At 43.8% G+C, this 63087-nt stretch overlaps 1 pseudogene; it reads left to right on the forward strand.

Moving 5' to 3' along the window:
• Nucleotides 1–31891: 31891 nt before the first annotated feature.
• On the forward strand, nt 31892–45759 carry LOC143640990 (leucine-rich repeats and immunoglobulin-like domains protein 1; annotated as a pseudogene).
• The last annotated feature ends 17328 nt before the right edge of the window (nt 45760–63087 follow it).

Raw genomic sequence — 63087 nt, forward strand, 5'->3', positions numbered from 1 at the left:
TGTTACTGCTTGAAGTGCAGTATAAGTAAAATTGAATTCCCTTTTTCTTCTCAGCAAACATCTGAACTTTTTTTATTTGTGTTAATGACATTACCGAAGTTTCTTCCAGTCATCCAAACTAGGAGTCATGGATTCTCCACCACCATTTCCTCTTTCTTTAACATTTTTTATTGGTGCATTACAAGTTATATATAATTATGGGATTCATTGTAACACATTGATACATACATATAACATGATTTGTTGAATTTCACCTTCTCCTCTTATTAATTACCTTGTTACCAAATACTCTATTCTGTGTCTTTGGTGTAGTTCTTGGTCTACCTCTTTTTTCCATTCCTCTTTCACCTTCTCCCTAGAACTGAGTCTTCTTAACTTGGGGGGAGATATTCTCAGGAGGAAGTCATATGGATTATTTCAGATATTAGCACTTCCTTCCACATCCATACTCTCTACTTCCCCTTAAGAATTCAATTAAAAGTTGGAATTTTTAAAGGATTATATGTAAATGATATGGAATAACTTTCTTAGTAACATAGAACCATATGGTCTAGAAGATTGCGAACATTTTCTGTGGGGATTTACAGGAGGATAGCTATCACTTATTTGGAAGATCAGGAGAAGAGCTTTCTTATTTCATGTATAATTGGAATAGAATATACTTGATGGGGCTGAGGTTGTGGCTCAGCAGGAGAGCGCTTGCCTAACACATTGGAGACCCTGGGTTCAATACTCAGCATCACATAAAAATAAATAATATAAAGGTATTAAAAATTATCAAAATCAAATTTAAAAAAAAATTTACTTGATGAAAATTTAAATATTAATTTCATATTGCAACAAATAGGAATCTGTAATATAAGAAAACAGAAGTGTTGCTTGACATGTAAAGATAAAAAATCCGCTACTTCACTGAAAGTTTTGGTTTGCAGGGAGACCTCCTAGAATTTTGCCCCTGGTTCTTAGGAACACTTTTCTGGGGAAGTTTGAGAAGCTGTGGAGTAGAATTCAAAGTTATTGCTGTTCCAAGCACTTGTTAGACGCTATAAGAAGCAGAAGAATCATGGATTTTTGAGAGACAGACAGATCTGTGGTCAGATCCTATGTCTTCTGCTGAGATTCTAATGCAAGCATGTCATTCATACTGCAGTCACCTCCAAGGACTAAGCCCTTTCTCTGCTCAGCTCCTTCCTGTAAAATGCAATAAGAGCAATATTTCTAAATGCCGTCTTTCTACTATACTTTATTTCTCAGGAATTTTAATGGTTTTCTTATTGTAGATTTAATTAAATATAAATTCTTCTCTGAGATACTCAATGTTCTTTATGATTATCCCTCTTTTCTACTTTATTTTTCATTCCTTCCTAGCACCAATTTGTCAGTGTCCGTAGAACATGGTATTAATTCCAATTGTCATGTTTTCATACATAACTTCTTCTCTAATTATAAAACATTGCATTGCCTATATGCCTAAACCTTACAAATTCTTTTCTTCCTTATTTACTGCATACATAATATTAATAAAGAAAAAATTAGAAGAAATAAAATCTCCCACAATCGCCAAAACATCATGCAGCATCTGCATACATTTTTTTCCAGGTTTTTTTTTTTTATTTTTTAGTTGTTGTTAGACCTTTATTTATTTATTTACATGCAGTACCAAAAATCAAACCTAGTGCCTCACACATTCTAAGCAAGCACTGTACCACTGAGCCACAATCCCAGCCCTCCAAGTTCTTTTTCAGTAAAATTATGATGATTTTGGCTGAAGTAGAGTGCTTGCCTCGCATGCACAAGGCCCTGGGTTCAATCCCCAGCACCACCAAAAAAAAAAAAAATTATAATGATTTTGTTAACGTATGTGGTTTGGTATCTGGGACATGATAAGTACTCAAAAATGGTTTGAAATCTCAAAACTATTCTATCATTTTCATTATTCTAATTTTATTTCCATGAAAATTGTCTCCATTAACATTTTTCTTAATTGATACCATCCTTCTTGACCTGTAACTCTTACTGTGCATCCCATACACTTGACATGAATAATAGTAGGCACTTCTTATTTATATAAGTCTAATAATTTCTTATATAAGTCTAATAATTTCTTATATATTACACTTTTTTGAGAGTAGGGGTGGTGTCTTATACTTCCCTTATCTTTTTAATGGTATGAGGATAACAGTAAATTGTTCAGTAAGCATTTAAAAAATGGAGTTGTGAAGCAGTAGAAGAAGACATTCTAATCAGAACTCTGGGGAAGAGGACACTTTCATCATGCCCATTCCCTCTTGGTACCAGCCCTGCCTCATGATGTAGGGCAGGGTACAGGCTACTGACATGAACCCAGCAGGCCCATTCAAGTCTTACTTTCCTTCTTGAAACCAAGAACATTTTCCATAGGGCAAACCCACCCAGAATGGAAGGAAGAGTGCTCCACCATATTTATTCTACTTTGTTGCTAAAGTTATGCATTATTGTTATAAATTTCTGATCTGGAGAGCATTCCAGTGACTAGTCCTGGTACCTTGATGGGAAGGGCAGGTCCTTGAGGCTTAAATCTTTGAGTTCGATTACTGTAGTATTTTTTTGAATTTTAATTTCATAAGAACATTTACCTCTATAGAGGTTTTGGGGGTAAAATAGAAAGGAACTAAAGACTTCAAGGAATATTAGGTAAGTCACCAACAATGACAATCGCTTCTTTCACTATTGACAAAGGCATTTAGTAGCAGCCTCTTTGTTTCTCTACCCTTCAGTTATGCATTTTGGGGAGAAATTTTTTTTGTGTGTGTGTGTATGTGTGTGTGTGTGATGCTGGGAATTAGAACCCAGGGCTTTGTGCATGCAAGGCAAGCACTCTACCAGCTGAGCTGTACGTTCTTCATCTTTGTTTGAGTTAAACTGTGTTCTTCCCTAAGCAGAATTTCTTAAATATTTGTAAGGCAAAATCTCACATTTCAGTAAAAACAAATGTTTTTGGGGGTGCCAGGTTACTCTTAAGCTACATATTCTCCTCCCACAGGCTACAAGAGTATCTGGCTCCACACTACCTCAAACTGACAGCATTATCTTATCAGTTTGTATGCTCAGAACAAAAATAAATTTTACATATTAATCAGTATTTGGCATCAAACTTCGGAGGTTTTCACAGCTTAGCTCTGAAGTGTTTACAGTACCTCATGGGCTTCTTGTCCTCGCTGAGAATCACTGTTAGAGAAGGTTCTTGCTGTGTTCTCCCCATGCTGCTGCCCACTGGTTAGATGCCTTATTGTTTTCTAAGGATGGCTGTTGTTTTTACATTTTTCATGCCAGAAAACAGTCATCTGTTTCCTCCACCAAATTGATGATACTATTACTTATTAAGAGTGACCTCTTTGAGATACAAGGTGACAAATAATTGGTCATCTCTACATTAATAAAATAAATATGACCTTTAGATAAATTTGTGTAGATATTATAAGCAGTGAGAATTAATGAAAATTGGATGAACTTTAAAGTAAGAGGCTCTGAAGATTTTTTTTTCTTTTGAGACATATGAACTTTTTAAAGAGGCCAGTTTTGCAGAAGAGAATATTTTAGATGAGTTGATCTCTAATTCTCTTTTTAAGCAACAAGCCTTTCTCACTGAACTTTTTTGTAGAACTGAATATATAAAGCAGATAAGAATAAGTATACTCTTGTGGGGAGAGGAGGGCATGAAGAGAAGAAACCTACAATTCCACCATTCTGTCTCCAACTTCTTTGCCTACAGCAGCCTCTGAAAAGTTTTGTGGTGTCTGAGGTTTCTAGGTGCATGCTTAGAAAACCATAATTTTGAATCTAGTCCTGAGATTCTGTTAAATATTCTGCTAAAAGTATATAGGGAACAAAGGGATACTCTTGGCAGCCATTTGATGTTGGAAACATAAACATGAGAAAATAAAGCCATAACCTTGCATGAATCAATTTGAACCATGTTGGTTTTAGTTTCTTTATTTGTAAAATGAGAGACTGCTCTAAATCACTGTTTTCAAACTTTCTTGACCTGCAGAGTTATCTGGAGGACTTGTAGAGGAAGGGTTCTGGTCCCACTGCTTCTCCACGTAAGGGCCTGAAATTTGTTTTATATAATTATGTCCCAGGTGATCAGGCAAGCTGGGGACCACACTGGCGTAGAAACTCCTCACATTCCGCATTAACCTTCTCATGATTCTCATTTCTCTACTCTTACCTAACTTTTGGAACCACGATGTTTTCTTCAGACTGGGGAGGGCAGAGAGAAGCTCTGAAACATGAAAATTTAAAGTTGAGTTTAAACATGATGGAGGACTGCAGTTAGAGGAAGGTGTTTTGCTCCCAGAGAACTGGCCCAAATAGCTGTCAGGAATCTTCTAGAAAGGAGCAGAAGCTAGGGTTTACATCAGAAAATCATTTAGAGTTCAGCAGGCTTCTTCTCAGTGTATCAGGATAGGGTAAGATGTGTTCTGAACGACTTACATATCTCTGTGTCTCTCTAGGCTTCATCTGTTTGGGGATACAGACAGGATCACACCACTGTAAACACTCATCCTGACATGTTGTCTCCTTTGTGCTGCTCAGGGACTTCCACCTTTGTCTTACAGCCTCACTTTCTGGTCTGTGAGTCCCCAGATAGTATTTCAGCTATGCTCTTCTATCACTCTGCTAGGGATGTGTTCCTTCAGCTCTGATTTCCCCTGGATGTCCTCTGCTTATAAGCTGTATGAGGATGCTCTCCATGAGAATGTAAAGCTTGTCTCCAAAGTGGTATTCCCTAACCCTAACCTCAGAAAATAAAAGGTTTCCTCCCCTATTGACGAGTGAACTTTTCAGGTCCCTAAGGAGCTGATCAGCCCTATGGGAACCCACTGTTCCAGAGACCTTCTTGTAACCTCTCCCATCCCTAGACCTTGATCCCAACCCACAGGATGGTGTCAGGGAAAGACACTCATATGACATCAATTCCTTCACCCCAGGCATCTGTGTATAACCCTCCTCATTCAGACCTCTACCCAAGTTCTCAGTCAACTGACTCTTGCAAATCTGCTTTTCTCAGGCTTGTCCATTCTGCTAGAAATATTTGAATCTCAATTTGGGCTCAAGGTGAGATAGCCACTATATACAGTTATATAGATTGATAAGTGATTTGAAAAATCAACCCCAGAGAGCACCAATTAATGAATTATTATACCCAGTGGGCAGTGTCTAGGGGCTTGTTCAAGGGCTTTACTCTTTTCAAACATTTTTATTATAGAATTAGTGTGAGGACAGAGCTGTCAAGCTAATGACACATGCAGATTGCACAAAGCTGGGAGGGACAGAAAATAGAGCGGATGGCAAAGTCAGAACTGAGAGGACACTAAGATTGGAATGCTGATCTTCACCAAGGAGATGAAATTTAGCAGGAAGATAATGTAAAGCTTTATGTAGGTCCTAAGTCCTACCTTCATATATGAGCTATGGCAGTGATATTAAAGTTTATTTTTCCATGGAACACTTTCCTCAAATGAAATCTTTTTTTTTTAAGAGAGAATTTCAATATTTATTTTTCAGTTTTTGGCGTACACAACATCTCTGTTTGTATGTGGTGCTGAGAATCGAACCCGGGCCGCATGCATGCGAGGCGAGCGCGCTACTGACTGGATGTGGGGAAAGGAAAGGTGGAAAGAATCAAGGTGGAGTCAAGGTGGAGCCTGGGTTTCTGGGTTTGAGCAACTGGATGGAGAGCAGAGCTATTTACTGAAATGGGTGGTGCAAAAACAGATGGATTCTTCACCTACTGTGCTCTCATTCCTACCTGATGATTACCCAAATGCCAAATCCCATGAGTCCATATCACATCCACTCTCCTCCTCCGGCCAGTGCCTTACCCACAATGCTGCATTCTCTCCTGGTGTCTGACACCAGCACCTTCAGTGCTCCTCTTCCTCAGAGCCTCTTTCCCAGGTTCTCCTGAGCCCTGGACTACCCTTGGGCCTCCCTATCTCCTTCAATGCATTCTCCCTGGATGACCTTGTCCAATCAACCCAAGTTTTAACTGCTGGTCACACAAACCTCGCAAATATGTAGTTCCAACCTGAGCTTTCTCCTCACTTCCGGAACCATCCACCCTACTGTCTCCCACATCTACACTTGGACAATTCACCAGCATCTCAGACTGAACATACCAATGTACCCCCAGGGCTGCCTTCTCCCAACATACCTATTTTTCCATATCATATCCTTCATTTGTGAAAAGTACCACTTCCTAAAACAGATCCAGCTGCCAAGCCCAAAACCTATGGTTCATGTTATCCACCTCCCAATTCAAGTCCACACCAAATCAATTTCCTGTCAAATTCACTTCCTCACTAGCTCATCCGTGTGTCCTCTCCTCATATACCCTGCCTTTCATCGGGTCTCCATCCTCCTCCCCTGGGTTATCAGGCCAGCCCTCTGGTTTCTCTGCCTCACACCACCCTAACCATCCTTCATGGATTTAGGAGTGGCAGGTGAGGTTCCTGGTGAGCTGGGCCTCTGGCTGGGTCTTCCACCTCAGCCTCCCAGCACACTGAACTACCCACAGGTTAACTCACTATTCCAGGTGCAGTTTCCTCAGAAGCCTACGCAGTTTAAAGAACTCTTCCTCCAGTCTGAACTTCAGTCTGAAGTGATGGCCCTCCTTCAAGTTCCCACTGCACACCTGTTTCAAAAGACGTCTTACAGTACCTATACAGTACTTCTCCCACAGAACTGTGCATTACTACAACCAGACGGTCCTTCCTTGAATAGTTAGGTCCTTAACAATGAAAAGCTGCTTAATAAAATGTTTGCTGAGGAACTCTATAGATCAAACTTAAGAAACATCTTCTGGCCAACCTCAGGGATGCATGCCTGTCCCCCCAGCTACTGGACAGGCTGAGGCAAAAGGATCACTTGAGCCCAGGGTTCAAGGCCAGCCAGGGCAACCTAGTGAGAATCTAGCTCCGAAGGGGAAAAAAGAATATTAGCCTTCCAGTAAGAGAGGAACTGTTATGTGCAACATCCACAACCAAACTAAATAAATAAATGATTTGGCAAGAAGAAACATTCAACATTTTCTAAAATTAACCAGCAACAGTAGCTGCTTTCCACATACTGGCATTCATCTCTCATAACTTAAGAGGTATGTCCAATGTATAGATGATTATTATTTTGGTGATCTTTTCAATACTCTGTTTTCCAGTTGTGCCTTAAAAAAAACCCTCTTAATTGGCTTTATGTCTTACTCTAGAATTGGGCAACACTTCATTCCAGGTGTTCGCCAGTTCTGCTATTTTCGTTGCCCTGCATTTAACAGAGATTGCGGTAAGTGCTTCCATGTTGTCTGACTTCTCATGCAAAATGATTCTGTGTGAAACACACAGATTTCTGATAGGCCTCAGTCTTAAGCTACTTTCTACTAATCTACTTGATTAACCACCACCATCACATACATCTCTCACACACCAAACTTTAATCTTTCCTTTTTCATCAGAAGAGATAACATAGAAGAGTCATGTCTTCTATATACAACAGGCATCTTCACCTGTCAATCCCTGCTGGGTAGAGGCTTTCACATTTACACTTTACAGCCCCTGGAGACAGTGGTTAAAAGGAACATTTGGCAATCCAGAAGAATTCCATCTATTTTCCCAGGTTCCAAAGAATCCACTAAGGACTCTTTCATGAGACACATCACTGATAAGCTCTGATATTCAGATTTTGTGATGCAAGTGATATCTTGCAAAACAAAAGAAATGAAAAGATCTGTGGTTTCTTAGCAGTTGGCCGTCTTCATAAACATTACTTCACCAAATTATGAGACAGCAACACAGGAAAAGTTCTGTGGCAGACACTACTTAAGATATCCATAAAACAACTCATCCAGTTCACTTAAATTGAGACTGAGGCTAACCCTAAACCTGAGTCAGGATATTTAGTGATACAAAAAAGTTTTTTGTTTTGTTTTGTTTTGGTACTGGGGATTGAACTTAAACACTGTCTATATTGTCTTATTTGTTTGATTCGTTTTCCTATTCTCTGGCTCACACGAGTTCCTACTTAGGCCAGGTTGTAGAGCCCACAAATCTTCAATAGAATGTAAAGTGTTGGCAAAATTAAAAAAAAAATTAAAAACCCTCAAATTTTAAATGCTACATGAGCATTTTCATTGGCCTTTATTACTCTGCTTTATTCAATTAAAGGAGAAGTTACTTGGGTATGCATTACTGATTTTATGAATATCTATTTGTTTTTAGCTATAATATATTTAATGTCTACTTCTTTTAGTGAGAAATATACTGTTTCCATCATTTTATGTTTGAAAATGAAATCAGAAAGTAACCTTTGTTTTCATTCATTTATAAATAAGTGGAAGGTCCCTCTTTCCAGAATATGATATTCAGTTTCCAACATGCTAATCACTGAAAGAAAGTTCTGTATTTCTGAGAAGTGAAGGGTGGACCACCCACTGATCCTGGTGTGATACTTACTGGTGTCCAAGATGGGGAGTCATCTTCAAATTGCATCATCCTTAATTGAGTATTTGATTACAATATATGTCTTTGATAAATGGCATTGACCTAAGCAGAATAACACCAGGGATCTCGGGTAATGGAAGAAAAAAAAAATCTCTGGGCAGAGTGATGTGTCTCAAATCCTCCACCTTCCCAGAATATGTTCAGTGATGCAAGATTTCTCCAAAAAAGCCAGAACTCTCAGAGTCCAGACTATTTTAGGAGCACCTGTTTGCAAAGGTTCTTGGATCTGGTACCTGAGTGGTAGGTGACAGAATAATACTAGCTAAAGTGAAGATAATTTGCCTGTCATTAAGAGTTTTCTTGGCAAAACTATACTAGTTATTACATGGAAGCAGAGAAGCTTTGGCAGAGCTATCTGGCAAGGCCTGTTGGTGATGGTCAGGAAGCAGGTTTCCAATTTAATTGCCCAATTTGTTGTTATTGGTGCTAGTCTCAGTACAAATTCTAAGACTGAAGAAACACAGAGTCTTCAGTAAGATTTACAAACACCATCTGACTTTTTGAGTTCAAATTCTGCCTGCAGAACTTAGCTTCTGAAACTCAGGCAAGTGACTTAATCTTTTTTTTGCTTCTATTTTCCCATCTGTAAAATGGTCTAAATGTTTTTAACTTATCAAATAATATTTTTGGAATAATTAAATAATTCATTGAAATAAAATGCTTAAAATAGGAATTTATACATCATAATTATTAAGTATTTTTACTTATTATTAATATTTTGACTTAGATATAAGACTTCTTGGTTATAATTGATGGTGAAATGTGATTATCATTTATGATTATCCAAAGTATATTTTGAAAACATGAATTGATGTGAATATACTTTTTATACAACCAGAGATATGAAAAGCTGTGCTGTATATGTGAAATAAGAATTTTAATGATTCTAGTGTCATATATAAATAAAAAATAAAAATAAAGACTTCTTTACTGTTAAGTTTCATTGGTGAAGTGAATGATTCTTTCTGCATACTATGAGTGATAAATTCTTTCAATTTATATCATACACAAAGTGCATTTCAAATTATAAATCTTCCTTAAGAGGATGAGTTTTTAAATGTGGCCTCTCTTGACACTGACATTCATTTATGGTAGATTAGCTATGTCATTACATGCAATGTATTAGTGGATAAACATTGAGTTTGAAAAGCACATCTTATGACTGCTTCTATTTTGACTAATATATCTTTAATCTTACATAATACTAAATTTTGTTCATATTCATATTTAAGTTTTCTTTAGAGATTTCTTTTATCCATCTCCCCAGAATTGTTTCTTTGAATAAAGGGAATGTTCAAATATCACCCAGGAAGTAAAATGAATGCTCTGAAATTACTCAATTTTAGAACAATTAGAGCTTGGTTAATCCACATGTACACAGACTCAATTAACTCAACAATTGAATTATGCATTCCAAACTCAAACTAAATTACTAAAATATGATTAAGTAGAATGGATTTGTTTCAAACTATTTATGCTAGTACAAGTATTGTTGTAATATTAAACATCTGAAAAATATCCTTTTATCATTATTCACATTTAATTATGACATATGTCGAATTTTAAGTATTGAACACATTTGCTATGCAGGATATTTCTCTGTCACCATGAAAGAGCCAAGTATGCAAAATGTAATTTTAGTAGTTTCTCTCCAAGAAGACTGGCTTTCCAATGCCATCACACAGCTTTTATTACCCATAACATCTCTGTCACTAGCCCCAGGAAATATGCACAGTATAGTAGTTTCTCTAACTTTTATTGAAGCTGCACAATGGAAAAGACTCTCACCATGCCTTTAAGCTGATCAATACCATGACTGAGTTTGAGAAAATTTCTTAATTACTGGAAGAAATAGATAAAATTAAATTATACTATGAATGATTTTTACAAAGCCTGATTTTTAAAGTTTTTGATATGGATTACAAAACTTCTAATGCATAACCACAATACTCAATTGTGGGGCTGGGGATATAGCACAGTTGGTAAAGTGCTTGCCTCACTTGCATAAGGCCCTGGGTTTAATCCTAACCACTACTAAAAAAAGGAAGAAAGAGAAGAACTAATTTTAAATACACTTATTGTTTTATTGCTAATGTAATTTTTGTACTGTTTCCATAGCATCCCAGAGCTTGCTAACAAGGTGTGAGTGGTTTCTTAGGTTAAAACAAACTGCAAGTGGAAATTTAGCTGTGGCATGTTTAAATTGCAGACTTTACTTAAGAGAGGTGTTATTGTGAACCTCTACAGGATATTAGAATTCAGAACTTGGTGCACATTTCATAATCTCAAATTTTATTTTTATGATGAATTAAAAAAAGATCCTTAAGGGATTTCTTTACTTGGTATATCACACAATGAACTATAAAATATAAATTTAGCCATTTGTTTTATATCAAACTTATTTTCAAAAGGCACCTGAAATTTTGCCGACAATTGAAAAGCATACATGCATAAAACTTTTTAAATGTTCCTTAGAATTTTACTGCAATTTATCAGGCAATTTATTTTTGAGTAGTAAGAAGATGAAATCTGCCTCTATTTTCCCTATGGTCAAAAGAGGTACACTCATACTTTTCTGGTAGGACTGCAAATTGGTGCATCAAATATGGAAAGTAGTATGGAGATTCCTTGGAAATATGGGAATGGAACCACCATTTGACCCAGCTATCCTTCTCCTCAGTCTATACCCAAAGGACTTAAAATCAGCATACTACAGGGACAAAGCCACATCAATGTTTATAGCAGCACAATTCATAATAGATAAACTGTAGAGCCAACCTAGATTGCCTTCAGTGGATGAATGGATTAAAAAAATGTGGCATATATACACAATAGAATTTTACTCAGCAATAAAAGAGAAAAAAATCATGGCACTTGCAGGTAAATGGATGGCATTGAAGAAGATAATGTTAAGTGAAGTTAGCCAATCCCCCCCAAAACAAATGTCGAATATTTTCTCTAAGGAGGCTGATTTATAGTTGGTAGGGAGAGAAGCATGTGAGGAATAGAGAAACTCTACATAGGGCAGAGGGATGGGAGGGAAAGGGAGGCACAGGGGGTTAGCAAGGATGGTGGAATGTGAAGACATCATTATCCAAAGTACATGTTTGAAGACACAAATTGGTGTCAACATACTTTATATACAACCAGATATATAAAAAATTGTGCTGTATATGTGTAATAAGAATTGTAATGCAATCAACTGTCATATTTATTTAAAAAAAATTTAAAAGACTCTAACTGGAGTGTCCCATATAATTCACTGTACAGATACATATAGTTTCTGTGTACCTTATGCACTTATTTTGATATATAACGTGTAGCATAAATGTGTAGATAATAAGGATGTGTGCCCCAGAGATACTAAAAATAACTCCTGAATCATAAAAATTATGAACATAAACTCATGTCTATATATATTTAATATATTTGCTTGCCTATAATATGTAGGTTTCAAAATTTGATTTTCTGAATCTAAAGTTTAAAATAGTATTGTGTAGAAATTCAGTTAGTATTTATTCTCCCAAAAGTCTTACAAATAATTTTAGTAATTTTTCTAAACAATGGGAAAAAAAGTCATATGTAACAAATCATTATTTACTTAAACAAAAATTTCAGTGAATTTGAATTATTCAAACTGCTATATTTGTGTTATAGTTTGTATTCTGAAAATTACCTTAAAATGCTCAAATGGGTTGTTTAATTCTTTCTATGAAAAACCTCATATCTAAATTCCAAATTATTTACTTTAGAATACATATGACATATATTTAGCACATACTCAGAACATTAACATTACTTAATAATTTCACTATTTTATGTTTTAATCCCTATTATAACTAGAAATAACTAAAATAATTCACATGATGTATATAATAGAGTACCTGGTATTATAAAATTATCACCTTACAGCACTATAGTGCTATAATCCTATTGATTTAAGTGAAGAAAGTATGTTTCTCCTCAATATAATTGTATTATCTCATGTTTTAGGATACTATTTCAGGGGGAAAGTTGCATGCTTAAGTACATTAAAAAAGAGGAAACGAGTCACTTTCTTCATAAAAAACCTACAGCAATGTGATACATTTTGGTCATGTTACTGTCATCATCTGAGAAATGGGAGAAAAAAGATTCATTACCTATATGCCTCTATCTTCTTTCTTGGGTAGTAAATGTAGACATGAAATGTGGAAGAATCCCTAGCAATCATTATAAAAAATACAAGTGATTAAATTTGTGGAAAGAATAAATTAATTGTATTTTACACAAAATTCCATAGCTATAAGTGGTGTTATTTGCATAATAATCTTATATAAATGGTCAGAATAGCCATTGTTTTGTTTTACTTCCTGATGTATTCTTATGATGTGAGCCATATGAATATACTTTGCAGTCTTTAAAAACCCTGTTAATCTGACATAACTTTCCCATGTTCCTGTATGAATACATAACTACTAAAACTTCACGTCAAGTACAACCACAAAATATACTTTACCACCATGTGCATCTAAAAAGAATAAATAAAAATAATATATAATATAAAATACTCCTGGTAATATGAACTTAAACCAGGAAGTCAATGGTAAGGATATATGTGCATGTGTGTGTGTATGTACATATATATGTATTTATGTGGCCATGAATATACATATGATATGCCACATAAATACATATATATGTGTGTCTATAAAAATAAGTACATACATATGTAAATTTTTTCTTTGTCAAATTCAGATTCAAGTTTTTATTTAAGATTTTCAGTTAAGACAAAGGTTTTCTCAAAGCCAAAACACATTAACTCACATAGAGTATATATTATTCTGTGTGTAATTTTGGAATTGGTAAGAATTCTTTGAAAGATAGCCAAGAAACATAAATCCTACCTACAAGGAAAAAAAGAGATATATTTTGTTTGTTCAAATATAAAAGTAAAATATTCAACAAAATTAAAAATCAAAAATGCAAGAAAACACTATAAATACATTTGAAAGTCAGGTAGTAACTTCTTTTAATGAGGGAATGGATAAAATTCTGTCCAAGACAGTAATATCTAATTGTTTCTAATTGTTAGAACTAATGATATCACATATATATTGATATGGTTACATATGATTGGGAGACCCTTAGAATATAAAGATTACTGATTCCCACACTTTCTCAGAAGTTGGAGTAGTCTGTGATGGGTGATGGTTTTAGCTTTGCTGAGATACATATTGCACATATTTTCTGTCAGGTGCACAGGACATGGTTCTGCAGTCAGTGAATGAATGTGGTGGGTCAAGCGCTCAATTCACATAGCTATGAGTACACCCATGCAGAAACTCACACTTTCCTTGTCATTGTATTCCTAAATATAACAGGCAAAGATTTCCTGCAGCCGTCTTAAATGACAAAAGTCTATTGTGGGGTAGTTATACACAAGCAAAACTACTCACCCGGCGAGGTCAGGAAGCAGGGCTGGGGTCTGCAAGGTCGGCAGCGGCAGCAGCAGCTTCGTTCCACCTCCAGGTAGGCAGCGGGACTGGGCTCCTGTGGGTGGTGGAAGCGGCTGCTTCCTTCTTGCCAGGAGGTAAGGCAACGGGGTCGTGGGGGTTGGCACCAGCAAAGTCCGCCTGGTTGGTTCCTGCCGCCGCCTGGTTCCTCCTCCTCCTCCTCAGGCGGCCGCCGCCTGGTTCCTCCTCCTCCTCCTCAGGCGGCCGCCGCCTGGTTCCTCCTCCTCCTCCTCAGGCGGCCGCCTCCTGGTTCCTCCTCCTCCTCCTCAGGCGGCCGCCGCCTTCCTGCCGCCGCCACCGCCGCCACCGCCGCCTTCCTGCCGCCGCCACCGCCGCCACCGCCGCCTTCCTCCTCCTCCTGCCGCCGCCTGGTTCCGGCCGCCGCCTGGTTCCTCCTCCTCAGGCGGCCGCCGCCTGCCTGCCGCCGCCGCCGCCTGCCTGGTTCCGGCCGCCTGCCTGGTTCCTCCTCCTCAGGCGGCCGCCGACTGCCTGCCGCCGCCGCCGCCAGCCTGCCTGCCTGCCTGCCGCCGCCTGCCTGGTTCCCGCCGCTGCCTGCCTGGTTCCGGCCACCGCCTGGTTCCTCCTCCTCAGGCGGCCGCCGACTGCCTGCCTGCCTCCGCCGCCTGCCTGCCTCCGCCGCCGCCTGCCTGCCGCCGCCGCCTGCCTGGTTCCCGCTGCCGCCTGCCTGGTTCCGGCCGCCGCCTGGTTCCTCCTCCACAGGCGGCCGCCGCCTGCCTGCCGCCGCCTGCCTGCCGCCGCCTGCCTGCCTGCCGCCGCCTGCCCGCCGCCTGCCTGCCGCCTGCCTGGTTCCGGCCGCCGCCTGGTTCCTCCTTCTCAGGCGGCCGCCGCCTTCCTGCCGCCGCCACCGCCGCCTTCCTCCTTTTCCTTCCTCCTTTTCCTGCCGCCGCCTGGTTCCGGCCGCCGCCTGGTTCCTCCTCAACAGGCGGCCGCCGCCTTCCTGCCGCCGCCACCGCCGCCTTCCTCCTCCTCCTGCCGCCGCCTGGTTCCGGCCGCCGCCTGGTTCCTCCTCCTCAGGCGGCCGCCGCCGCCGCCGCCTGCCTGCCGCCTCCACCGGCTGCCTGGTTCCGGCCGCCGCCGCCTGCCTGGTTCCGGCCGCCTGCCTGGTTCCGGCCGCCGCCTGGTTCCTCCTCCTCAGGCGGCCGCCGCCTTCCTGCTGCCACCACAGCCGCCTTCCTCCTCCTCCTGCCGCCGCCTGGTTCCGGCTGCCACCTGGTTCCTCCTCCTCAGGCGGCCGCCGCCTGCCTGCCTGCCGCCGCCGCCTGCCTGCCTGCCGCCGCCGCCGCCTGCCTGCAGCCGGCACCGCCTGCCTGGTTCCGGCCGCCGCCACCTGCCTGGTTCCGGCCGCCGCCGCCTGCCTGGTTCCGGCCGCCGCCTGGTTCCTCCTCCTCAGGCGGACGCCGCCTGCCTGCCGCCGCCTGCCTGGTTCCGGCCGCCGCCTGGTTCCTTCTTCTCAGACGGCCACTGCCTTCCTGCCGCCGCCACCGCCGCCTTCCTCCTCCTCCTGCCGCCGCCTGGTTCCGGCCGCCGCCTGGTTCCTCCTCCTCAGGCGGCCGCCGCCTGCCTGCCGCCTCCACCGGCTGCCTGGTTCCGGCCGCCGCCGCCTGCCTGGTTCCGGCCGCCTGCCTGGTTCCGGCCGCCTGCCTGGTTCCGGCCGCCGCCTGGTTCCTCCTCCTCAGGCGGCCGCCGCCTGCCTGCCGCCGCCTGCCTGGTTCCGGCCGCCGCCTGGTTCCTTCTTCTCAGACGGCCGCTGCCTTCCTGCCGCCGCCACCGCCGAGTTCCTCCTCCTCCTGCCGCCGGCTGGTTCCGGCCGCCGCCTGGTTCCTCCTCCTCAGGCGGCCGCCGCCTGCCTGCCGCCTCCACCGGCTGCCTGGTTCCGGCCGCCGCCGCCTGCCTGGTTCCGGCCGCCTGCCTGGTTCCGGCCGCCTGCCTGGTTCCGGCCGCCGCCTGGTTCCTCCTCCTCAGGCGGCCGCCACCTGCCTGCCGCCGCCTGCCTGCCTGACGCCGCCTGCCTGCCGCCGCCGCCGCCTGCCTGGTTCCGGCCGCCGCCTCGTTCCTTCTTCTCAGGTGGCCGCCGCCTTCCTGCCGCTGCCACCGCCGCCTTCCTCCTCCTCCTGCTGCCGCCTGGTTCCGGCCGCCGCCTGGTACCTCCTCCTCAGGCGGCCGACGCCTGCCTGCCGCCGCCGCCTGCCTGGTTCCCGCCGCCGCCTGTCTGGTTCCGGCCGCCGCCTGGTTCCTCCTCCTCAGGCAGCCGCCGCCTGCCTGCCGCCGCCCCCGCCTGCCTGGTTCCCGCCGCCGCCTGCCTGGTTCCGGCCGCCGCCTGCCTGGTTCCGGCCGCCGCCTGCCTGGTTCCGGCCGCCGCCTGGTTCCTCCTCCTCAGGCGGCCGAATGCCTGGTTCCCGACGCCGCCTGCCTGGTTCCGGCCGCCGCCTGGTTCCTCCTCCTCAGGCGGCCGCCGCCTGCCTGCTGCTGCCGCCGCCTGCCTGGTTCCCGCCGCCGCCTGCCTGGTTCCGGCCGCCGCCTGCCTGGTTCCGGCCGCCGCCTGGTTCCTCCTTCTCAGGCGGCCGCCGCCTTCCTGCCGCCGCCACCGCCGCCTTCCTCCTCCTCCTGCCGCCGCCTGGTTCCGGCCGCCGCCTGGTTCCTCCTCAACAGGCGGCCGCCCCCTTCCTGCTGCCGCCACCGCCGCCTTCCTCCTCCTCCTGCCGCCGCCTGGTTCCGGCCGCAGCCTGGTTCCTCCTCCTCAGGCGGCCGCCGCCTTCCTGCCGCCGCCACCGACGCCTTCCTCCTCCTCCTGCCGCCGCCTGGTTCCGGCCGCCGCCTGGTTCCTCCTCCTAAGGCGGCCGCCGCCTTAGTGCTGCCGCCACCGCCGCCTTCCTCCTCCTCCTGCCGCCGCCTGGTTCCGGCCGCCGCCTGGTTCCTCCTCCTAAGGCGGCCGCCGCCTTAGTGCTGCCGCCACCGCCGCCTTCCTCCTCCTCCTGCCGCCGCCTGGTTCCGGCCGCCGCCTGGTTCCTCCTCCTCAGGCGGCCGCCGCCTGCCTGCCTGCCGCCGCCGCCTGCCTGCCTGCCGCCGCCGCCTACCTACAGCCGCCACCGCCTGCCTGGTTCCGGCCGCCGCCACCTGCCTGGTTCTGGCCGCCGCTGCCTGCCTGGTTCCGGCCGCCGCCTGGTTCCTCCTTCTCAGGCGGCCGCCGCCTGCCTGCCGCCGCCTTCCTCCTCCTCCTGCTGCCGCCTGGTTCCGGCCACAGCCTGGTTCCTCCTCCTCAGGCGGCCGCCGCCTTCCTGCCGCAGCCGTCGCCTGCCTGCCGCCTCCACCGGCTGCCTGGTTTCGGCCGCCGCCGACTGCCTGGTTCCGGCCGCCTGCCAGGTTCCGGCCGCCTGCCTGGTTCCGGCAGCCGCCTGGTTCCTCCTCCTCAGGCGGCCGCCGCCTGCCTGCCGCTACCTGCCTGCCTGCCGCCGCCTGCCTGCCTGCCGCCGCCGCCTGCCTGGTTCCGGCCGCCGCCTGGTTCCTTCTTCTCAGGCGGCCGCCGCCTTCCTGCGGCTGCCACCGCCGCCTTCCTCCTCCTCCTGCCGCCGCCTGGTTCCGGCCGCCGCCTGGTTCCTCCTCCTCAGGCGGCCGCTACCTGCCTGCCTGCCGCCGCCTGCCTGCCGCCGCCGCCGCCTGCCTGGTTCCGGCCGCCGCCTGGTTCCTTCTTCTCAGGCGGCCGCCGCCTTCCTGCCGCTGCCACCGCCGCCTTCCTCCTCCTCCTGCCGCCGCCTGGTTCCGGCCGCCGCCTGGTTCTTCCTCCTCAGGCGGCCGCCGCCTTCCTGCCGCCGCCACCGCCGCCTTCCTCCTCCTCCTGCCGCTGCCTAGTTCCGGCCGCCGCCTGGTTCCTCCTCCTCAGGCGGCCGCCGCCTGCCTGCCGCCTCCACCGGCTGCCTGGTTCCGGCCGCCTGCCTGGTTCCGGCCGCCTGCCTGGTTCCGGCCGCCGCCTGGTTTCTCCTCCTCAGGCGGCCGCCGCCTGCCTGCCGCTGCCTGCCTGCCTGCCGCCGCCTGCCTGCCGCCGCCGCCGCCTGCCTGGTTCCGGCCGCCGCCTGGTTACTTTTTCTCAGGCGGCCGCCGCCTTCCTGCCGCTGCCACCGCCGCCTTCCTCCTCCTCCTGCCGCCGCCTGGTTCCGGCCGCCGCCTGGTTACTCCTCCTCAGGCGGCCCACGCCTGCCTGCCGCCGCCGCCGCCTGCCTGGTTCCCGCTGCCGCCTGCCTGGTTCCGACCGCCGCCTGCCTGGTTCCGGCCGCCGCCTGGTTCCTCCTCCTCAGGTGGCCGCCTGCCTGGTTCCCGACGCCGCCTGCCTGGTTCCGGCCGCCGCCTGGTTCCTTCTTCTCAGGCGGCCGCCGCCTTCCTGCCGCCGCCACCGCCGCCTTCCTCCTCCTTCTGCCGCCGCCTGGTTCCGGCCGCCGCCTGGTTCCTTCTTCTCAGGCGGCCGCCGATTCCTGCCGCCGCCACCGCCGCCTTCCTGCTCCTCCTGCCGCCGCCTGGTTCCGGCCGCCGCCTGGTTCCTCCTCCTCAGGCGGCCGCCGCCTTCCTGTCGCCGCCACCGCCGCCTTCCTGCTCCTCCTGCCGCCGCCTGGTTCCGGCCGCCGCCTGGTTCCTCCTCCTCAGGCGGCTGCCGCCTTCCTGCCGCCGCCGCCGCCTGCCTGCCGCCTCCACCGGCTGCCTGTTTCCGGCCGCCGCCGCCTGCCTGGTTCCGGCCGCCTGCCTGGTTCCGGCCGCCTGCCTGGTTCCGGCCGCCGCCTGGTACCTCCTCCTCAGGCGGCCGCAGCCTGCCTGCCGCTGCCTGCCTGCCTGCCGCCGCCTGCCTGCCGCCGCCGCCGCCTGCCTGGTTCCGGCCGCCGCCTGGTTCCTTCTTCTCAGGCGGCCGCCGCCTTCCTGCCGCTGCCACCGCCGCCTTCCTCCTCCTCCTGCCGCCGCCTGGTTCCGGCCGCCGCCTGTTTCCTCCTCCTCAGGCGGCCGCCGCCTGCCTGCCTGCCGCCGCCGCCTGCCTCCTTGCCGCTGCCGCCTGCCTGCAGCCGCCACCGCCTGCCTGGTTCCGGCCGCCGCCACCTGCCTGGTTCCGGCCGCCGCCTGGTTCCTCCTCCTCAGGCCGCCGCCGCCTGCCTGCCGCCGCCGCCGCCTGCCTGCCTGCCTGCCGCCGCCTGCCTGGTTCCCGCCGCTGCCTGCCTGGTTCCGGCCACCGCCTGGTTCCTCCTCCTCAGGCGGCCGCCGCCTGCCTGCCTGCCGCCGCCGCCTGCCTGCCGTCGCCGCCGCCTGCCTGCCGCCGCCGCCGCCTGCCTGGTTCCGGCCGCCGCCTGCCTGGTTCCGGCCGCCGCCTGGTTCCTCCTCCTCAGGCGGCCGCCGCCTGCCTGCCGCCGCCTGCCTGGTTCCGGCCGCCGCCTGGTTCCTTCTTCTCAGGCGGCCGCCGCCTTCCTGCCGCAGCCACCGCCGCCTTCCTCCTCCTCCTGCCGCCGCCTGGTTCCGGCCGCCGCCTGGTTCCTCCTCCTCAGGCGGCCGCCGGCTGCCTGCTGCCTCCACCGGCTGCCTGGTTCCGGCTGCCGCCGCCTGCCTGGTTCCGGCCGCCTGCCTGGTTCCGGCCGCCTGCCTGGTTCCGGCCGCCGCCTGGTTCCTCCTCCTCAGGCGGCCGCCGCCTGCCTGCCGCTGCCTGCCTGCCTGCCGCTGCCTGCCTGGTTCCGGCCGCCGCCTGGTTCCTCCTCCTCAGGCGGCCGCCGCCTTCCTGCCGCCGCCACCGCCGCCTTCCTCCTCCTCCTGCCGCCGCCTGGTTCCGGCCGCCACCTGGTTCCTCCTCCTCAGGCGGCCGCCGCCTGCCTGCCTGCCGCCGCCGCCTGCCTGCCTGCCGCCGCCGCCTGCCTGCAGCCGCCACCGCCTGCCTGGTTCCGGCCGCCGCCGCCTGCCTGGTTCCGGCCGCCGCCGCCTGCCTGGTTCCGGCCGCCTCCTGGTTCCTCCTCCTCAGGCGGCTGCCGCCTGCCTGCTGCCGCCTCCGCCTGCCTGCCGCCGCCGCCGCCTGCCTGGTTCCCGCCACCGCCTGCCTAGTTCCAGCCGCCGCCTGGTTCCTCCTCGTCCGGCGGCCGCCTCGTTCCGGCCACCACCTCGTTCCTCCTCAGGTGGCCGCCTCATTCCGGCAGCCGCCTGGTTGGTTCCGGCCGCCGCCTCGTTTCTCCTCCTCAAGTGACCGCCTCGTTCCGGCCACCGCCTGGTTCCTCCTCCTCTGGCGGCCGCCTGGTTCCTCCTCCTCTTCTGGCAGCCGCCCCCTCGTTCCTCCTCCTCCTCCTCCTGCGGCCGCCGCCTTCTGGCCGCCGCGGGGCCTCGTTCCTCCTCCTCCTCCGGTAGCCGCTGCCTCGTTCCTCCTCCTCCTCCTCGGGCGGCTGCCGCCTTCCTCCTCCTCAGGTGGCTGCCTCGTTCCTGCCACCGCCTCGTTCCTGCCGCCGCCTCATTTCCTCCTCCTCAGGTGGCCGCCTCGTTCCTGCCTCCGCCTAGTTTGTTCCTGCCGCAGCCTCGTTCCTGCCGCCGCCTCATTTCCTCCTCCTCAGGTGGCCGCCTCGTTCCTTCCTGCTGCCTCGTTCCTTCCTGCCGCCGCCTCTTTCCTCCTCCTCAGGTGGCGGTACTGAGGTCGGCTTTGGGGGCAGCTAGGGCTGTGGTAGCGGTGGCGGCTGCTTTGTTCCAGCCAGGAAGTAGGGCAGTGGGGATGGGTCCGTGTGGGCTTCAGCCAGGGCGGTGCCAGCGCAGCTTCATTCCCACTGCGAGGTAAGGCGACGGGGCTGGGGTCCGCGTGGGGGGCAGTAGGGGCAGCAGCAGCTTCCTTCAGGTGGCAAGGTAGGGTGGCGGGGCTGGGGTCTTGTGGGGTTGGCAGTTAGGGCGGTGGCGGCAGCGGCAGCTAGGTTCCCGTCAGGCATCTCCGCCACCGGTGTCCACGAGTTGCGGGGCCTTCTGGCTGCTCCTATTATTTGGCGGCTGGGGCGGTGAGCTGTCCTTGGGCAGCCTTCCCCACAAAGGTCCGCGGAGCTGCGTGGACACCGGCAGCAGCAGCCACAGCAGCAGCAGCTCGCCCTCAGGCGCGGTCATTTGTTGTAGTTCTTGTGGCTTTGTTGTTTTTCCTTGGGCTTTTACCCTTCTTTTCGTTAATTTTGGATAAAATGCCCCCCCCCCCATGTAAAGATTGAGCAAGGAACCTTGGTGACATGGGGAGCTTTGCAGAAAGTGCAGTTTGGATTCTGCTTTTCCCATGGTGGCAGCTGGGTGAATCTTCACTGCTGGCCCTGGAAAAGGCTAGGGAAGCTTGTTAGTTGAGTTTTAAATTTCCCAGTATTGTGTTTAAAGGTTTTAGTGCATAGGTTTTACGTTCACCTTAAATAAGCATATGAGCAGTTAACAGGGAATGTTTTCCTCTGGGAAAGAGAATTTGGTAGCTCTGACCCATGTCAGTCTGTGAATATTTAGACCTGTAGTGACTTTTTAACATTTTTCATAAGAATCTGTTATTTACAGTGTGTCATATATTGTTAATACTCCTTGCCTTAAGTTCCCCGGCAAATCTTTTTCATGCCTTCTGAGAAAGTAGACAATTGATAGATTATCCAAGGAATGGAAAAAAATGTGAGTGGGTGATTTCGGACAATCCCTGAGAGCTGGCATTGTAAAACTCATCCTATCCCCAGTAACATTTTCATAAATTCGAACACTTTTGAAGCCTTTTTATAAAGATACAATTTGGGAATGATATTAAGATAAGGAAAAGCTGTTGATTGATTTCTTAGATTAACATTTCTTCCCTTTTCTCTTTAAAAAAGTTTTCCAAGTGATAACTTCATGAAGATGGCCAGTGATAAGCAAATGTCCGATGATGATGACAGCCCCAGTACCAGCAGTGGTAGTTCAGATTTGGACCAGCAAGACCCTGCTGCTCCAGAGCCTGAAGATCATGAAGAAAGAACCTTCTGCCACCCATCGGAAGAAGAACACCACACTCTCTAGCAAAACCACTGCTAAGTTATCCACTAGTGCTAAAAGGTAACATTGTCAGGTTGTCTTCCAAGCAATTGGATGCTTTTATTTTTACATCAAGAACAATACTCCAGAAATACTTCATGACCAATTTTATTTGTACTTGAATGAATTGTCATCCTTTAGGGAGCATGAAAACGTCCTCACTAAAATTATGCTTCTAAGCAAACTTATTCTGTACTTTGGTAATTTCAGTAAGAGTCCTAGAGACTGAATTCTCATCCTGACAGTTTAAGGAGTTGGCAAGGAAAATGTGTGAAACTGAATTAGATGATACATTGGGGATGTTTCCTTTTGTGAGTTATACTCTTGAGTGAAATTAGCACGTGTCCACCTGGGTGTCAGTCCAGGCATCTGTGGTGGCAGGTTCATAAAAGGAAATGTGTCACTTTTCATAAAAGGAAATGATCAAAAAAGTTTATATTTGCTAAAAAATGTTGAATGTCAGGCCTTGGCATTTTTTGAAAGCAGATTTTAAATTTGCTTAGTTTTACAAACAAGTCTTTAAATCCTGCATAATAAGTATAATTTTTTTGTAGTTATAGTTATCCCTCCTTGTTCTTGTGAGAACAAATAAAACTGAAAAGTAGCCATTAACAATCTCACGTGTCACTTTGCTGTTAAAACTTTGCACATCTTTAAAACTCGTGGATGTTCTTGACATAGTAGTGAAAATCAACAGCAGGAAAAAACATTTTGTTGGTTGTAAGTGAAAGATTATTTGTTTCCTGCTGACTTTTATTTTCTATGATGGCAAAAAAATCCATCAATGGGACTCCATCAGTGATAGTGGTTGTATTGAGTAGAACTCTTGTATCAAACATAAAATACACCTATAGCATTACTTAATATTGATGTTTTGTTGTTTTTCATTGATCACAACTAAAAGAAAGAATATAAAAACTGATCAATTATTGCATTTTATAGTGATTCATGTTCTTATTTTTCTATATATTTTCACCTTCATTGCACCATTAATCAAACACTAATGAACTTGAGAATATTATATTGAATAGCAGCAGTCTTTGAAATAATTTAAAATTCTTCTCAGTGTGTTGTAATCTTGTGGAAAGAACATTAAACAACTTTTAAAAACATTGTAAATTTCAAGAAAATCAGAGAAATGCTTTTTCCCCTTACCTCAAGGCCCTCTTTCCTCCAAGAGTATGAAATTTAAATTTACGTGCTGAACCTAAGATCAGAGAAAATAAATGGTTAAGTAAGATTGCTAAAATAGTCCTTGGAAGTTTTTCATTGGTAAAGGTATTTGTAAATTTTAAACTTTTTTTAAACAGATAAATATTGATAAAACTATTAATGTGTTTTTGCAATAGCTTTCTAATTTTTACCACAATAAAAGTGGATTGAAGTCATTGTCAAAAATATTCTAGTGCTTTTCCTTCTTCCGTTTTGTCTCATTTGCATATAAGCTTGAAAAGAGAATTTCTTTGGTAAAAAGAGTTTTAAAATAGATTTTATATCCTTTTGTTTAGTAGTAGTGGAGGACTTTCTCAAATCAGGTGTAAGTGACTTACCTATTTACAGTAGCGAGTGAGAAAAAAGCTGCAATTTTCTGTTAAGGAGTTTGGGTTATGCCTCTGAGAACAAAGAGGAAGCAGCCATGTTAGCATTACTGAAGGCAAAACCAGCCTTGCATTTACCTGCATGATGGTAGAGGGCATTCTGATTTTCTGGTTATTCTGTAGACTGTCTCAAATCCTTTTTGTCTGTTCCAATTTTACTAATGGAATTCAGAAGGATCTAGCTGAAATAACCCTTAATCCTCTTCTAACTTCAGGTAAGAAACAAATTTTGTTGTTTTGATTTCTAAATTGTGGAATAATATCAGGAGATGAATGTATTATCCTTGTATGTATGTGCAGCTGAAGAGACTAGCTAGCTATGTTTGCTTCCTTAAAGCTTTGCAAGTGCGTTAAACAATAATTGCCTAGATGAATTAAATTAAATTAGGAGAAAAATACTCTTAGCATGTATCATATATTCTGTACTTATGAATATAGTGATCTTGTGCTTCCTGCTGAGATTTGTTTGAGTGGTGTTGATTTTTCTGTTGTTTTTCTGTGGAATATATTTATTCACAAGTATTTTGTAGAAACCTGTAAGGTTTTAAGTTTTAAAGTTAGTGCTTGTGTGCAATCTGAATTGATTTTCCAAATTTAGAAATTGTTGAATATGGTGTTACAAAATGTAAAAGCATTAAACAGGAGTATAGTTGTATCTGTTGGATTTATTCAATAACTTGCCTAAAGGACAAATTTTATGTGCTAAGCTATGGTTGTAGTTGTTATTGTTTACATTTTAAGCAAATATCCTAATGACTTGGGAAATTTCTTAGCAGTAAATTAATTGAAATTGTGAGAAGAATCAAATTCAGTGGAACTCAGATTTTAAGATTGGTTGACAAATTGTATTAAAAGTAGCTGGTTGATTTTTTTCATTTGTGTCTTATATAGTGTTCTGTTTATTTTTGAATGGTGACTGTATGGTTGACAAAATTTATCAAATTTAGAGAGCAATACTATAAATAAATTGCATAGAAGTATGTGCTCAAGAATGAGAGGGGAAGGGATGCTATAATTAAGGCAGTGTTATGATTTGATATAAAAATGTTTTGGTGTTTAACCTGTGTTTTGGCTACAAATTGTGTTTGCTCTTGTTGATCAGCACCATCTCTGAAGTCTACCTGAGACATAATAAGGAATAATCCATTTACTACCTTGTGTGTATTAACCAGATCCCCAGATAAGGGGGATCTGATCCTGATTTATCCAGTGAATTAATAGTTTTGCTTATATTTGTAGTCACAGCCATTTCAGTTTAAAAAGGAGACATGAATGTGAACTAATTATAAACAGAGTGGTATGTCAGATCTCAAAATATTACTTAAAAAGTATACTGCTCAATAGTGTAGCCACTAGCCACATTCTGACTATGGACCAGGATGTTGTGGTTAGTTGAAAATGTGATATGCTGTAAGTGTAAAATGCATACTGGATTTTGAAAACTTGTAAATTTGTAAAAGAATAAATATTTTAAAGATATTTATTACATGTTGAAATAATATTTGGCATGTTTAGTAAATGTTTTAAAAATTGTATTTTTATCATTTTAGCATAGTTATTAGAAAATTCAAAATTACATGTGTAACTTGCATTATAATTTTGTTGAACAGTATTGCTTTAGAGAAGAAGTAAATCAGTATTTCTTTAGCCTTCTAAATGGTGTGTCAAATCTGTACCATTTAGGAGGTCAAGTTAAATTTGCTCTGTGGAAGAATCACTTAACTTTCAGAGTATATTCTGATAATTTCCATTATGAAAGATGTAAAGATCTGTCAATTTAAAACTCACATGTCCTAAAGTTGCATGTCAGTTCAAACGTTCTTAAGGGTTTATGTTGATTTTCTGCAAATGGCTTAAACCAGTGTATGAATATACATCTAGAGAACATAGTAGATGTTGAATTGAATGCTCTCAGAGCAGTAATGAACTGGTGAATTTGGTAAAGAAATGTGCTATAAGTGTTTAACCCAGGACTGTTTCCACAAGGTCACAGGATTATTTTAGATGGAGGAGAATCTTTCTGTGAAATAGAAAGTAATTTTCACTTATCACATATTTTTCTCTTTATATACCAGATTTAAGTTCATGTAATAATTCTTAACATTTAGTGATTTAACTAGTGAAGCAGTAAAACTTTGGGCTTGCTTGTACACAGTAACATGGAATACTTATCTCTATTTTCTTTTGTCACAGTCTTTGGTGGCTGTTAGCTATTGAAAAGGACATCTTTTAACTTCTTTAATATGTGAGTTTCTTTGTGGCTGTGTAAGTGAGTCAGGAAAAAACAAATGTAAAATACAAGTTTCTTAGGAAATTAGAAATTGTTTATTACTACTTTGGGGAGAGACATTTTTCCATATGTAAAACAATGCAGATGCTTTTGTGTGTCATTGGATTCTTCTGGGGTGAAGGTTTAGTTCTTGTAATCTTGATAGAATAGCCTAAATTTGTATTGTGTTTTTACTTTTATGCCAGAAAATGCAAGAAATTATGGTATTATATTTCTTTTAACTCATAGCTGCATAAATGAGAATTTTAGCTGTATGGTAGTTGTATTATTTAGATTTCTTAATTTATGCTGTAATTAAAAATGGTATTCCACAATCATAAGTACATTTAGAATTTGTGGGTTAATATTGCATGAGACCTTTGAAACCTTATGCTTGCTACTTCCAGGTGCGATTATTTAATTATGGCTTTTGGTAAGGTGTGTGTGTTTGTGTGTGTGTGTATAAACTTGTCAAAGTATGTGACAGTGTTAATTATCCCTCAGGGAAGAAATGTTAAGTGTATCTGGGTACATTCAGGAAAATGTTGAATGAGATATAGGAAAACCAGAATTACTTGTACTAGGGAGATTTGTCTTCAATCCCATCTTTTTTTAATTAATAAGTTATTCTTTAGTTACATAATTAGGTCTAATATACACATCCAGGATGGCCTTTGGGTAGATATCATTGTCAAATGCATGACTTTAAAAGTGTTTGATTATATGTCAATAGGAATACTTCTTTTTCTTTTAGTAAAAAGGTTGATAAACAATTGATTTCTAATGATTTGATGGTATTTTAGGTTTTAAGTATTGAAGACCTGTGGGCCAATACATTTTAAACACAGGGAAATAATATATGTTTTTTGGTTTATGTTTATACTTTTTACATTCTATATTTTAGATTAGGGTATAAAAATCAATTCACCAGTAAGCGTGAAGGGAAATTATTATGAACATCCCTTTGTTTTACAGAAAGTTATGGATGAGAGTTGTTTAGTAATGTGTTGACATTTACGTTCTACTTATCAAAAGATGTGCTTCCTTCACTTATGGTCAGCACTTGTGTAAACAGCAAAAGTTTAGAAAGGTGCTGGATTTCTAAGTTAATCTTGAATTTCTTTTCCTGTATAGAGGGTACAAACATGTACTCATAAATATTAATGGGTTTGGACTGAATCTATGTTAAAGATTATATTCAAGAGTAATTGTAAATCCGTAAATCGTTTTTGGATGAGGGGAAGGCCTTATGGGGGGTAGATATTACAGTTTCAAGTTTATGTTAATATATGTTGACTATCAAAACCTGAAATCAGCTACTATAATACTTGTAAATACTATAATACTTGCAAATTTTGTTAACTTCCCTTTTTAAAAGAAAGAAAAAGAAGTAACCTAAGTTCTAAATCAGAAGTTTGCAATTTGCACATAAGAGTGATTTTCTGAGGATAAACTGTGTTTCTGATGGTTGCCATATCTCTCACTATTGTCCAGTGTAGATTAGAACTTTGCTAATTAAAGGGTGATCTTCAGACTAGCAACATCTGTATCACAGGTGTGATTGTTAAAACTCAGAATGTTGTTTTCCCCTAACCAGAAGTACTGAATCTGAATCTGAATTTAATAAGATTGCTAACTGAATTGTGTGTCTATTGAGGTTGGAAAAATCCTGCTACTGAAGCAAGACTGTTCAGATCCATTCTGTGCCACTATTGGCGTGCCACTTTATATAAGTTATGGGATATTTTTGTTCTTCAGTCTCCCAAGTTGTAAAATGAAGATTAAGTTGATCTCCCCATTGTGTAATTGTTGTGAGGATGAAATGAATTTGTTGAAAGTTTTGTTAACCACATAAATTGGATCCCTAAAGTGGATACAGTATGATAAAAGTAGGTGAGACAGTTTAGCAGCATGCCCTCACTCTTGCTGGCTAAGGGAGTCTTTAAAAAAAAAGTTTAAAGGATAAGATAAAAATCTATCTTTGCCCAGCTTCTGAGATGAATGAGTTAGTTGATCTGAGAAGGAGTAAAACATCTTTTGTGGGAAATTGAGCAGATATTAAAAATAACAGTGACACAAGTCCCTATAATTGTGAATCCTAATGACCATCAGAGTCTTTCACTGGGGGTTTGGCCTGCAGTCTTTTTTTTTTTTTCAGAATAGAAATTAAAAGTTTATTAAAGGACAGCAGAAAAGACTTCTCCCAGAGGAAGAAGGGGAACCAAGAGGTGGAATCCGTGGAAGTGCAGTTGTTTCCCCTTTTTATAGTTTTGGTGACAGAATGTAGGTTGGAGGCTCAAGGGGTGGGGCACAGGTGGGCTTATCACTTTTCTAGGATGGGATATCTCCAAATCTATTGGGGGCTGTTTCCTGAGCTCCATTAACATTTCTTTGAGGTGGACTTTAGCCTAGGGCCTTTTTGGGACTTCATTAACATTTCATGAGTTGTCCTGTGTTTTCCCTGAGTCATTCCCAGCATGGCCTTCATTTTAGATTTCACTCGATATTAGACCTGATTTACCTAACTACACTGACTACCTAATTTTAAATCTGGCTTCATTCCCCCCTCTAATTTGGGAACTCCTTACTGCTGTAAGGAAGGGGGGCGAAGAAGATCTTTCTGGCTTCTTCAGGCTGAAAAGGGACGGTGTGAGGCAAGCAGTTTGGAGTCCCCCTTTAAAAATTGGGTCTATCGAGTGGTCCATGATAGAAGTTTGATTGAGAAGTAATAGACTGGAAGGCCATTTGAGTGATGGGTGGTCTATAAGAGAAACAAGAATTAATTAGTACTGGAACCAGATTGATGCAGCAATAAATCCCATAGCACAGGAATATGCCAATGAGTATGATGGCAAAGACAAAGAATAACAATGTTTTCCACCAGGAAGTACCAAGAACCAGGAGCTAAGATATTGTTTTCATGACAAATTTGCTGAGGACATGGCTTCTGTCTGAGCATGTAAATCTTTAAGGGTATTTGTCACATTGCCAGAATTGTCAGGGATGTAAACACAACATTTAACTTTTAGGGTTACAGATGTCCTTTTCCTTAAGATACAGTTTAATAACTTAATGTCATCTGATCTTGCAAAATCCTTTTACTAGTATGACCTCTGTGTCTAATAGAGAAATATTTAATTCTGTTACTTAGGGCTGGATAACCATACTAGCAAACATTAAGCCTACCTGCGTAGGTTAGAAATAAAGGCCTTGAACTAAAAACTACTCTGGCAGTTCCTTTTGATAGTTATCAGGCATTCCTGTCTGAGAATCTCTTTTGAAGCCTCCAGTTTACTTATTTATGGAAGTTACATTTAACTATTATTTTATTTAAAATGCTCAGGAATAGCTGTGTTTTGGCTTTGACTGTCTTTGCTAAGTGTTTAAGATGAAGCAAGTCAAACTGACTTTTGTTTCTATCTAAAAGGTTTTCTGTTCTTTTGCTTTGGGAGTCTGAAAACTGTAAGAGGCTATGTTTATTATAGTACTGAATACAGACCTCAAAGGAAGTAGCTTGTTGAGGGGGGGTGAGGAGGGGAGGTGGGGGGAAGGGTCCTTTCATTGGAAGGAGGCTCCCCCTGTCAGCAGAGTTGGGCCCTTGTAAATCTAGTTTTGAATTTAGGGCCTGGGAGACTTGTGAAAAGAAAAGCCAACACCACCAACAACAAAAAGAGCCAAGGGAGGCCCCCAAACTTCTGGGAAAGAGGTCCTCATTCCTGCCTTGTTGGAACCAATGTTCAAGGCTTGGTATAAAGGAGATGCCAGTTGGTAAGGGACAGCTGGCTTCCTGGCTCCGATCGGCTGGACAGCTGCCCCTCTTTTCTCAACCTGGCAGAAGTGTGTGCCTGGAACCCTGAGGACAGCACTGCCACCCTGCAGATTCTTTTTTAAGGTGGGGAGAGGAGGGTGGGTACCAGAGATTGAACTCAGGGGCACTCAACCACTGAGCCCCATCCGCCCTATGTTGTATTTTATTTAGAGACAGAATCTCACTGAGTTGCTCAGGGCCTCACTAAGTTGCTGAGGCTGGCTTTGACCCTGCGATCCTCCTGCCTCAGCCTTCAGAGCCACTGGGATGACAGGCACACTGCACCTGGAAACCAAGCAGATTCTCATGCATCTCCTGTCCCAGTTTGAATCTGTGAGGCACAGCCATGTTCACAACAGGCCCATGGCCCCACCTCACTCAGCATTAGTTACTTTTGTCCTGATTAATGACTGCTGGTCCCTTGGTTAGATTTGGGGTTTGCCAGAGGCCTCGAGGGTTAAAGATGCAAATAAGTCATAGTGGACAGTGCCTTCCTAGGTGGGCAGGACACCCTTGGAGCACTTTCCTTAATGTCCGCTACCCCTTTAGCATGGTTTTAAGTTGGGTTGCCCGTAATCCAGAAATGACAAGTTTCGGCTCCATCATTTAGATTAGAAAACTGAGGAACAATGCCATTAGAGCTGCAGGGGATTTGATTCCAGTGAGACCCTGCAGTGAGCTCCTCTCTCCCTTTGCAGAGTGCCAGGATTTTATTTTTTAAAATTTGTTCTAATTAGTTATACATGACAGTAGAATGCATTTTGAAACATCCAACATAAATGGAATATAACATCTTCTGGTTGTACATGATGTGGAATCATACCAGTCATATAATTATGTATGCACACAAAGTAATAATGTCCCATTCCTTATACTATCCTTCCTACCCCCAAAACACTCTCCCTTCCCTTTGCTCCCCTCTGCCTCTATTCTTCCTCTATTATATACCTCTATTCTTCCCTACTCACCCGCCATTTTGAATTAGCACCTGCATATCAGAAAGAACATTCAGCCTTTGGTTTTTTTGGAATTGGCATGTTTCATTCACTTAGGATGATAATCTCCATTTCCCCCCATTTACGAGCAAATGCCATCATTTCATTCTTCTTTAAGGCTGAGTAATATTCCATTGTGTATATATAACACATTATTTTTATCCATTCATCTGTTGAAGGGCCTATAGGTTGGTTCTATAGCTGGGCTTTTGTGAATTGAGCTGTTTACATTGATGTGACTGTGTCATTGTAGTATGCTGATTTTAGGTCCTTTGGGTATTATGCTGAGGAGTGGGGTAACTGGGTCAAATGCTGGTTCCATTCCAAGTTTTCTGAGGAATCTCCATACTGCTTTCCAGAGTGGTTGCACCAATTTGCAGTCCCACCAGCAATGTATGAAGATTACTGTTAGGGTCTGTAAACAAGTCAAGATGGTGCCTGGCATTTTGCCAAAGGGAGTGGTTTGTGAAGTAATGCCAGGGAGCCATTAGGTGTGGTTTCCTTATTGGTTGACTGCTGTATCTAGTTTATGCTAATTAAGATAAGCTGTGTGGAATGTATATATACCGCTCTTGTCCTACAATAAACAGCTCCCACTCCTGCTGTATCAATGTACAGAAGTTGTTCGTCACCCCCCAGTTATTTTTTTTTTAAAGAAAGAGAGTGAGAGAGGGGAGAGAGAGAGAGACAGAGAGAATTTTAATATTTATTTTTTAGTTATCGGCGGATACAACATCTTTGTTTGTATGTGGTGCTGAGGATGGAACCTGGGCCGCACGCATGCCAGGTGAGCGTGCTACCGCTTGAGCCATATCCCCAGCCCCCCCGCCCCCCACAGTTATTTTGCTGCAGCCAGACTGCAGCAGATTACCATGATTTTATGTGTGTGTGTGTGTGTGTGTGTGTGTGTGTGTGTGTTGTGTGTGTGTGTTTAATCTCCTGTATATCTCCAGGCCTGGCACATGGGAGGTGTCAGTAGTGATTTGTGAAAGTACGTAGTGATTTGTGAAGTTGGATTAAACTGACCCAGAGAGGTCTGAGGATGTGGCTCAGTGGTGTAGCACTTTCCTAGCATGCATGAGGCCCTGGGTTTAATCCCCAATACTGCACACAGCCATATGACTAAACCTAGGCTGGTGCCTACAAGCCTTTTAAATCATGGCAGTGGACTGGGTCCTGAAGATTGCAGAAGGTTATTGGTTTGGAGCTGCCCAATTGCACTGGTACATCCTTTATGGTGGGTATATAGGTAGATGCAGGTAATGCCATGATTGTGTACTTAGAGATCACCCTTATGTTCTTTCCCATACTTTTTTAAACAGCTTGTCCCATATGAGAAAATCCAGCATACTCTCTGAAGCCAGCAGCTGATCATGGATGGGAAGAACAACAGGAAAGCTCATTTTGAATGTCACTAGAGGGTCCTGTTATGAAAGAGTGAAACAACTAGTAAAATAGGAAAGAGAATTCTTATACTTTTTTTATATTTGATTTAGACACAGGGTCTCACTGAGTTGTTTAGGGCCTCAATAAGCTGAGGCTGGCTTTGAACTTAAGTTCCTCCTGCCTCAGCCTCCTGAGCCACTGGGACTACAGGCGTCCACCACTATGCCTGGCTCTTGTAGTTACTCTGCAAAAAGAAATGCCCAAGTCACCTCCACTTGTGTGTTTCAGGCAGCACAACAGGATCCGTAGTGTGAACGGGAGCCAGCTGAAGGCCTACCTTTCCTTAGAAGTGTTGGATCTGAGTTCGAATAATATCATGGAAATTTGGAGCGCCTGCTTTCCCCCTGGACTGTACATAAGAGAGCTGTAAGTGCTTCTGTGGCTGGGGCTGTCCCTCTGCTTCTAGGTCAACTGGAGGCCTCTCCATTGCCCAGGTCTGTACACAGTCTGCATATTTCACTTCTGCTTTGGTCAGCTTTTTCACTACTGTGTGACTAAAAAAACCTGACCAGAAAATTGTAGAGGAGGAAAAGTTTATTTGGGGGCTGACAGTTTCAGAGATCTCCATTCATAGACAGCAGGCTCCATTCCTCAGGGCTCAAGGGGAGGCAGGAGGTCATGGAGGAAGAGTGTGGTGGAGGGAAGCAGCTCACATGGTGATCAGGAAGCAGAGACTCCACTCTCCAGAGACAAATAGAGACCCAAAGCCATGCCCCCATGCCCCCTCCTCCAGCCACACCCACCTGCCTCCAGCCACCACCCAGTTAATCCCATCAGGGGGTTCATTCACTGGTTGGGTTAAGGCTCTCACAACCCAGTCATTTCTCCTCTGGACCTTCTTGCACCATCTCACATGTGAGTTTTGGGGGATACCTCACATCCAAACCATAACAATTTTTCAGCTCTGGGGATGGTACAAAACAGGAGGGATTGGCCTCTGATGCCCACTGATGGAACATTTCCAGTCCCATAGTATTCGTCTGTGTTACACCCAAGGTGGACACCTTTGGCAGGGAGAGGTGGACTTGCCTGTCCAGGGAGCTCACCCCTCAGACAAAAGAGTTCAAGACTCTGAGGTCTGCCCTGACAACAAAGCCTGCTTTTACTCCCATTTACTGGGCTGCTTCCCAGCAGAGCTTGGAGAGAAGGCTCAGGGGAGCTTAGAGGCCCACTCTGCAGGGAGAGTGCTTTGCATACTCTCCAGGCTCTTTCTTCCTAGCGTCCCACAGTGATCACACAGCTCATGGGATCTGTCTGGGAAGGCGGCTCCTGGTTCTGTGGGTTCTCAGGACTGTGCTGATGTGTCTCTTACCTGTGTTAGGGCCCCATCTTACCTGCGATGTGGATGGTAGACAGGAGTAAAAATGATAAAACCTGCAGCACCCATGGCCTGTGGGTAGGAAAGTGTTGCTCTGGGGAAGAATCTGAAGAGACATTTCCAAATCTGAGTGAGTTTACATTCGCTTTGTCATCACTGTTTCGGAGTCATTTTGGAGCTCATTTGCGAGTCCTGTTTAGAGGTGGTCATGACCCATCTCTTCAGGGAAGATGAACCTTGGCCCCTAGATTTTCCAAGTTATTCTCAGGCTGCATCAAGGTGCCGAAATCAGGAACAGGAGGCCTTGGCCTTTGTTAACCTCAAGTGGAGCCTGTCCTGAGGTGTCCAGCTGCCGCCCAACACTCCCTTGCTCTGAACCAAGAAACCACCAACCGCAAAATGGAATTGCACTAACCTTCTGTCCCTGCAAGAAAGCAGGAGGGACTTTCTCTTTTGGCAGCTTGTGGCTGCTCTATCTTCTTCCCAGAGGCTGTTATTCTCTAATCTGGAATGTCAAGAACAAACAGTTTGTAGAGAATCCTCATGTGCCCTGTGTTGGGGCTCTGCCTGATAAAGAACCCAGAGGAGCCTTGTTCCTTCCCCACAGGGTAGAAGATTCTCTGGGCTTTCTCCTTTTCACTTAGGCGCTGTTTTTGTTGTTGTTGTGGTTGTTTTTGTTTTTTGTTGTTGTTGTTTTGTTTAAAAAAAAAAACACCAAAATTTTGTCTAGGAAAAGCAGTAAGAAGGGTGTTGAGGGGTAACTTCTCATAGGAATACTGATTTATTTTATTCCCTTTATTTTTTCCCTTTTCTTTTCCACTGCTTGCTATGCTTTCACACAGTGTGACACATCTGTCTGTGTTATACACTGCAGTCCGTCTGCTCGGTACGGTCAAAGTAGATGGCCCTGAAAAAGTATTGCTTGTCTTTTTTTGGCGGGGGCGGGGGTACCGGGGATTGAACCAGGGACGCTTAACCACTGAGCCCCATCCCCAGCCCTATTTTGTATTTTATTTAGAGATAGGGTCTCACTGAGCTGCTTAGGGCCTCGCTTTTGCTGAGGCTGGCTTTGAACTCTCAATCCTCCTGCCTCAGCCTCCTGAGCTACTGGGATTACAGGCATGGTATGGCTTGCTCTCTAAAGAACTTGGCTCAAGTCTCTTTAACTAGAGGGTTTCTTTCGGGTATTTAAAATCATTTAAAGGAATTGGCTTATACCTACTTATTATGTAAGTCCAAAAATGAGACCCACTTCAGGATTAAAGACTGTTTCCCCAAATCATGGAATGGAATCTGACCTGGCCTCTGAGCTGACTTTGTGCTTTGTGTAGGGCTTTTCTTGTGGGCCTTGGGTGGTGGGCCAGGTGTGGCCTGAGGTTGGCAGGTTTGCAGAAGGGCTGGGGGTGGAGGTGTCTGACGGTCACTCCCGCCCTCTTGGGCCCACTAGCCACAGGTGCTGTGTGCTCTGGGCTGAGTGGAGGTTGACCTTGGACAGTCTTGCCACCTGCAGTGCTTCCCCATCTGGGAGTCAGGGCAGGCTCTGAAGCCTCGTGATAACAGACATCTCCTCAGGAAACCTGTCCCTCTGGGTGTGTCTTAGCGTGTTTTCCCAGCTCAGATCCAGATGGGTCTGGTGTCTGTAACAGAACGAGGAAGGCCTCCTACAGCTGTGACATTTTCTCTCCTGACTCGTTCCAGCAACCTGGCCAGCAATCGCATTGGATCCCTGGAGTCAGGAGCATTCGATGGCCTATCACGGTCGCTGCTAACTCTTTGCCTGAGCAAAAACAGGATCACCCAGCTTCCTATAAAAGCATTCAAGTTACCCAGACTGACACAACTGTGAGTACAGAAACCAGCACTTTAATTAAGGTTATAGCCCAATTTTTATGGGGGCCAAACATCCCCAAGGACCTAGCACCAAATGCAACCCCTACTTCCCCCCTCCACCTTGCCCCTAGTAAAGTTCTGCATGAACTGTAATCAATGCCCCTATGACAACACCTAGTAAAAGCAGATTGGAGCTGGGTCTGGGGCCGGTGGGCCACCTTATCTTGCAGGGATGAGGTCCACTGAGTATGGACATGCAGGTTTATGCTAGTGTCCTCCTCGATGACATGAGGAATCCTGCTGGTTAGCTGGCGTGGTTAGTGCTTAGGCTGCATGCATTCTGTTTATTTATCTCAGAGGTTTTAGTGTTGTTTTTAAAGGTACCCGTAAAATAAGTACCTCAGGCTTGATGGCATCCTCGACATTTCTTGAATTTGGCAGGAAGTTAGCATGGCTAAAGGCGGTAAGCAGGAGATGGCAATTTTTATCTCCTAAATCTTACAAGCTGGTAGATTTATGATGGTCTCTCGCTTTTTTTTTTTTTTTTTTTTGGTACCGGGGATTGAACTCAGGGGCACTCAACCACTGAGCTACCTCCCCAGCTGTATTTTGTATTTTATTTAGAGACAGAGTCTCATTGAGTTGCTTAGGGCCTTGCTGAGTTGCTGAGGCTGGCTCTGAACTCACAATCCTCCCACGCCACTGGGATTATAACCCTGTGCTACCATGCTTGGCTCTTGATTGATTGATTGATTGATTGATTTTTGACTTCTTTTTATTATTGGAAGAATAAATGTCAAGAAAACAAGCCAGTAGTGGAAATTTGGTTTAAATTGACGAGAACAGTTGTTGAGGCTCAGTGGGGTGTGGATCCTGGGCTGTCTGCGGAGAAGGTCTCCATGATGCTGAGGAGGTTGGGTCACGAGATGCTCCAGAAATAGTTGGGGGAAACCAGGGCTTTCCCATTAGCTCCATGTGTCTTTCCCTGCCCCTCCAGGCCACCCAGAGTCCTTTCAGTCCCCCGAGGCTCTCTAGTACTAGAGCCAGCAGCTGAATGTGTGTGCTTCATGGGGGGTCCCCCGATGCGCTTGCCCCATATATGGAGATCCCATCAGATGCCCTGACTGCAAATGTTTTTGCATTAGATACCCGCTGGCTCGCTGGCTGGGAAACTCGGCAGGGGTGTGTGTGTGTGTGTGTGTGTGTGTGTGTGTGTGTAATGTGCACAGGGAGGCTCTGACCCTGTGGGCTTCTTCTCTTCAGGGACCTCAATTGGAATCAGATTCGGTTGATCCAGGGCCTCACGTTCCAGGGCCTGGACAGCTTGGAGGTGCTGAAGCTCCAGAAAAATAACATCAGCAAGCTGATGGATGGTGCTTTCTGGGGGCTGTCCAATATGCATGTGCTGTAAATGTGGGTGGGCCCTGGCAGGGCTCCAGCCCAAGGGTGAGGCCGTGGCCTCTGTACCCTGCCTCTGTGGGGAGTGGGGCAGCCTGTGTGTGTCCATTCAGCTGAGCACTAGGGGGAGAGCAGGCCACCTTTCCTTTTTCTTTCTGTTTTTTTGTTTTGGTACCAGGATTGAACTTGGGGAGGCACTCGACCCCTGAGCCCCATCCCCAGCCCTATTTTGTATTTTATTTAGAGACAGGGTCTCACTGAGTTGCTCAGCACCTCACTTTTCCTGAGGCTGGCTTTGAACTTGAGATCCTCCTGTCTCAGCCTCCTGAGCTGCCTTGATGACAGTCCTGTGCCCAGAAGGCCACCTGTCCTTTGAGTCTTCCTGTGGTCCCAACTCAGTGTCTCTGCAGACTGAACCATATCTGTTCGTGTTTCCACAGCAGACTAGGAACATCTCTTGCAGGAGGTTTTTGAATCAGATCAGGTGTTGCAGGAAGGAGCCCCATTTCTGGGCTTCCTCCCCCCCCCCCACTTCCTCGCTGCAGAACAGATTCTTCCCCACATCCTCTCCATTCCCACACTCCACAGGAAGCTCCTTCTCTCACCATTTTGGGTTTGACAGTCTTCCTTGATGTGTATGTGGACCCAAAATATAGTTCATCACAGGAGATTTATTTATGTCTTGTCAGCTCATCAAGGCACTTGGTGCAAATGTGCAGCTTTTATCAAGGGAACATTCTCTTCGGCCAGATGTGACCAATAGCGGAGCTGAGGCCTGCCAGAAACAAAGGTAACATCAAAAAAAAGCAGAGGAATGTAATCTGCTGTCCTTCAACATTTAATTTGTTTACTTTTCATTAGAGGTGATGCCTCTGCGTGAATGAATCAGATAGTACCATCATCCGTCCCCTCTCTCCCCCTCCCTCCCCATCCCCGTTCTCCCAGAAGTCAGTTGGGTCTCAGCATTTCCTCTTGGTTTTCCTCTTTTCAGGTTTGTGGGTGGTTACTTCCAAGTTGGCACATCTTCACCAGTATCTTTACCCACTTCTTTCCTTCACTACTTGTCTTTATAACTGAAACCAAGCCCAGAAGCTTAGGTCCAGGCCCCACAGTGTACTGTGCAGAAGCATCTCTGCTTTGCATGACCAGGATGCTAGTGGCTTCTCCTCCTTTGCCACTTCAGCTGGGCTGGAGCTCTGTGGTGCATATTCCAGAACACTCTTCCTTCCTCAAGTCTGTCGTTTAGAATCTGAAGTTCTAAGTTGATGATGGTCTGAGGATTAAGAGAATTTTCAGAAGAAAACAGTGTGAGGCTCTACCATTTCATTTTTATGTGGAACGAATTTATACAAATTAGGGCCAGTCATGGTGGTGTGTGCCTGTAATCCCAGTGGCTCAGGAGGCTGAGGCAGGAGGATTGCAAGTTTGAGGCCAGCCTCAGCAACTTATCAAGATCCTAAGCAGTTCAGCGAGACCCTGTCTCTAAATCAAATATAAAAAAGGGTGGGGGTGTGGCTCAGTGGTTAAGCACCCCTGAGTTCAATCCCTGGTACCAAAAAAAAGAGCAAAATGTGCATCGGTAACTTCCATGAGAGAAACCAGGTGTCTAGACAGAGCTGTCATTGGTGAGAATTCTGAGAAGTGAGGGAATGGCACATGAATGCTCTTCATTCAGTGGGGTCATATCCTGAGATGCCCACTGTGAGCTGAGGATGTCATAAGTTGAAAATACACTTAATTCCTAGTCCCCAGGGCATCCTAGCTTGTAGCACAACACATGGTAGAGTGTCAGTTGTGTCCTCTGGGTACCACAGGGCTGAGGTGGAGCCATCTCTCTGCCACTCCCAGCATTGAGAAAGGATTGTACCAGTTAGGAAAGATCTAGTTTCGGAATTCAAAGCGGAGTTTCTGCAGAATGTGTGTTAGTCTCACACCTTCATAGAGTGTGGACATCACAAGTTGGAATACTGTAAGTCAGGGACCTACTGTGCATACTTAATGAGCATGTTGGGAGCCAGATCCTCACACTGCCCACAACCCCGAGGTACATTCTCTATTCCCTCTCCATACAGCACCATGAGGTGGATTCTTCTGGATATTTCCATTTCGCAGGTGCTCAAACTCATTAAGCCATCAAAATAGCAAAATCAAGATTTAAATCTTGTAGTCATGGAGCTGGGAGTAGTGGCACACACCTGTAATTCCAGCATCTCAGGAGGCTGAGGCAGGAGGATCGTGAGTTCAAAGCCTGCCTCAGCAACTTAGCAAAGCCCTAAGCAACTCAGTGAGACCCTGTCTCTAAATAAAAAATATAAGTAGGGCTGGGGCTGGGGCTCAGTGGTTAAGCACTCCTGGGTTCAATCCTGGGTACCAGAAAAACAAAAATCATACAGTCATTGGACCCCAGAGCTAATGCCATGTCTCCTGGCACAGTGGATTTTTTCAGTTGGATGAGGATAAGGGCTGCCTCCCTTTTCCCCTTCTCTCTCTGTTCCTCTCCTGACTTTGCCCTTGCTGAGAGCTCCTCTGCCCACTCATCTGCCTGGTTCACTTTGACTTAGATGAAAGTGACTTATGGCTAACATCCCCTGCCCTTCCGAACTTTCTGAGTATGTCTTGGCCTGGAGACCCTCCACTGGGGTCTGCCCGTCTTCTCTCCGCCATGTGTATGCACACCAGGGGGTCTCCATGCTTCCCATGTGCTCTTACACCCTCAGTGTGACCACCCTGTCTGATCGGAGCGCTGACCAGGCACACTCCGGGTATTGGGTAAAGGTCAGACCCCTTTGACCCCGGGCACTGTCATTGCAGACACCTCGAGCACAACAGCCTGGTGGAAGTGAACAGCGGCTCCCTCTTTGGCCTCACGGCCCTGCACCAGCTGCACCTTGGCCACAACTCCATCTCACGCATCCACTGCGATGGCAGAGAGCAGTGGACTAAGAAGGGGTGTAGGCCTCGGGGGCAAAGGCAGCACAGAGGCAGGCAGGCCGGTGGCCCGGTTCTGGCAGAAAGAAGGATAGATGTCCAGGCCAGCCAGGCGCAAAGCAGGAATATCAGGTCTTTGAGCTCCAGGCCCTTCCTACCTCCTATTTTTGAAATAACAGAGGTGTAGCCTGTCGGTCCCCATGAAGAGCCTCTGTCCCCAGGGATTTCTTGGGTGTGGAAAAAGCTCCTGAAGTCAAGGGCTCTGTCTGGGAAGGGCAACCTAAAGAACCCTTCTCACTGTAGCTTCTTGCAGAGTGATGGTACCTTAGGCCTCTGGGCCATGGTGTGGCACACCTGTAATGCCAATGACCTGGGAGGCCAAGGCAGGAGTATCACAAGTTTGAGGCCAGCCTCAGCAAATTAGTGGGACCTATTTCAAAAAAAAAAAAAAGAAGCTGGCAATGTTGCTCAGTGGTAGAGCACCCCTGGGTTCAAGCCCCAGTACGAGAGAGAGAGAGAGAGAGAGAGAGAGAGAGAGAGAGAGAGAGAGATAGAGAAACAGTGTGTTTGAACCACACTGGGATCATGAACAGAGCAATGGCGACCCGCTGACTGGAAGAATCTGTGTGTCCTCAGCGCTTGCACCTCAGTCAGCTTCCCCAGGGACCTGACTCTTCCCTTTACCTGTCGTGCCTGGTGGAGGAGGTGGATGTGCATGGAGGCTCACAGTGTCCCCCCACCCTCCATTCCTTTGGAAGATCCCCAGGCAGGACACCCAGGCTGGGCCTGAGGGCACCTGAGCTCACTGTTGCCCAAGCTGAGAGCCACAGTGGTGACCCCTGGAGAGGGAACCTGGGTCCCCTCTCTGTCCTGCATGCACAGCCGGAGCTGCATAGCCAAAGGTCGGAGAACATGGCCATGTTCCCGTGTCTGCACCCGTTTCTAGATCTCTGCTTGTGTTGGGGGAACAGGTCTTCGCTAGGTGGAAATTTTCAGTTTCATAATGCTCTAGTTTAGTCCGGTTGGGTTTCCTTATTTTTCAGGAGAGTTTGGGAGGGTTTTCTCCTTTCCCACTTTTCATAGGCTTGGCCTAGAAAAATCGTCACTTAATGTGAGCAAGCGTTATGGGTGCCAGGCACACTCACAGGGACCTGGAACTTCAGGCTGCGCTTGCAGCCTGAGTCCTTAGCCGGTCCCTCCCGTTGTGTGTCCCTTGCATCTCAGGCCCACAAGCATCCCTCTGCTGACCTGGCATTTCAGTCTCTGTGGGTCAGTGGTCAGAGCGTGTGCCATGCAACAGCCTGCCTCTCCCTCCTGCTCACTGCCCTTGGATTTGGGGTGTTAGATTCGCCCTCCTGGTGCTTTAGGGTGCTGCTTCCTCCCTCTTGTGGTATCGGATGGCACACTCTTTGCTCAGGTGAGGACCGCATGAGGTAACTCCAGGGACACGTGGTTCTCTGTTGTCCTAGTCCAGGAGCCCTGGGGAAGCAGGGCAGGTTGAGTCCCACAGTCCTGAGGCTGTCTAGTTCCTAGGGTGAGGAGCCACCGTCCTGTGACTCAGCAGAGGGTGTGTGACCTCCTGGGAGAAGCTGTGCTCCAGAGCCTTGATGGGGCTTTGAGCTCCCTGCTCCCCTTTCTGGCTGTGGACCGCTGTCTGCTGTGCCCTTTAGAGGGACCGGGGGTCACGGCAGCATGCCTTGACCAGTCCTAGAAGCTTGCCCCGTTCTCAGGTCACCTCAGAGGCAGGCTGAGGGTTGCTTTCCCGCCCTTCCCCTAAGCCAAATTCCTTAATTGCAGGTGAGGATATAATTTTGGTCTCCTGCCAGGTCTTGTGACTGACAGACACCATGACTTATTTCTCCAGCAGGGAAAGAAGGCTGCCTGCTGCCCCCTTTAAAAACCCATTAATCTTCACTGATACTATTTTTGTTCTTCCTGACCCAGCCCAAACTTCCCATTTTTCAACCAGAGGTGACCCGTATGCCAAGTGACCAGTGCCAGGGTTGTGTCAGAAATGCAAGGGTGTCTGGGAGGAGGGTTGGAGTCTCACATGCAGGCTAAATGGATGATTTGGGGTGTGTCCTGTCCTGCTCACAGGGAGGGTAGGTGACACTCAGGCCAGAGCCTCCAGCCTGAGGCTGAGGCCCTGCAGTGGTTGTCCCAGGCAGGGATGCATGGTGCCCTCTGCTGTCCAGTGCATGGAGTGGCAGCATCTGACCCACAAGGGGCCTATCCAGGGTGTCGGGCCTCTGCCAAGAAAAGTCTGAATCAGGACCAGCCTGGACACCAGCAGGGAGGTTTTGTATTGCATGACCTTGTGCCATCCCCACAGTTTAACCACACTGGGACCTGCACAGCCATCCCTGTTGTTAGGCCAGGTGGATGACCTAGCTGCACATCCACTGTGAGATGCTCCCTGCCCACGGAGATCCCATGGGTTGTTGTAAGCAAGTCTGTGAAGCCTGATAATGGCCTGTGCCCCTCCACCTCCCCTGGATTCTGTCCTTCAACAACCTCACGTGGCTGGACAAGGAGAGCCTGGCCAAGCTGGGCAGTTTGAGCATCCTGCGCCTCAGCCACAACTCCATCAGCCACATCACCAAAGGCACCTTCAAGGGACTCAAGAACCTGCGCATTTTGTATGGCATTCACTGTGGGAGTGACCAAGCTATGGGGTCCTGGGCAGGAGAGCAGAAGAGGGCAGAGCCGGCCCCTAAAGGCCAGTGCAGTGCCAGAACCTTGAGCAACTGGTGACCAACGAGCATGCAGGAGGGGTGTGGTCTTAGTCAAGAACAGGGACACAGCACAGTTTGGGAACAGGAACCTTTATGACCAGAGATCAGCCATCTTCTGAAAAGCTTGCCACGCTGATGGAAGCCCTCAGGTGGGATTATGCCATGTCTAGAGAACCAAGCAGACCACAGCACTGAGGCCCCAGAGTGAGTGTGCTGCCTCTTGATCTCTTGCAGAGACCCCGTCCTTGGTGGTACCCTTGGAAGACCTCATGGTGTCTGTGGGGGAGACGGTGGCCCTCCATTGCAGTGACTGGCAGCCCCTCCCCCCGCATCACCTGGCTCAAGGGGAACCGCCTCCTGAGCCTCACCGACAGGCACCACTTCACCTCCGACAATCAGCTGCTGGTGGTCCAGAACGTGGTGGTGGAGGACGCGGGCCAGTACACCTGCGAGATGTCCAACACGCTGGGCACGGAGCCCGCTCACAGCCAGCTGAGCATCTTGCCCACGCCTGGCTGCAGGAAGGACCACCATGGCATCTTCACCATTACCGTGGTGTGCAGCATTGTTCTTATGTCGCTGGTGTGGGTGTGCATCATCTACCAAACCAGGAAGAAGAGCGAGGAGTACAGTGTCACCAACACAGGTGAGCACGGTGGCCGTTCATTTCCAGGGCAGGAGAAGCCAGGTCCACACTCTTCAAGAGCTCTCATGCTCTGGGAACACCAGGACCTCTGGGAATGTGGTTCTGGAGAACTGAAGCCTTGGTCCTGCGGACACTGGGTTCATAGTCAGGGCAGAGCCAGAAATGGAGCTGCCTTGGGGCTGGGGCTGGGGCTCAGTGGTAGTGCACTTGCCTGGCATGAGTGAGGCACTAGGTTTGATCCTCAGCATAGCATATAAATAGATAAACTAATGGTCTATTGACAAGTAAAAAAAAAAAAAAAAGAACTTCCTGCTGATGTCCTCCTCATAAACGGAGGTGGATTGTCCCTGAAGCATCACAGTGCTGTGGATTTATTAGTTCTGTCTCCCTTCCTGTCACTCTTCCCCGTCTTTTGTGGTCTCACATGCTTTTGACCTGGGCTCAGGTTCAGCTCGGGTCTGGGAGGGCCTCCTACCTGCACCAACTCCTGGTCTCTGCGCAGCCTTGATGGCTGTTGCCAGGGGATCCTGTTCGGGGCCTGACAGTGAATGCGCATCTGCATCTGTTGTCACCGCAATCCTGAATATTTCATTGTCTTATCTCCTTGAAGATGAAACTATTATGCCACCAGATGTTCCAAGCTACCTCTCTTCTCAGGGGACCCTTTCTGACTGGTGAGAAACCTCAATCAGGACTGAGGGTGGCCATTGGGCCAACAAGCACATCGAGAGCAACAGTAAGGCCTCTGACACAGTGAGATGGAGCTCTATCTAGGTGACTGTCCTCCGTAGGTGGAGATGGCCTCTAGCTCCCTATTTAGGTGTCTGGCGTTAGGTAGGAGGGAGCATCAGGTGAATGAGGCAGCTGCTGGCCCAGGCCTCTGTTGTTCAGCTCAGTCCTGGTCTGTGCAAGCTCTGCAGAGGTTTCAACATCTTGTCTCTCCAGAAGGTCACCATCTGGGCTTAGCAGTAAGCCTCCCAGTTGGGATAAGGTAGGACCACTGTCAGAAACAGCTGAAGGGAAACCCCAGGCCCTGAAACCAAGTCCTGCTTCCACAGTTGGCCCTTGGTATCTGTGGGTTCGATTCTCTACACACTAGAAATATCCAAGGCGGTGAAGGTGATGCACATGCAGCCTTCTTTTCCTTGTCATTATTCCCCCAAAACACAGTCCAATAGCTGTGCACACAAAGTTACATTTTACTAGTCACAATGCTTAATCTAGGGTGACTTACATGGGACAGTGTATTCAGGTTATGTGCAAATGGTGTGTTATTATATACAAGGGACTTGAGCATCCCTGGATTTTGGGATCTGTGTGGGGGCTCTGGCACCATGAAGGTACCAAGGGATGCGAGTGCAGCGGCAGTGCCAAGACCTGCTCTGTATTCCAGACTCACAGGGAAAACTCTCTGCAGGGGGCGCTGTTTCAGTTGGTGGGAGATTGTGAGCGCTTGCTGAGCTGAAGGCCGGGCCTGAGAGAGCTGCTCCTCTAACATGGCTGCAGATGCTCAAAGAGTGCTTGCTGGGAAAATGGTACTAGAAAACAGGCCCATTGCTAGCTTCGTGGTGGCACAGTAGTAACTCACACTGATAGAGAGACTACAGCAGCAGCCCCACCTGTCCTGCTCCTCAAACTCACTGAGACCTCCTCTGCAGTTTCTAACCTGGGGAGTCTGTTGCAGGTGTGTGTCTGAGAGACGTGGGCCTCTTCCCAAAGGTTACGTCCACAGCATCATACAGAGGCAGCCCAAGCTCTGTGTTAGATACAGTAAAGAGCCCTGGAAAGTGTCAGAAAAGGCCACTGGAACACCTGGTCCACCTACGATGGGCAGGTGATGCTTCCACCAGGAAAAGTAGTGTCTTTTTGAAATCAAGATCTGGGTTGACCCACTCACTAAATGAAGAGGGGAGATGCCTACATTTCCATCTAGCACTCTCTAAATTGGGTATTTAGTATATAAACAGGAAGCTCTGGCCTGGTGCCCTTTTAATTCTAGAGGAGTGTGTCTCTTAGTTACTATTTATGGTACAGTAAACCTGAGCAAGAATTTTCCAGAATAATAAGCAACATAGGGGGTTTTAGTATCTGTTCACCAGGACTGTTTTGAGGTTAAATTTCTAATTGTTCAGAAAACTCTTAACCCTGCATGGTACCTAATTGTTGGGGTTTTTCTTTTTTTTTTTTTTTTGCCTCTGATCACAGTAGCGTGACTACAGTCTCTAAGTACAAGATTAGCTTAATCTGGGGCATGTGAGCAAGAAGGACCCCATCTCCACTAACGGTGTGGCATGTGCCCAGCCTTTTCTGTGAAGGTCTTTGGGGAGGGGGCGTTTGCAGGCCGGGGGCAGGACCCCACTTGGGTGCAGGTGGGTGACCTGTTCTGTGGGGGTGGCTCTGACCTGGCCCATCTCTCCTTCAGAACCCAGTGGAACTCTCGTGTGCAGTGACTGCAATGCTGATGTGGACAGTTACTCCAAGGAGCAGGCCCTCCACCCTCAGCCAACATGCAGGGACAGCACACAGCCAAGTGCACTGTGTGCCCAGGATCCCAGCCAGGGCGACCAAGGAGACTCTCCACATCATCCTCGCAGTGGGGCCGGGGACAGGTCCCTCTACCCCAGCAAACAATAGAATGCCGACATCCTTGAGGAAGCCGTCGGTGTCCCTAGATGGAAAAGGTGATCGCTTACTGTCCTCCTGGCCTCCCTGGCAGCTACACTAGCTGCCACAGCTGGTCATGCTGGAACTTGGCTCTGACGGCCTTCTCTTTCCCCAGGGGGCTTTGCCTGTACTCTGTAGTGAGGCTGTGCGACGCGGACCCCGCAGACCTTCAGCCCTGCCCTGTGTGCCCTTCAGGCAGCACGGAGCTCCCAGAGGCCTCCTTGGCCTTTCCTGCAGGTTGCTGTTTCCTTGGATGGGGGTTAGGAATAGTTCTGGTGCCTTAGTGCATGGTGGGAATTTAGAGACAAAAAAGACATTTGTTTCCTGGGGTTCCTGGTGGGTTAGGAAGGACGGGGAGTCCTTGGTGTTGTGTGCTCTCCGCAGTTACATTTAGCCTGCGTTGGTGGCTCCTGCAATGTGTCTTTGCCGTGAGGGGCTTTTCCCTGGAGGCTTGCTTCTTTGAGGGATGAAGTGAAGGTTGCTAATCCACCACAAGCCATGAGTTAGGATGCTAGGCCTTTCTCCCTTCTCTGAAGCTCACTTTTTCTTAAAAGCAAATGTCATCTTGTCCATGTCGCCCGATTGTTAGCTGAGGCTTTTTATTAAGGCAAGGGCTGCTGGTGTTGGTACCTGTGGATTTTTCAATAGTGACGTTTTAATTCTGCCAATATAATATTACATTGGGGGTAAAAAAGATCAAGTTCTCACCTTCCAGGGCTAGCTCATGTCTACTGAGGAGCCTGAGCAGGCCCATCCATGCCCTCCCTTCACATAGACGGGACTGGGTGTGGACTACATAAGATTTAGCCCTAGACCTGGGTGTGTTTGCACTTTTGAGACCTGTAGCTAACTGTCCTGTGAGTGCCAATGTGTAATTCACTGAAAATTACATTGAAACAAATAAGGTCCTTAAAAAAATCTCAAAGTACATTTCTTTAGCCAAAAAGCTGAAGGGAGATATTAGCCAAATGGCTACCTATGTCAGATGTTCTTGTCAGAGGTCATCATTGTTCCAGAGGTCATCATTGATCCATTGTTTTTTCCTCAACAGTTAACTGATAAATGTTACTTCCACAAAATATGTGAATTTGCTGCTTCTGAGAGACAATGTGAAAGAGGAAGTATTACTTTTATGTAAAAATTTATTTATTTATAGAAATTTTACATTGAAAACATGTAAAATATTGAAGTGTCTAACAAACGGCACTGAAGTGTCTTTAATAAAGGTTCATTTATAAGTGTTGAGCAATGGCAGGAATGAAAATTGGGATATATGGTGTCCTTAGGGAGACAACAAATGGTTTCTTTTGGCTAGAAAATGTATGTGCAAAGCAGGTTTGCAGGTTAGAATCATGCAACTTATTCAGTAAATATTTATTAAGCATTTGCTAGACACTTAAGCATAGGATACCATGGTAAGCATGATAGAAAAGTTCTCTTAGGGAACCTGTTAGTCTATTAGGGCAGGGATATTAGTTAAGAGCTATGATAAGGACCACATGGTAAGATCTAGATCAAGTTTCAAGATAAATTGTCTTTGAGGAAATACTGTTTAAGCTGAAACCTGATGGTTGAATACATATCAACTAAGCACTGCTTGGAAAACAGTCTACCTTCTCTAATCCTCTAATGTCCAAATCCTGTTAACCAAATTGTGCATTATGTGTTCAGTTGTCAATACAAATGATTTACTGGTACTCTAAGCAATTGAAATTGGCATGAAAAAGAATTATATTTTCCATTCTTGGTCTAGAAGATACCATGCCAAATATAGCATGACATTTCTTCATTTATAAATGCAAAAAAAGATAATGATTTTAAACATCTTACAACAGCAATTTGTTTCTTCACTCAAGCTTAACCAAATTTTGATAGAATAAGTTCAGTTTTTAACATAATATATGTCACTTGGATGGTAAAATAGCATCCAATTATATGTTCAGTATCTGATGAGAGTCCAGAGGTAGGATGGTATATATTTTAAGTTGTGGGTTTCTGTAGCAAGATTTGCCAACTGGAGTATATAATGAAATATATAATGAGATAAGCCTAATGGATTTACAGAAAAAGTAGAATTGATGAAGAGGTCTAGGCTCAATAGAAAAAAGATGAAAGGTCAGAGAATTGCTGATAGAGTGTGCAAAAAGGGAGATGCCCAAAAACTGAAGAGAAGACAATGAGTGACAAACATCACCAAAGAAAGTGGGTAAGGAATGAGGTACTGAAATATAAAGCATCAGAAAAGGGATAGTTTGAGGGATGGCAGGTTTTAGGGTGTGGCCATGGGAGTAGATGGATGAAAGAAATGGAGAAAAGGAAGTAACTGTGATTGTATCTTGACATCGGTGGAAGATGGTGAGGTTTAGTGGTGCTGTCAAAGCTTTAAGTCATGTGTGAATATTTTCAAAAATCTGAAAATTACCCCAGTTGGGGATCAAATGGGAAGTAAATCTCAGTAACAGGGTATATGCAAGAATCTGATTTAATAATCAGCCTACAATCCCCTATAGAAGGAGGAACAAGGAATTGCTTAGAAGTGATGGAATGCAGACAGGATGCAGCTCTGGCTTAATCAAAAAGAGGTGGCCATACTTCAGGCAAGGACTTGTGAGCCTGGGGTGGACAGATTGAGTATGAGGTGGAGTTCAGTGGAATAAAATGGGAAGAAATAGCTAGGGGCTCAAAAGAACAAAGATTTGGAAACACAAGTCCTTGGTTGAGAATAATAGAAATGGAAAAGGAACTGCACAGGCTCAGGCTAATGAAAAAGGTGATTAAAGCCAGGGATAAAGGTCTTGATGGTAGTTGATTTTCAAACTCTTTCTAGAGCTTGAATGTTAAAATGTTTCCCTATTGATGCAGACAGGAGTACTCAGCTCTATAAGCCAGACAATGATCTCTGCCCAGTGGCCCGGGTTCGATCCTCAGCACCACATACAAACAAAGATGTTGTGTCCGTCGAGAACTAAAAAATAAATATTAAAAAATTCTCTCTCTTTCTCCCTCCCCCACTCTCTCTCTCTCCCACTCTCTCTTTAAAAAAAAGTTACACACTCTTATTAAATATTTTTTTAAGAGAGAGTGAGAGAGGGGAGAGAGAGAGAGAGAGAGAGAGAGAGAGAGAGAGAGAGAGAGAATTTTTTTAGTATTTATTTTTTTTTAGTTCTCGGCAGACACAACATCGTTGTTTGTATGTGGTGCTGAGGATCGAACCCGGGCCACACGCATGCCAGGCGAGCGCGCTACCGCCTGAGCCACATCCCCAGCCCACACACTCTTATTAAAGTACATCTACTATGTTTCATAGGCTAAAACAGTATTTAGGTATCCAACTACCTTTTATTACTTATTCACACTTGGAGAAATTATTATCAAATATTATCTACATCATTCCTTATATGCTTCTTTTGAAATTATATTTGATAAATTCTTATCAAATATTATCTACATTATTTTTATATGCTGCTTTTGAAATTATATTTATCTACACATTGTATTACATATATGATATTATTATTTTTGTTGTATCATGTATTGGATTTATATATTTGTGAATTGTAAAGACTCAGAACACAAGATCTACATTTTCAAAATTGTTCAAGACACTTCTAATACTAAAACTTATCATTAGACATAATTTAAATAAAGCATGTGTTTCTGAGATCAAACTATTTTCAAAATCACCAGATTATATTTATCATAAAATGTTGAAAAGACATGGAAATAGCAAATCAAAAGTTTAAGATCACCCTCAATTCTTCCCTTCAAATAAAACCTTTATAAAACTTTGGTTTTACTCAATGTTTTGCCTAGTAAAGAGCAGCTTTTTGCACATACTAAGAATCAATGGACATTAGAAAATGAATGAATGATGGGTGTCAATCCATGTGAATTCTATACGAAAATTAGATCAATATATATGTATTTCTTTTTAACTTGTCCTTTTTTCACTTAAAATATCCCTAGCAATTACATATATTCAGTATCTTCATTCAACACAATTTTTATAGCTGAATCATGTTCAAGTCATTCAATTGAATGAGTTACCTCATTTTAAATCTATGAGAAGAGATTAACATTTTTTGAATTAGTATGACATACCTCTACTGGATCTTTAAAAGTCCAGGAGTCTTCACAATTGGAGATGATGTGTCCATCTGGCCCTATTGCCTCTTCACTTTGTCTGTTGACCCCAACCCAATTTCTTCCAGAGAAATTATGTACCATTTCCCAGGAGTGACACCACGCTCTCAATTTGTGGGCCCTAAAGCACCCTCCTCCTTCCACCAGGAATGCTAGTCCTACTCCTCATCTGAGAACACATGTGTAGCCTTCCAAATCCAAATCCAAGATTTTACTACTAAATTCTGTATCACAGTGATCCTCAGGAATCAGCATAAACCACACAGAATAAGAAGTTGAGTAGAGATGAGGAGAACTGAAGTTTTAGGTCAATTCAGGAGAAAGAATAAAACATTTTGGTTTGAGTGAGCAGTCAACCCTCTAGACAGGGTTATTTTCCTGTTGTCCATGAACAAGAAAAAGCCATCTAAAGCAGCACATTCTTTTCTTCTCTTAAGAAAACAGTGGAATTCAATTCCTCTCTTCTGAGGCCCCGAGTGATTGGAGAATGGATTGGTAGAGAAGAAAACGATGCTGATCCACTAGCTGCTGGAATTCTGCAGCCCCCAGTTTCAAGAAGTAAAAATGGCCAATGGGAAAGTGAAGACAGTGGCTCTAGCCCTGCAGGAAGGTAAGCAGAGATGCCTTCCGGAATTCTATGACTGGTCACTAAAAGATGAATGGAAAATAAACCCAAGTACAGGATTTTGATGAGATGCCTCATAGTAATTTTATATAGAAAAACTGGTAAGCTTTGTGTGGGATAAAACATTTAGCTAGATTTAATTTTACCATGATGTGTGTGTGTGTGTGTGTGTGTGTGTGTGTGTGTGTGTATGCTTCAAAACATCACATCACACATAATAAGTACATAGTTTTACATGTCAACTTAGAGTGTCATTAGGCTTGCTCTTAGTTTGGGTGTTTTTCTTCACATCTAGGTGGTTACCATCTTTTTGCTACTAAAACCAAAAGGGAAAATAGTTTCAAGGTTATAAGCTGTTAGTCAAGACCAACTATAACACTGGGCAGCAAGTGGCTGGCTGTTAAGACTTGGAGAAGGGATTCCTGAGGTATTAGAATGATGTAATTCATCATCAGGAAGAAAAAAAAACTTAAATGCATAATATAGTGTAAGAAGTAGAGTAAATGTGAAATATAAGAAAATAGAAATCTTGCTTTAGAACTATTTAGGTTTATAGTTGAAAACTATGATTGAATATAATTACCCATAATATATTTAATTTTTAAAACTATTCTAAACTTGCAAGTACATATAACTCTTACTCAGAGCCCTGATGCCCAAATGGTGGCAGATTTGCCTTAAGCATCCTTATTCTGGTACAAGTGAAGTAATGTTGAAATGTCCAGATCATATTTATTAGGTAGAGCATATTCAAGATTATCTTGTTTTTGTTGTTGTTGTTTTTGTAATATCATTTTGAGAGTGCAACTCAAAGCAAAATGAAAACTTCAAGGAAGTTGAGGTGGAAAGCATTATGGGAGGCGTGGCTGACACCAAATTGAGAAAACATTTAAATATTCATAATTAAAATGTACCAGGAACTTTCTATGTCATTAGCTGACCACCACAAAAACCTTGCTCCTATGCATAAATCAGCCACACTAAATTTGTATTGCCTCTGTTAAATTTAGTAGCAGCCCATAAATACTTTTTTCTCAAAGAGAAAACCATTTTCTACATGTAATAGCTTTCAGAGTTTCTTTCCTTTGACTTATAACTTGGGTGGAGGGAAAGAAGTTCAAAATACTCATTAATGTGCTTCAGACATATATAAAACTGATTCTATTTCCATGAGAAATAACTTTTAAATAATATAAATAGTTGAAGTGTCTTATGTAAGGAGGAGAAAAAGATTTTTAAAAATCCATTTATCTTCTTCTGTGAAACGCCAGATCAATTTCACCTATCAATGAGGGTAATTTTATTTTTAATATAAGACTTATAACACCCACTAGACATTTATCTTTATTCATTGGTAGATATTTAGTTCTTAAATGTAAAATAGAGAAATGTCAGCTTTCATTTTATTTTTATTTAATCATAATAATAATCATGGCTATCTCACTGCTTCTATGTTCTTCCTTGCTTCAGTGAGGAAGCTCTTATTCTCTTTGGAATGCTGAATAAAGGGGAATCCTAATTGAATCATTTTCTGCAATCCTAATTGAATACCTTCCTCAGAAAACTCATTATTATTAGTAGTAGTATTAGGGATTGAAACCAGGGGTGCTTATCCACTGAGGCTCATCCCCATTCTTCTTTTATTTATTTATTTTTTTTAAATTTTGAGACAGGGTCTCCTGAAGTGGCTCAGGGCCTTATTATGTTACTGAGGCTGGCTTTGAACTTGCAACCCTCCTGTCTCAGCCTCGTGAGTCATTGAGATTACAGGCATGCAGTCTATGAAGAGCTTTCAAATATTTGTCTTGGAAAGTTGCTTTCACTTTTATTTTTCTTTGTGTTTAAGTTATGGGTTCAGACATACTTATGAATATAAGAAAGTGGTGAAGTTCTACCTTGATGTTCCATTAGAGCAGAAAAAAATATCTGAAATACATGTAGAGAACAGTGGTAAATTCTGTTAGAAACTACATTTCTCCCTTTTTTCTAATTCAAGACAGAATTCCTATGTTTTTGCTACTAGCTCACACAGAATTCAGCTTGATTTGGATGAATAAGAAAGTGATGTAGATAAATTTTTAATGGATGTAGAGTCTGTACCTATAATATTAGTCTTTCCCCTTAAATAGTAATGAACATGTACAATAATTTAGCCTTATTAAACATTAGCAGGCTGAATGATATTCTAGACTCCTCAAAGAAAATTTGATTTTCAAGCCTGACTTCATCCATTTTTGTTTCTCCCACTGGGGCTTGCATATGGTTGTTGTCGATAAGCTTCTGTTAAAGGAGTGATGGAGGTAAGGACTGTTACTAGACATCTGCAAGGTAAAACTTATTCACCAGCTTATTAACTTATTGTCTATCTTTAGTTGTTGCCCATATCCCTTGCACATTTTTCCCTACATCTATTGTTCATATTTTTCTCTGAATTGTTGTTATTACAATACTCCATATTTAGCAAGTAGCCAACTTTCCCTTTCATGCCGAATGATAGAAACATGACAGGCTGAATTGTCACTCTTAAAGAGAATTAAATAGATGTTATACTAAACCTTGAGAGTCTTATGGGTAGAAACTTACCTGAAATATTTTCCTAGAGAATTTTTTAAAATAATGTATGTCAATTAAACTTTTTTTCCTTAGCCCCCCTCCCCCAAGTATGGCATTGTACAAAAAGGTTCAACAATTTTGAAATGTGTAACTGACACCTCTAATGGTTCAGTGCTGGTTAAAGTGAAGGCAGTTGCAAGGGTACTATGGAGAAACTAACAGAAAAGAACAGGAGACACTAATATGACATCCATGACCCCTAGCCAGTCTCTGGATGGGACTTAAGAGCTCTGTAAATCTCTTAAATTCCATGCAAAATTTTGTATTTTGTGTTGATGGACATTTTTCCACCTATTCTTTCTTTGACTTTCAAATTCATAATTGAGAGAGCTTTAAAAAAAGAAATTAAAAAACCCCTAAACAAGAGAAGAAAGGGTGTTTATAAAAGTGAGGGGGATGTGTTGGGGAATGCTTCAAGACTTCCTGTGTTTGTCAGATACCACCTATTACAGACAAGCTGTAGCTTGTCTGGACAGTTAGTCGGAAAGCATATATACCTACTGCACATGAAGAGTTATAAAAAATAATCACATGTTAACAAAAATAAATGTAAACAAAAATTTTCATAATCTTATATAATCTTATTTTAAACCATCTTAATTAGACATTGCAATAGCTGTGTAATGAATTTCCTAAAATAACTTGTTAAATCTTAATGTTAATTTGTAAATAGGCTCATCAAGCCTTGAAAACCTAATGAGGCTCCTTTGCAGGTGAACCACCTTACTAAAACAAGAATAATATCCATAAATATTATAGATCTGGTGAAATGGCTTTGTAACTTAGCACTGCTATTTGATTTTAAACATGCCATATAATTAATCTAAATCTTATTATTTAAAAATATAGGTTAAATGTCCCTATAGAAACTAATTTTTTTTCCTGTTAAGAAGTTTCCCTTTCTTTAAAGTTCAAAATGACTTCTGATATGCCAGTGAATAAAGCTAGGAAATGCTCCCTTTCCAGAGAAATAGACCAGGCAACTTACAAATGTGTGACATAAATTTAAGAGGTATTAGGTCATATGATGGGAAATGAAGCAGGATAAGAAGAACAAAGCAGATCAAAGAGAGGGTACTCTTTTACATGCAAAGACTAAGAGCAAAGAAATTGCCCTACTACTGTCATATTTTGATTATTGTGGACATCATACAAAAAATGTAAAAAAACAACAAAGAAAAGTCAAACTTAAGTAATTTAGATATACTCTAACATGAAAATTTTAAGGGTATAAAATATTGATTAATAGTGGTAAATCTGTCAAAGAAATCCAAAAGAGAAGCCTTAATATCCAAAATATACAAAATTTGTACCTCATGACTAATAAATTTGTTTTAAAACTAGAAATATAAAGCACACACTTATTCCAGAATATCAATGAATTTATTTTCATATGGCTTAAAATTTATTTTAAGGTGTTTAGAAATACATTAATTTATTTGAGTAGAAAAACATGTCTCAGTTCTAATAATTATTTTGCAAAGCACAGTACTAGTTATCCATAGACTTCATGTGTGTTAAGCAACATTTGAGGCTTACTCCATATCTAGGTCTTCCAGACCTGTGCTATATTAATGTCAACACCATGTGTTTTCATGAGATTAAAAAAATACTTGCTTCAACCCTCCTGAAATCATCTTGATAATTGCAGGTTGATGCATAGAAGTTATGCATTTATAATCTAACTTTTATTCTTCATCTTCAACATTACTATCTATGTGTTTTTTTTCTTCTTTTTAGTATCAATCTTCCTATTTACCTGGATTTTCTTATCTCTCATGTTGAAGACATATGGATCCCTTTAATTTTGAATTTATTTAATGTGTTTGTAAGAGGGAAAAAAGTAGTTCAAAAAGAAAAAAGTCAACTTGCTAAATATTTATTGCACATTAATAGCAGATAATGTGCTAGATACTGGGTAAGAGTAATGTGAAAGAAAAAAAATATTGTATTCAAAACATTTGCTTCTTTAACATTCAGGAAATGAGAAATAAAGAGGGAAAGAAAGTAAGGAAAAGAAAAAGAAGAGTCTTACTTCTGCAATTAAGCTCCCACACTGCTAGGCACATAATAAGCATTTTATAAGTGAACATTCACTAAATTGATTATAATACATAGTATTTAGCTTTTTTAAGCTCTTCTACATAAAAACCTAAGTACAACAGCTAAGCATGAAACTTTATGATCTCTTCAACTCCCTGGGCTTTAATATGAAGGCAGCCACTTAATTTCTAATTGTAGTTAAGAAAAGAGATAGATTCTTTCTCAAATGCCATGAAGGTGCACTCTACAAGCTCAAGATTTAGTTCTCGAGAGACATCATCCAGATTTCTACCACACAGAGACACTGGGCCAGAATAAACGAATTTTACCAATCTGTGCTCAGGGACAGAGCATGATGCAGAGTGGAGCAAGGTTGGAAACACGGGAGAGACTGGAGACAGGAGGTGGGATATGTGGAGGAGCTAAAAGCGGTTTCACCAGGACTGATAGGCCCACGAGGGCTGAGGTAGGGGAGGTTGGCCACTAAATTTAAACTTTTATGTTTCCATTTAACTCCAGTTTAGAAGTTACCCTTCTAAACCAAAGCAAAATGATTCTTTGAATATATTAACACCAAATGGAAATATTGACTCTTGCTTTTTTTCATTAGGTCTCCCAAAATGTTCCCTTTCTTGTTATGTTGGAAGCCATGCAAATCTTCAGGATGCCACCTGGTGTTCTTTGAAAACATGATCTATTAAATTACCACTTAGAGACTGCTCTGTGCATTCTATCTTGATTCACTTTATCTTTTTTTATAATCAACTTTTTAATTTATATATGACAGTGGAATGCATTACAATTCTTATTACACATATATAGCACAGTTTTTCATTTTTCTGATTGTATACAAAGCATATTCACACCAATTCGTGTCTTCATACATGTACTTTGCATAATAACATCCATCACATTTCACCATTGTTTCTAACCTCCTATTGCCTCCTTTCCCCTCCCACCCCTCTGCCCTATCTAGAATTTGTCTATTCCTCCCATGCTTCCTCTCCCTATCCCACTATTATCAGCTTCCTTATATCAGAGAAAACATTCAACATTTGGTTTCTTGGGATTGGCTAACTTCACTTAGCATAATCTTCTCTAACTCCATCCATTTACCTGAAAATGCAATGATTTTATTCTCTTTTATTGCTGAGTAATATTCCGTTTTGTACTTATGCCACATTTTTTAATCCATTCATCTACTGAAGGGTATTTAATTTGGTTCCACAGTTTAGCTATTCTGAATTGTGCTGCTGTAACATTGATGTGGCTGTGTCCCTTTAGTATACTGTTTTTAAGTCCTTTGGGAATAGACTGAGGAGAGGGATAGCTGGGTCAAATTGTGGTTCCATTCCCAATTTTCCAAGAAATCTCCATATTACTTTCCATATTGGCTATACCAGTTTGCAGTCCCACCAGCAGTGTATGAGTGTATCATTTTTTCCCACATCCTCACCAACACTTATTGTTCTTTTGTCTTCACAATAGCTGACATTCTGACTGGAATGAGATGAAATCTAAGATTCGCTTTATCTTTATGAAAGCATTATTATTATCCTTATTGTAGCAATGAGGAAACCAAGTCCCAGAGTGTTTGTTTCTCTGTTCCAAGGTTGGTTACCGGACTCTCTTGGTCCAAATTCTGTGCCCTTAAATGATTTACAGCCTCTCTCTGCACAAGAGTTCCAGGATTGAGAGCTGGAAAAGGGAGGGCCAGATGAAGGCTCTGAGAACTCCTTAGATGCTCTTCGAAAGACCTCAGTCCTCTCTTCCTTTTATTTCACTCAACACTGCTCTCTGCATTCTGGCTGCCCACAACATTGTGCTCTCGCGCTCTCTCGTGCACACACACTTACTTTCTCTCTCTCTCTCTCTCTCTCTCTCTCTCTCTTATTAATTACTTAATTAAATTTTAATTAGGTATATATGATAGCAGAACACATTTTGATTCATTGTATATAATTGCATCACAACTTTTCATTTCTCTGGTTGTACACAACATAGCATTGCACCTTATATGCAGTCATACATGCACTTAGGGTAGTGATGTCCATCTCATTCCAACATCTTTCCTTCCCCCATACCCCCACCCTACCCCACCTTCCCCTGTGCCCAAAGTTTCTCCATTTTTCCCATGCTCTCCCCTCCATTATGCATCAGCATCCACTCATCAGAGAGAACATTTGGCCTTTAGTTTTTTGGGATTGGCTTATTTTGCTTAGCATGATATTCTCCAACTTCATCCATTTACCTGCAAATGCCATTATTTTATTTTTTAATGCTGAGTACTATCCCGTTGTGTATATATACCACGCTTTATCCATTCATCTATTGAAGGACATCTAGGTTAGTTCCATAGTTCAGCTATTGTGAATTGAGCTGCTGTAAACATTAATGTGGCCACATTACCATAGTATGCCATTTGTAAGTCCTTTGGGTATAAGCCAAGAGTGGGATACCTGGTAAAATGGTGGTTCCATTCCAAGTTTTCTAAGGAATCTCCAAACTGCTTTCCAGTTTGGTAGCACCAATGTGCAGTCCCACCAGCAATGTATGAGTGTGTCTTTTTTTCCACATCCTCACCAACACTGTTGTTTGTATTCTTGATAACTGCCATTCTGACTGGCGCGAGATGAAATCTTAGAGTAGTTTTGATTTCCATTTCTCTAGTTGCTAGAGATGTTAAACTTTTTTATATATTTATTGATCAATTATGTATCATCTTCTGAGAAGTGTCTGTTCAGCTCTTTAACTCATTTATTGATTGGGTTGTTTGCTTTTTTGAGTTCTGATCCTGGAGATTAATGCTCTATCAGACTTGCATGTGGCAAAAATTTGCTCCCAAAAGGTAGGCTCCCTCTTCACCTTGTTGATTGTTTCTTTTGCTGAGAAGAAGGTTTTTATTTTGAGGCTATTTTCTTGTAATTATGCTATTTTTGCTTCTTTGATCTTCAGCCTGTGGGGCCAGAGAAGAGACAGGACCAGTCTTTGCTTCTCTGCTGCTTACAGATTTTGATCTATCAATTTACCTGCCACACCACCACCCCTCAAAAAAATTTTCCCTAGAATTGTGGCTTCCAGAATATCATGTTTTCAGCCTGATCATCATCCACATGTTCTTGAAGCCATGCTTGACCATCTCCTGGTCTTTTCCCCTTCCCACTTAGGCACTTTCCCTAAATCCTTATCTTCCTGGTGAAATCAATATAAACATCAGTGATTCTTCCCCAAATCTGATCCCTCCTTTCCTTCACCTGCTCTTCATTATTGGTTTTGAATTCCACCTTGTCTGACCCACTCATTCCCTCTATCATATCCTGGACCCTCTCATTATCATTATCTGCCATTGCTATTGTCAATTTTAGGTATCTCACCCTCTCTCAGCCTTTGTCCTTGTTTATTCCTTCTGGCACCCAACTTTTGGGTATGCCAAGTTTCCATCCTGATAATTTTTGATTGTGTTAAATTTCCATTGCTCCTGACCCACCACCTGGTTCCTTGTTTTTCTCCTTATTCAGCTTTTGTCCATGGCCCACTATTGTAGTCAGTCTCTTAAAGATACCTTCAACTCACTAGACTCTCGTTTCCTTTGTCTTAGTTTCCTTTTAACAATCCAATTCTTCTTTCTGTGGTGAAACCAGCAAAGGCTGGAGAACCTGTGGCTCCACTGGCTGGCGTCACTGAACTCATGACCTCCCAAATGCAGGTGCACGCTGGAGCTGCTTGGCGAAGTTGTTGCCAGTGGCTGAACAATCCACATATCCACTTTCCTCAGAAATGATTTCACGTCTTCACTTCTCTCCTCAAATCCCAAACTCTTCTCCTCCTCTTCTTCTCTAATGTTGATGCTGCTTTCTGTTTCATGGAGGAAATAGGTTCAAAGACTCTTCCTCCACAAGCACCCTCACAGCACCATGGGTGGGCTTATCTCACCTGTGCCCAAATGGGTGCAGCCCACACTCCCACCCAAAACAAGCCCCTCACTTAGTTCTAGATGCGTAGTCTCAGCCACTATGCAAGCTGCTTATTCCCTGTGTCTGCCTCTATTCTCTCTGCTAGATCATTCCCATCAGCATAAAACTCTGATGAGATGCCTCTCTACAAAAGGAAGCCTCCTCCCTGGCCACAGCTGTCAATGCTCTGTTTTTCATTGTTCTTACAGCCAGGCTCCTCACTGCCATTATTTTCTGTTCACTATCCCCCTCTACTTGTAATCTTTTCCCAAAAGAATTTTATTTCCACCACCTGTTGAAACCACCTTTATCAATGTCAACCAGAAGGCTTTTAATGTCTCCCATTGTCATTCCAATGACTTAACTTCTGCCTTCTGAAATTCCAGCATCAAGACTCATCAATGCTCATCAAGGCTCAGCCCCCACCTAACAGCAGCATTTGGGAACCTATCAATTGTGTGTTCTGATGTGTTCCTCACAGTCCTTATCTGTAATTATGAAATTCAAGCTGCTCAGAAAACTGAAATGGTTTTCATAACTCATGACAGCAAAACCAGATCTGAACACCGTAGATTCTTTATTTAACCTACTCAGTGGTGATGCTGATACATAACAACATAGAGAACTACTGTAATTGATAGCAAAGTCAAGCCTCAGACCGTCCTAGGAGGTGTCACATAATATACAGTTTATGCAGCTGAGCACATCCAGCCCCAAGGAATCTAGAAAAATAGTTATGGACCTGGAGTAGAAATCTAAGATTACATTCAGGAAGATAAATTTATTTGTAACTAGGCATGTTTTGATAATATATTAGCTTTACAAAACAATGTTATTTTATGGGAATGAAAATAAACATTGGTGTTATGTTTATTTGTTTCAAATAACATCTTTAAGATAGTATATATCTTAATTTTGCATAAAACATATAATTTCTAGTTATTGTATATAATTTAGGTAGATAATAATAAATAAACTTGTCAGAATCTTCATAAAACACCTGCTTCAAACAGTATTACTTGGAGAATTATTATTTATTAATAAAGGGGAAAATATCTATAGAACTATAATTGAATTTTTGCATAAAAACAAAGTAATTTTGTTAAGCATATGATATAATTCAATAAAATATTTTGTTGTCATTTAAGTTTACAGTATAAAATGCAAAATCATAAATGAGAACTTCAGTTGCTCTATTCAACAAGCATATTAATCTAGCTACTTTCCATAGTGCTACAAATATTAGCCCTTTTAAATTGTCAAATTGTCTATATAATAGGCAATACTATAATCTACATTACAGACAATGAAAGCAAGAAAAGAAATCTTGTATATATAGAATATCTTTTCATATGTCTTAGTGAAGCATATGTATGTTTTGCTCCTGTATAAATTTCTCTTATTTATTCATTTATTGTGGCATAAGGGATTGAACCCAGGGCCTTGTGCATGCTAGGCAAATGCTGTACCACTGAAATACACCCCTAACTCCCCAACACATAGGTAGTTTTTAAATTGAGCCTCACTTTGGAAAATCATGTCTTCAAAAGAAGAAAATGAAATTTTATTTTAGAGAGTTAGCCATCTGTAACACAATGTGTTTTTAATTCAGTGATATCAGTTTTTCCATATAAATATTTTAAATAATTTCTGATTTTTTTTGTGACAAGATACTACTATATTTAACTGGAAAGAGAAAAATAATGTAATTCTTTGAAAGCTTCACATAAGTTTTACATATAAAATATGGAGTCCCGGGGAGAAAAAGAAATGTTCTAAAAATAGTTTTTTTCTAAATCACATATCTTGATTTAAAGTGTCAATGGTAGTAAAGTACTTTCATTATAATAAATGATGCATGTCTCCATATTTATACTTCAGAGATGTTACATAGTCAATAATGGTAGGTTCAAAATGGTTCCTGGTATAATAACTGCTTTAGTTCCACCATTAGGGAAACTGTATAGTGGCATTTTTACTACATGCAATTAATAATCTTTCTTTTTTTTTTTTAGCATTTTAAAGCAATTAACTCTTTCTCCTCACCTCTAAATCATTAGTGTGGTAGATGTGCCAGATGTAGTCACAGTATCTACATTCAACTTCCGTTCAACATTCAATAAACATTTACTGAGCATTTATGTGCTAGGCTGGGTTTGGTCCCGGGGATATAAAAATAAAATAATAATTGTCTGTTTTCAGGAACTTTGCACTCAGAGCACTCAAAATAAAAATGTAAATACATCACTCTAGTGGTGTTTTCTACCTGCAATAATTGGGCTAAGCACCTACTTGCATATAAAGGTGACATTTAATCCAGAAGTGAGGGACAGTGATCAGAGAATGTGTCTTAGACATGCTGATGCCCCTGGTTAGTCCTGAAGGACAAGTAGGAATAAGATTATTGGGTGTTGTGTTGTCATTACTCCTGTAGGTTTGTTCACAGAGATATGGGCTCTTCTGTGACGGGTCCTCTGTTTTGGTCAGTAACAGTGAGGGGGGATGAGACCAAGGGATTCTTAAATGAGACACAGGTTACTTCTCAGTGCTTGTATCCCCTACATCTCAACTGCTCTGTTATGACATTTCTTGTTTTCCAACTAGAGGATTGGGTTTTGGAGAATATGTAATGGTAAGCAATTCATAATTGTCCTTTGTTAATTCTTTTTTTTTTTCATTTAGACATTTTAGTCTGTGTACTGAGCAAGTTTAATATTTCAGTTTGGACTTTCTCTTTGTAATTCCACACATCTCAGCAGAGGTTAGTGGTGGAAGAATAATGTTGGTTTCTAAGTTATAAAGTTTCCCTGTGATGTACATTTTCTTAGTTTTGAAACTGTTTGTAGAATAACATGCAAAATACAAATGTTAAGTTCTTGAAAATTTATGTGATATCAAATTTTAGGTCATAGGACTATTGTAAGATGCAAGAGAGACATTTGGTATTTCAAATATCTTCTTGAATCTATGATATGTTGTAGAATGAGTATGCTAAAACTTATGTGTTTTTAAGGGTTTAACTTGTTATGTATATCAGGCTATAACTGGCTAAAATTTAATTTATCATGCATGGGAAGCACTCTGTAAACCTTATGAGGTAATGCGTAGGTCAAAGGTATAATTATTACCTAGTATTAATATAAACAATGATTATTCCTCAATAAAATAGGTTGATATAAAGGGAAACATTTTTTACTTGTACTAGTAGATATTAGCAAAAGTGGTGGTTCTTATTTCGGCCATGAAAATATCTAGCATTGTTAATATATTATTGATTAATAGTTAATTACTCAGTTGTTTAATTGTATATATGTGGATTTCTTTTTTAACTGTTTTAGGTATATGAAAATATTATATATGGCATCTATAATTTTTAAAATAGAACAAGTGTTCTCTGTAAGATTGTTTTAAATACTGTCTATAAATGCATAGTACAAAAGTAGGTTAATGTAATATTAATGCTACCTATCAGGTAATAAAATAGCCAAACTTGTAGAATTTTAATACACAACAGTTTTAAACACCTTGGAAATTGATTCTGTAATTATGAGACATTGAATAATATATCTGACATGTAACATCAAACCATGTAGTTCTCAACCACAAATGCAAAACATTCTTAAATATTTATGTTGGCAATTAATGGCCACAATGAGTAAAATGTTTTACTAAGAATTTTTCTTAAAAATTATTAAAATCTAGACAGGCATGGTGGTGCATGCCCATAATCCCAGTGATTCAAGAGGCTGAGGTAGGACAATCACAAGTTCAAAGACATCCTCAGAAACTTAGAAAGACCCTAAGCAACTTAGTGAGACCTTATCTCAAACTATAAAAAAAATAGAAAGGGCTAGGGATGTGGCTCAGTGGTTAAGTGCCTCTGGGTTCAATGCCTGGTACCAATTTTTTTTAAAAAGATGTATTGAAATCAGTTTTTTTTTTAAATATGGTGAAAAGGTGTCATGATAGAAAAAAAAGTAATTTATAAAAATTATATTTATTCCATTTTTCT

This window comes from Callospermophilus lateralis, unplaced genomic scaffold (genome assembly GCF_048772815.1).
Source record: "Callospermophilus lateralis isolate mCalLat2 unplaced genomic scaffold, mCalLat2.hap1 Scaffold_82, whole genome shotgun sequence".
Lineage (NCBI taxonomy): Eukaryota > Metazoa > Chordata > Mammalia > Rodentia > Sciuridae > Callospermophilus > Callospermophilus lateralis.